This window comes from Abrus precatorius, unplaced genomic scaffold (genome assembly GCF_003935025.1).
Source record: "Abrus precatorius isolate BTA unplaced genomic scaffold, Abrus_2018 Scaffold7, whole genome shotgun sequence".
NCBI lineage: Eukaryota > Viridiplantae > Streptophyta > Magnoliopsida > Fabales > Fabaceae > Abrus > Abrus precatorius.
Window position 1 is genome coordinate 25,016,257 of NW_020874417.1, and position 72,089 is coordinate 25,088,345.

Below are 72,089 nucleotides of genomic sequence, written 5' to 3' on the forward strand. Positions count from 1 at the left end.
TGCATCATCCAACATATATACTTGTGTGATGTTGTTTAAGTTAATAAAATGTTATGTATTATATGTTATAGGTATGGTTGATGATGAGTTCCCTTGGCAAAAATGATTGCATGATGAATAAGGTGACTGTGTTTGAGAATAAGTTTTGTTTTATGAATTATTGTGTAGCTTGACTTGTGATATTGATTGCATGGACTTACCCTTTCATGTGTTTTGTGTCTTTTTCTTGTTTGCTCGTTTGTTGTGTGTGTGTGTGTGTGCAGAGGAGCCCATGGAATTATGATCCCACTTCCCACCAATCATTGCTAGTTGGCTTGGAAATGATGAAAAGAAAATGTTTGATACTTGGAATACATGTTGAATCTCCTTTTGAGTCACGTGAGTCAATCCCTCCCTCAGAGGAGTACATTCCCTTTAATTGACCTGCTCCAGAATCGATGTTTTCATGTACTTAATATAAGGAATTGTTATGTAGGTTGTACCAGAATTAGTGCTTTATTTTTAGTTGTGTTTTGGGCCCATTAGTGTGGGTCTTCTTATGTATTGAGGCTACGTGTAGTTAGTTTTATTAGGCAGATTTTTTTCTTTTTCAACACCGTGGATTTTATTTAACACCATGATGTCCTTTAAATTGTATCAATGATAAATGAGGGATGATATTTCTAAATTCCTTGAGTGGATGATGGAAATTGCTATACATATATTTACCTCTTAATTTAAGGACTTAGTGATGTAGACAGACATAATTGATATGCATGGAAAAGTGGATTGCATTATGTATATATATGTATCATATCAATTTGTCTATCAGGTATAGCCATGTTATTGATGTTAACTCTTTCATATAGAGAGAGTGGATCCAATGACCATGTGTATGTGATGTTATATGACTTTTGGGTTAGAAACAAGAGTGTTACAAATACACTAAACATAAATTAACATATAAGAAAAAAATTATAATATCTTAATAACATAAAATATGATAAATTCTTTTTTGGTCACTTTCATTTCTAATGAAATGGTCAATTTTCCTATCTCAATCAGTAAAAAAAGCAACAGTATCTGAGTAACATGCATATGACCATAATCAAAATCATCATCATCCTTACAAAGAAAATTTGTCTCAATGTTTTTCTTCTTGTTTTTAAGTGATTCTTGATAAAGTTCAACAAGATGCTTTAGTGTACAACAATACGTGATCAATGACCTTTGCTTCAACAATGATAGCATGTCTTTCATATTTTTGCTACTTTGGGTACTTTTACCCTTTTCAATTTTCTCACCATTTTTTCACTTCTTGTGGGAAAATAGATTTTTTATTATCACCATGATTATGCCCATAACCATTATCACGACCACAATTATTGCTACATCCACAACATGACCATGACCACAACCATAAGTTTGTTAATAAATACAACAGTCACAAGTTGTTACATTCACTTTTGGGAATGAAACAATGCCACTTGAATGAGATTCATGATTTTTATCAAAAGCTCATTATTTTCTTTAGCTACAAAGAGATAAGAAATTAACTCATAGAATATTTTTTGAAACCTTTTTCATGATATAGCTACTACATGAGCACATTAAATGCGTGAAAAGTGGATAATCATACATAGCCAAGAGGAAAAGGGCATCATCAATTAAGTTGGGATAAATATTCCTATAAAGGCTCAAAATTCTCATATATGGGCTAAGTTTAATGTAGAGCTTAAAAATAGGGAATGCAACTAATTATCAGTTTCCTAATGACTTGCCTTAATTCAATAATAATCATCAAACTTACTTTTCTATCTAAAAAAATTATGTTCCTTAAGTACAAAAGTTTTAAATTATCCAAGTATAGGGAGCACAAAAATTTACTTAAGAACATGAAATAAGAAACATATTATTAGGTAACCTCCTCTCATACTTAAAACACAATATTGTCCTTAATCTTAAGAGAAAAGAATGACAACTAAATGATAAAATAGGGGACTTTTTGTTAGCTTCCTTCAGGTTTCTTAGGCATCATATCCTCTGGAGGAGAAACAGTTGTGCCAAATACTATATACTAAGCATGGGCGTGTATGTTTCATATGTTGAAATAAGCATTGGTGTGCTTTATAGAAGCACAATCGTGTATGTCTGCGAGTCTAGAAATTCACTCCCTCATACTTAATTTCTCAAAATTAATGTAAATAAAAATAAAACAAAATTATGAAAGAAAAAGAAGAATTATGATTAAAAAATAGAAAATGTAGGTTGTTTCCTGTGAGCATTTGTTTAACATCATGAGCCTGACATTTTGTTAGGCTAGTTTACGAGTAAAGAGTAAAGGTAAGAGGTTACTCCTTCAATGTATAACTTTTCTCTTTCGCTATTAATCTGGAATGTCTCTTCCCCATCTTTTGAAACTTCTAGCACTTCATAAGGAAAGACTTCAGTTACTGTGTAAGAGCCATACCATTCGGACTTAAGTTTCTCATGAAATAATTGTAACCACAAATTATATACCAATATTTTATATCCCACTTGGAAGTCACAATGTAGGATGTGCTTGTCATGCCACTTCTTGGTATGCTCTTTGTATAATTTGGCATTCTCATATGCTGCTTGGCGTATCTCATCTAGTTCATTAAGCTATAGTAATCTTTTCTCCCCTGCAAGCTGCAAATCAAAGTTGAAGAACTTCAAAGCCCAAAAGGCTTTGTGCACATGCTCAACAATTAAGTGAAAAACTTCTCCAAAAATCAAATGATAAGAGGACATGTCAATAAGAGTTTTAAAAGCAATATGATAAGCTTAAAGTGCATCATTTACATTTAAAGACTAACCTTTCTAGAGCTATTAATTGTGCATTCCAAAATCTTTTTTAACTTTTTATTAGACACTTTAACTTTTTCACTAGTTTGAAGGTGGTAGGGGTAGCAACCTTATGGGTGACAACATATTTTGCCAAAATATTATCAAATTGTTTATTGTAAAAATGGACGTTACCATCGCTCTAGGGGTTTCATATCATGTAGAAATATTTTTCTTTAAAAACGTTGTATCCCTTTTAGCATCATTAGTGGGTAATGCTATAGATTCCACCCACTTGGAAACATAATCCACAACAACTAATATATACATATTATTAGAAAATTTAGTGAAGAGTTCTATAAAATTTATACCCTATACATCAAATAATTCACAAATCAAAATATTATTAAGGGCTATATTATATCTTCTAGACACATTACCACTCTTTTGGCATCTATCACAAGATTTTGCAATGATATGAGCATCTTTAAAAAGTATTGGCCAGTAAATACCACTTTACAAAACCTTTTGAGCAATCTTAGTAAGGCCAAAATGGCCTTTTGCCTCTCTAGAATGGCAATGGTCAAGAATAGTAGTAGTCTAACTCCCAGAAACACACCTCTTAAGCAAATGATCTCTACAAACTTTAAACAAATAAGGTTCTTCCCACATATAATATTTAGCATCAAATAGGAATTTCTTGCGCTAAAAAGATGAAAGTTTTTGGGGAAGAATATTACCAACTAGGTAGTTAACCAAATCTGTATACCATGGTACCTTAGAAACAACTAAGAGTATTTTGTTGGGGAAAGGTTTTCCTGATCTCTACATTGGTAGTCCATCGTACTGAGGAGTCCAATCTTGATAGGTGATCATCAACCGAGTTTTCACTGCCCTTCTTGTCTTTAATTTCCACATCGAATTCTTATAGTAGGAGAATCCAACGTATGAGTCACAGTTCAGCATCCTGTTTAGCCAATAAGTATTTGATAACAAAGTAGTTAGTAAAAATAGTAACCTTAGACATAATCAAGTAGGAATGAAATTTATCAAAAGCAAATATCACAACTAGCATATCTTTCTCAGTGGCGATGTAGTTGCGTTGTGCCCCATCTATGGTCCTGCTAGCATAATAAATGACCTGTAATATCTTATCTTTCCTCTGTCCTAAAATTGCTCCAATAGTTACATCATTGGCATCAGACATAAGCTCAAAAGGCAAAGACCAATTAAGGGATATAATTACATGTTCATCAATCAATTTATTTTTCAAAGTATTAAAAACAAATAAGCATGCATTATCAAAGTTAAATTTCATATCTTTAACCAGCAAATTAGAAAATGGTTTAACTATTTTAGAAAAATCTTTTATGAACTTCCTATAGAATCATGCATGCTCCAAAAAACTACTAATAGATTTAACACATGTGAGAGGGGGAAGTTTAGCAATGACCTATATTTTAGTAACATCTACCTCAATGCTTCTACTAGAAACCTTATGCCCTAAAATGATACACTCATTAACCATAAATTAACAATTTTTCCAAATTTAAAAAATTACTAACGAATTTAACACATGTAGGAGGGGAAAGCTTAGCAATGACCTATATTTTAGTAGGGTCTACCTCAATGCCTCTACTAGAAACCTTATGCCCTAAAACGATACACTCATTAACCATAATTAACAATTTTTCCCAATTTAAAATTGAGTTGACCTTCCTACATCTTTATAAAATCATATCATGGTTATGTAGACAACTATCAAAAGTGCAACCATAAATAGAAAAATCATCCATAAGAATTTCATTATAGTTCTCTAATAGATCAGAGAACAAAGAAGTCATACATCTTTAAAAAGTAGTAAGGACATTACATAATCTAAATGACATCCATTAAAAGGTAAACGTACCATAAGGACAAGTGAAAGTGGTTTTCCCTTGGTCTTCTAATGCCACGAGTATTTACATATAACTAGAATATCCATTCAAATAACAATAATACTCAAGGCTAAATAATTTTTCTAACATTTGATCAATAAAGGGGAGGGGAAAGTGATTCTTCAAGGTGTCCTCATTAAGTTGTAATGTACATTTTTGGATTATAAATCCATGTTTTGAGTTGTGTTAGAGGCATTCGAAAAAGGAAGAGAGGAAAACCCTTTTTGAAGCAAGCCCTCTCTTGTAACCAACAAATATTTTTTGAAGTTTAAACTTTCTCTTTCTAGTCTTTTGTACAAAAATTGTATCAGCTTGCAAAACCAAAATAAATGTTCTACAAAATTTTACCATGAATCAAGTTTCTTATTCTATTTTATAGTATAACTATTTTTACCCTGCCCTAGTTGCATTCTATTTTCATTTTACTATTTGAATGATATGTATGTATGTATCTTTGTGTGTGTGTGTGTGTCTTCCTCCCAAATATTGATCATTGTCTCTGATATCAAACATGGGTAACAGTGAGAACTGTGAATACGTTAGTTAACCTGTAACACTCCTAATTTTATTGCCTGGGTGTGAGAAAAATAGGAATATGGATAAAAGGTATCTCGAGATAAATATTGCTTAAGTGAGATGAGATAAAGTTGCCCTAACTGTCTTCTCACCCAAACGAGAAAGGGGTCTCACTCAGGCTGGGAGCAGCTCGCCAAGCGAGATAGAGCTCGCCCAGGTGAAGAGTTGTAGGAAAGATAAGTGATCTCTAGACTCAGTCTCACTCAAGCGGGATTGTATCTTGCTCAAGCGAGAATTTCCTCGCTTAAGCGAGAATATCAGAAAGATGAATAGTTTTGTTGTCTGGTTGTTTCGCTCAGGCGAGAAAAGCTCACCCAGGCGAGGGTAAATCTCGCTCAAGTGAGAATCTTATCGCTCAAGTAAGGTCGCGTGAGTTTGGAAGGATATTCAAGGAACCTCAGCCTCAAAAACATTCATTTCTCACCAAACGACCTTCTTTCTTCGTTTTCTCTGTTCTCTCTCCTTCCTCTCTCTAGGGAGAACTCTCTCAAACTTTGAATCACTTCTAGATTCAAGCTCAAACATCAATTTCATTCGAATCCAAGTAAGTTTCTCGGAGCTCATATCTCTATTTTAGTCCTTTCCTTTGGTTTTCTTCTCATATTAAAATATCTATCTTGAAATACTTAGGAAACTTCATCTTTCGGACAATATTTTCGTTGATATCGTGGAACCTCTCGGTTAGATCTCTCAGAGAATTAGCTTTGAGGAATCATTTCCAGGTAAAGGGAGTATTCTCAAGCCCTAGTTTTATATACATATATAGTGATCTCATGAGAATCTGAGTAACTTATTTTAGTAATAATTTATAATTTTTTATGAAATCATATGGTGAAAGTGTATTTTTGGTAATAAGAAAGGTTTTGGGTTTACTTGAAATTAATGGAATCAGATTCTTAAAAAAAGTTATGGGTTAAAACAACATTAAGAAGTTTTAGGACTAAGTTATTTAGGATGTATATGAGTTAAGTAATAAAAGACAATAAATACTGACTTTAGGTTAGAAGACCATATTGAGATGGTACGAATTGGATTGAGTTCAAAAGTGTCCGACCTCTGGCATATTCTACTAATTGTATGGTGTGATATTGTGTGATAAGTTATGTGTTAGATTGGCATATTATACTGATTGTATGGTGTGATAATTTTTTATGTTAGATTGGCATGATGCAATAAGTATAGATATAATTTGATAGCTGATATGTGTCCAAATTGGGTAAATTTACATGAAGAATTGAAGTGTTAATTTATTTTGAAAGCATTTGATATATGAAAGAGAAAATAGAATATGACTGAAAAAGAATGAAATGCATGATTATAATGCGTGGGTCAAAACAATTTGAAAATAGTGATTACGATATATATATTATGGTACATTGAAGGGTATATTATAATATATATATATATATATATATATATATATTGTGATCTACAAATTTATATAAATCATAACTTACGTATTATGACATGCTGATCGATAGAAAGAATATGGAACTGAAAAATGAGAAATAATGAGAATGAGAAAGAGAATAAGTATATATAGTTACAAAGATACACTAGGGGTATAGAGTTCGGAGAAGATTTGAAAAATCTTGGAGAAATGAGGATGGTGAATGTTAACTATAAATGGGTGCACAATGAATTGCTAAAAATAAAAGCATTCACAGGCCACATCCTCATTTCCTGACAAAACTCCTGACTATACCTTTGCCAAAAGGGGCCGAGTCGACACACGTGTATCTATGATGCTGCGGCTAACTAGCAGCTATCTATGCTATGAAGTTCTCAAGGGATCACAGGGGCAATGATTACGAAAGTATGATAAATATGAAAGTGTTATAGATGTGAAATAGTATATAATTTGTATGATTATAATATATGTATTATAACAGATTGATTTATGTTGTTACGATACATGTGTTGTAGTACATTGATGGGTGCAACTAAAACACATGTATTGTGACATATTAATTGAGACGATATGATACATCTATTATAACATACAAGTTAATATAGAATTGTATGTTATAGGCATGTGCCAAGAATGAGTAAATTGTTGTATGTGCTTTGATATGATGATTGTCAATGTCAGTTATTTATTATTGGTAATGAGTTAGAATAGGATGTTAGGCCATAACTATAGTTTCATTTAAATAATCTATAATAAAAGAGATTTAGTGGGGGGAAATACTCACCCTTACTGATATTTTTCAAGTAATGTAAGAAAAGAGATGGAAATGGTTGATCCGTTTTAGGATTATACTCATCAAGGATTGTGGGAAAAGAACTGGTCAGATGTAATTGATTTAATGTAATAGATGTATAAATCTATTTATGAATCTTTATTTCATTGACAGTGAAATTTTAATTTGGTAAATTTTATAAATTTGTCAAATTTTATTAGTTTTATTCCCATATTGTACCATTTCTTCAAAGTTTTAAAACTTTTACAAATTTTCTTAAACAAATTTTCAATAATATAAATTCTTAAAGAAGATTATTTAGATAAAAAGAAGGATGTTACACAACTCAAATAGTGGTTCTTGCCTTAGGCTTTAAGTTCGTTGGTTAGCTAGGGTGGTCCCCTAACCTAGTGTGTTAACCTAAAGATCAATACCAAAAATGTCATTTATAGTTAGAACCATCATATCAGTTTTAAGAAGTAATAGACAAGGTATAAAGATAAGAACAAAAAATGGAGATGCAGGAACTTCTCTGTCCAGACAAAATCTCTCAATAGGACAAATAGATCTAACTTTTAAAAAAGGAATTATTAGAAAAACATGTACAAGACGGATACCACTTTGTCCACCTAGGATTAATTCAAGTTGCAATTAAACCTAACTATAGGATAGGAGTTGATATGTCTATTTTTATGCAGAATACAAGACTTAATAATAGAAGCTTTAGAAAGTAATATTCATATAGTTCTATCTAATTTAACTGTTACCCTAATTTTTCAATGAACTTAGATAATGAAAAAATAGTAGAAGCTATTAGAACTTTTATAAATTCTCCAACAGAGATTATAAGTCTATAGATCCTTTTCACATAATTTACAGAGTATGTTATAAAGTCTCAAAAGTAAACTATAATTTCAAAGCTTTAAGACAAACAAAGAAAACAGAAACAATAATGGTAGAGTAGAAATGTCCAAAATCCACAATACAAACATAAGAGAAATTATACAATAAGGGTAACTATTCGTCTTAGAATGAACATATCTAATTCTTTTAATCAAAACATACCCTTAATAATAAAAGAACCATCTAGAAATTCAGTAGATAACTCTACTATTAATTTAGGCTTAAGAGGACTTGACAACAATGGTAGAGCAGGAGTTTCTAATTCTATTTATGAAATTTTTTAAGAAGACTCAAATTTTAGCCTAACAACATCACAATTAACCAATACTCCGACAAGAAAAGAACCTTTTGTTATAAATAAGGCTTGGATTAAAGAAAACTTAGATGCAGAATACAACAAAAAGAAGAAAGAGTTGTTTTTCTCCACTTATTCAGATACACAACAAGTAGAATTTAGAGAAAAATTTTATAATTATCTATACTACATAGAAACTAATATTTACTTCTTTGACTGGTTTAAACAACACTTAGGTAAAGAATTTCTTTTTCCAAAAAAAATATGTCCAATAAGGGCAATTAAAAAATATGGAAAACTACAACAAGGAAAGAACTCTTTTCAGAGTACCCTCACTCGAAAAAATAACAATACAAACAAATGAAAACGTAGAAATAGAAGCATAACCATTTAAGAAAGTCAATTTGCAAGAAAAACAAATTGCAAAAAATGATATTAGAAAATTACATCAATAAATGAATTTTACCAACACTATATTAAGAGTTATTTCAGAATAGTTAACTAGAATTGAAGATATGCCTAAATTCAGTAAGAAAAAGGAAAGCTTAGAAAAACTCATTCTAAAAGTAGGTACATTACCTACAAATACAATAGAAGCTCTAAGAAAAAAGAGTAGTCTAGAACTAGACATAGAGCAACTAAAAACAAAATATTATAATTAAGTTTAGACAAAACTTCTATAAATACAATAGAAAGCAAGCAACCTTTTTGCCAATCTGGTTGTCTGATTGAGTAGCCTCACAGTCCGTCTAGCCTAGCTTCCTAAAAGTGGTCAATGTTGGCTAAGTTCCTTAGGAAGAAATGTTCTTGGTGGATGCAGGACCTGGGACCCCCAGAATTTGTATGCACGATAAGCCTACAAGAGTGCCAATCAACTGATTCAGTCAGTCCGTTAGTGGCTATTCCCCCAGCTAGCTGGTTCGATTTCCTTTGCCTTGAGGAAGGGTCATTGTCTCACCCAATTATATTGTACAGCTCTTCAATTTCATCACTTTATATTCAAGTAACTTAATCTTATTTTCTTGGCTAGCTAAGTCTGTCACATGCAAAGGTGTTGGGTCAACCCAAATCTCATTAGAATCTAAAACTGGTGTTCTCTTGATTCCAATATAATAGCTTGGCTATAAAATCGTATTCTAATAGGCTATCCTTACCAGATATACTTCAAGAAGAAAGACGAAATTTTGTACAAAATTCTTATACTGGAAATAATCTAATAAAATGTAATCTAGATAGACTAAGCAAACAAGCAATCTTAGATTTTATCACACAAATGGTTATGGTAGCCACAATTTAACACCCCATATTTATTTAAATTAATTCCTCTATATAATTATAAAAATATCATCAATTATTTGAGTAAAATAAGTAAAAGATCAATAAGTATATAAGAAATCTTTGTGCATGTAAGTTTTGAATAACTAAAATAGGGTAAGATTTTAGAACTTCAATGCATACACATTTAAAGAAAAGCTGAAATGTTATATTAACAATTAGTTACTAAATATTATACATATATTTTCTAATTATCCTTCACAGTAAATTTATCAAAGTGCTTTAACTCTAAATTAAATATTTTCATCAATATAGTTATATAGGGTAAATAACTTTGAAAAGAAATTTAGTCAATAATATTATTATAGTCCTCCCAAATAAACTAAATTTTTGTAGAGCAGTTCTCTTCCTACCATTCCTTGCAAGTATGATCCTAGAACGGATCAACCTTCTTTACCTAAAAAATAGTTGTAAGGGTGAGTATCCCTTGCCCACTAAATCTTGATTTATAAAATAATGAAATCAATGCAGAAGTATTTTCAAAAGCCACGTATAATAAGTTAGGAACATTTCATTTCTAACAAATTCATTCATCATTTGATTAATTAGTATTTATTTCTCCTTATTTAATATGGTAATTTAATTCTTCAATTCATCTCACTTTTATCATGTTGAATTTAAAATATTTATCAATTCATATCCAAAATATATGCATTTCTACTTCTTCTAATTTACACAAGTAATTTAACTTCTTTTGTTACTTAAAGATAGTTAATCCACTCACATCGATTTCATCCCAAACTAAACTTCTTAATTTAACATATAATAATAAAACAAGAAAGCACATTACTTTACACTTAGCAAAATATCATTTATCCAATCAATAACTTCGTGCCACTTTATCCACATAAAATTTGAATATTCCATCAATTTAACAGTACTCTAGGTACTTTCGGGCCCTTAAATCGCTGTCAACGTATTTTCCTTAGTTACAAAGGACTTACGCAACATAGATAGTCGATGGTAAGCTAAACCACGCATATATACAACGTATGCGTTCACAACCTTCTAAGCAAAGGTATAATTAGAAGTTCGGTCAAGAAATGAACGTGAGGCTTATAAATGCTTCTCACTTTTACATCGTGTACACATTAGTGGACTGCATTTACCAGTCTCATTTTTTCCAGATTTCCACAATAAACTCCAGACCCTATACCCCCAATGTATTCCTCAACTATCTATACCATATCTCAATCGTGGCACATAGTTTATATTGTTCTAATACATATGTTACAACCACATTAATCGATGTATTACAGCATATGTGTTATAATCTCACCTGTCGATGTATTACAACACATATATCATAATCACACCAATCAGTGTATTTGTAACACACATACTAGTATCCTTATTTCTTTCCTCCACACATATCATCACTTTTCATGTCACACAATTTCCCAAGGGTCATACTCATACATCTCTATTCACCATCGTAGTTTTCATTCTCTTTCTCATCATTTGATTAATAAAAAAAATATTCAGTAATTTGCATATCCCAACTAATTCTAATTCACATGTTAATACTTTTACTTTTTCCAGTACCGACTAAACTTTATCAAATTCATACAATCATCATATTCTATTATTTCAGTACATAACCTCAAACAGTAACATTTTATCATACAATTCATCACTATCATCATATTCTATCACTTCAACAAACATTTATAAAATAGTAGCACATTACCATACAATATACTGAGGATCAGACACCCTCAGACTTAGCCCCAAACCGTACAATTTCATAATAATTTATCGGAGGTTATATTTCCTCAGTGTCAATAGAGTCTTCTAACCTAAAGTTCAGTATTCTCTACCTTTTATCCCTCAACTCATAGGCATCTCAAGTAACTTAATTATAAAACTTCTTAACGATGTTCTAACCCATAACTTTTGCTAAGAATTTGATTCTAGTAATTTTAAATAAACTCAAAATCTTTCTTTATATCAAAATCCACTTTTACCATATGGTTTCATAAAATTTTATAGATTATTACTAAAATAGGTTACTATATTCTCATGGAGTCACTACCTATAGAAATAAAATTAAGGCTCGAGAATACTCCTCTTACCTAAAAATAGGTTTGAGAACTAGATTCTTCGTGGGCTCTAGGGAGAAACTTCATGTCTCAACCAGTAACATTTTCCAAGAAATAGACTTCTTTCTAATGTTACAAAATTTATTACTATTAGAAGGAGAAAGAGCAGAGAAATAGAACTAGATTTGAAGGTTGGGCTCTGGAAACTAACTTAGATCCGAGAAGGACGAACGTTTGAGCTCAGATCCAATAGAAATTCAAAGGTATTGAAGGCTTTCTCTAAGATGAGAGAGGGAGAGAACAGAGAGATCAGAGAAGGAGAAGTAGTTTTGGTGAGAAATGAAATTTCTCAATGCAGAAGTCCTTATATACCCTTCAAACCCGCACGTTCTCGCTTGAGCGAGATAAGCAAACAATTGTTTTTCTGATATCATCGCCTGAACGAGAGGTATTCTCGCTTGAGTGAGGACGGGTCCAGAGAGCACCCTGTTTTCCTGCAACTCCTTGCTCATTATAACTAACAATTTCTTACAGGAAATTAAAGACAAATAGTCGTGGGATCCTATGTTACGTTGGATTGTATTTCTTTTGAGGATAGATAAGACATAAGGTTTTTAGTAGAGGTGCTGATGATATTCTCAGTTGCCAAGGTCGAGTTTGTATCCCTAGAGATGTTGAATTAAAAATAGCAATTCTAAAAGGACATAAGGGTAGTTGTAACATTCATCCTGGTGTTACCAAGATGCATCAAGATTTGAAGCAAATGTTTTGGTGGCTTGGAATGAAGCGAGAGATAGTTGACTTTATTAAAACTTGTTTGACTTGCCAGAAGGAAAAGGCAGAGACCGCAGTCCTCCAGAAGAGTTATAGACGATGGAAATTCTGAAGTGGAAGTGGAACTATGTGACTATGGATTTTGTCTCCCATCTACTTAGAACAGTTAAAAAACCATGATGTCGTGTAGGTCATAGTTGACAACTTGACCAAGAGTGCACATTTCTTGCCAATCAACATGACCTATGACTTAGAAAAATTTGCAGAATTATACATCAGAGTAATTGTTAGGTTACATAGAATACCTTCTAATATTATCTCTGATAGAGATCCTCGGTTCACTTCTTAGTTTTGGTAAAGTTTTCAAGAAGCTATGAGCACGCAGTTGAGGTTGAGTTCTGCATATCATCTGTAGACAGATGGTCAATCTAAGCGTACTATTAAGACCTTAGAAGACTTGTTGCAGACTTGTATTGTGGAGCAGAGGTGTAATTGGGAGGATATGCTTCCTTTGATAGAATTCACTTATAATAATAGCTATCATTCAAGTATAGACATCGCACTATTTGAGGCTCTGTATAGCAGAAGGTGTAGAACCCCCATCTGTTGGTTCCAAGATGGAGTACATTTGATGGTTGGGCCTAAAATGCTACAGAAAACTAAGGAGAAAGTTGAAATTATCAAAGAAAAGTTGAGAGCTACTCAGAGTTTACAAAAGTCTTATGCTGACCGACGCAAAAGACCCTTAGAATTTGAGGTTAGTGATCATGTATTCCTGAGAGTGTCACACACTACAGGTGTGGGCTGAGCATTAAGGGCCAGGAAGTATGTTCCTGATCTGTCTCATATAGCCGAGCCTAATTTTGTGGAGATACGAGATGATTTGTCTGGGGAGGTCCCAGCTGCTCGTATCAAGGACACTAAAGTTAAGGAGTTTAGAGGCAAGTCAATTCGATTAGTAAATGTTGTTTGGGACCCAGTCACTGGTGATGCCACATGAGAGTTAGAGGAAAGAATAAGAAAGTTGTACCCTCATCTTTACTCTGAAGGAAGAAATTTTTTAGGACGAAAATTTATTTTCAGGGAGAGAATTGTTAGGCTTGTAATTTATTAAGTAATCTATAATATTTTGTACTTGTTAAATGTTAATTGAAGGATTATTTGGTACTGAAATAGATTTAAATGAAGTTTGAAATTATTTTTTCTAAAAAAGTGAACAGTGTTAGTGAACAGTGCAAAATGCGTGAACAATAATTCCTGCATGAACAGTAATTCTGGCATGAACAATGCCAAAAAAATTTCTATAAATAGGGGTTCTTGCATGAAATTTTCACTTCTTCACACTTCTCAAAGGTTCCAAGGCCATATACCACCATTTTCTCTCATATTAAACCCTCCTAAACTTAGATTTCTCTCTAGATTTGTGATTCTACATCCGTTCTAAGGGATTTGAAGTAAGTTTCTCTAAGTTTGAAGTTAGATTTACCATTCATTTCTCTTCTCCTTCTCTTTCTCATAGAAGTTCATGGTGTTCTTAGGAGAGAATATGTTTCTAAGCCAAATCTTCGGTGAATCTTGCGTTAAAACAAGTAATATTCCATAGATCTAGTGTGAATTGTGACGCCTTATATTTCTTTCCTCAATATATGATAAATTTTCATAAAAATTTAAATGGGAAAATAAATTTTCTTTCAAAACTCTCTAATAAGAAAGAGACATTGAAATGATATAAGGTTCATAGAGTAAAATTTCATTAATTCATAAGTACTTTAGAAAAACAAAGATTCTAGAATTTTCATCAGCAATAAAAAGAAATAGTAGTTTTACAACTGTTTCAAAAGAATGCTATAGAACTGAAAATATTCATTACATAACTTAAAATAACTAAGTCCTATAGCAGTTCTCATCCATCCATGCACTGTGAGCCTGGTACTATTCATCCTGGTTTCCTGAAAAATATTGTGTAAGGGTGAGTCTCTACCCTACCACTCATACATAACATATACATTCTTCACAAAACACATCTTATCACGATTAAAAAAAACATCATGGCATTACATATCACAGTGTCATATAAAGCATATTCTCATCTCAACGCGTATTACATTACACAGATTCACAATTTCTTTTGTTTTTATCCGCGCTTACCGTGCCCTGATGCCACAGTTATCTGATGCCTCTATCACGAGGTCTTACACATCCATGTAAATAGTCGCCGAATGGTCCAATGTAATATGGATACAACGCATGCAATAGACGGCCCCTTAGCAAAGGTAATGGTCAAGAGTCAAGTCGAGAAATGAGTGTGTGGCCATGTGGTGCATTCGAACACAATATTCCGTGCACAATCCTGAATGTCACTCACCACCCTGCATTTCCCCAAGATATCCCATCTTATCTCCATCTTCCACTTCCCCAGTGTATCTCTGTAACTATTTACATCATATCTTTTTCCATCTCATACTCTTCCAAGTATATTCATATGTTCACATATGCCATATATCATGTTCACACATATTTTTCATTATATTTCCACATACTTTTCATCATATACATCAAACCATGACATATTCACAATACACATCATTTTTACATGAAACACAATATACTCAAACATGAAACATCCATCTCTTTGTATATTTCATATCACAAAATCATAAAATCATATCAACCATCCTCAATATACCTTATCATGCCTTATTTGGACATAATATCACATTTTCACCATGTATTCATCATAAATCACATAAACAGCCAATTATTGTCACTTTTCACCGATTACTTTTCATAAAACAAGGATTATTCCACATATAATCACATATATGACAAGATCTATGAGAATACAAGTAATAAACATAACAAAATGATAAAGTAGAGCCCCCTTACCTCAAAACAGAGCTTTTACAAGGATTTAACCGAAGATTTAACTCTAGAACGGAGTTTTTCCTAAGAACATCATCAACATCTATAAGAAAAAAGAAGAAGAAGAGAAACGAACAGTAAATCTAACTTCAAACTTAGAGAAATTTACTTGAAATCCTTTAGAACGGACGTAGAATCACAGATCTGAAGAGAAATCTAAGTTTAGGAGGTTTAGTATAGGAGAAAATGGCGAGATATGACCTTAGAACCTTCGAGAACCTTGGGTAGGAGTGGAGAAATGAAAATTTCATGTGAAGCCCCCTATTTATAGAAATTTTTTTTGAAGATGTCAGCGTCAATGTGATGTAAGCGATGATGTTAGCATGATGCAAGCGATGATGCAAGCAATGATGTCAGCGTCAATGTGATGTAAGCGATGATGTCAGCATGATGCAAGCGATGAAGTCAGCGTGAGATCACCAATGACATAAGCGATGATGTCACCGTAATGTCGCCAATGACATCAGCGTGATGTTGCCGATGACATCAGCGTGATGTTGCCGATGACATCAGCATGATGTCATTGTTGACATCAGGGGCTACTGTACATACACAGTTTCTTTCTGCTCACAAAGTACTACAGATTTCTCTAAATGATATACTATAGGCATGACACAAAGCATAGGATGTTACATGAATCACAGTTCTAAGGTAAAAGGAGCTTACTTTAGCCTATCAACTATGTTTTGAACGATTTGATATGCTATTAAAGAAAGGTTTGAGTTGGTTTATTTATATCTCTTTGATAAAAGCTGATATATAAAGAATTTAATACTTGAAAGTTATTTTTCTATGTTGTAACTATTGATAACTGATTTAATAACACTGAGATTTGGCTGATTTATTATAAACTTGTCTTAGCTGAGCTGTTGAAATGATTTTAGTCATGCTGCATCATACTGAGATATATGTCTTGCATCATTATAGAGCCGAGTTAAACGTTTAGGTGGGTAGACGTGTAACGATAGAGTATGCTGAGTTGTGTTGTGTTATGCTATCTGGATCCAGATATCGGAATAGGTCACTTCCAGACGCTCGGTTCCTTTTGGATTACTTAGGCTATGAAACCAGTTGGAAACTGTTTTCATGTTGTGCATTAGATAGGTTGGGAATGCATGGGGCTGTTGCTGTGACTAATATTTTGTTATATATATATTTTATTTTTTGTAAGCTTTCCTTTGCATTTCTATCTATGCTGTTGTATTCGTGTGTACTGCGATGTACGGTGGTACGTGAGCAGATGTAACAAGTGTTACATCTACTTCACAGGCTGAGGAGTCAGTGGAAAAATGTTTGAAGCTGAAGTCGAGTAATTTTGCATTAAAGTTTTTTTTCCTTATATTTTGAGATCTCATATAGAGGGAGCTATGTAGTATAATTTTGTGTATTTTGAGTATTATGAACTAAATGTAATATTATATTGTTCTATTGGATATTTGTTATAAAGAACTTTATTTTATTTTGAATGAGAAGTGAATTTTATACTTATATTCTCCATTATTTATCTATCTTAAATAAGTAAGCGGTGTAGAAATAATGTTCTCGGTTCTTTATAAAAAGGGGTTGTGATAGAAAGAAAGGTTCATTGCCGCTCTTCCACCATCATTTGCACAAAAAGTCATTCAAAACATAGAAACAAAATGTGAAGGGGGCACAATCCCTTATGAAAAACTAACTTATGGTCAAATACATAATATAATTGTTGAAACAAGTATAAAAATATGTACATATACAAAACTACAAAATCAATTAAAAAAAGAAAAACTAGGAAATAAAAAAGAGATGCGTTCTTTCTGCCAAGATTTTGGTTTTCAACCTATTAGGGCACCTAATAGGCATAATAGAAAAATTAAAAAATAGTTTCTTAAAAAATCAAATCATAAAAACAAGCAAAGACAACAAAAGTTCTTTCATAGGCCAAAACAACAAGATAAAACACAAAATAAGAAACAAATAAGAAATAATAATTGTTGAAAATGTGGAAAACCTGGTCACATTGCAAGAAACTGTTGGGTACAACAAAAAGTTAACTCTTTAGAAAATGAAGAGTTAAAATTAACACTACAAAGGATAATGATAAACTCTGAACCCGAACTTGAAAATTTGGAGGATGAATTTGAAGAAAATAACAATAATGAAATATACCAATTAGATAATTCTTCTAATACAAGTTATGAAGAACAAAATGATTTTTGTTTAGGACCAAGATTATGCTACTTGTAACACCCCAAAATTTTGTAATGTTATTTGATTATTAATATATATGAATATATGTGGATTGCTATATGTTGTTATGTTTGATTTATATGATAATGATGTGAATATGTGTGTAGAAATATGTATGAATGAGTCCATGAGTATAAGTGTATATGTTGGTCTGTGGTTGAATTGAAGTTATTAAGTATGATTGGAGCTAGATTGAAAATAGGCTAAGTGTGAACTGTAGAGACATTCTTGCTATAGCGAGAGGATTCTCACTGTAGTGAGAGTGTTTTGGGCGAAGGAGGTGCAACTGTTACGTTTTCGTTGTAGCAGAAAGGCAACAGAGAGGGTTGCATTTCTAGGTGTAGTCTGTAACGCCCCGAATTTTGTAATACTAATTATTGTTATTTATATAAATCTAAATGCATATATATATATGTGTGTGTGTGTGTGTGTGCGTGTGTGTGTGTGTGTGTTGATTTACTTAGTAATGATGTTTATGTGTATTAAGTATATGGATGTGTGTATTGTGTGTATGCATGACTGGATAGGCTAAAAATAGACTAAGTGCCTAAGTGCAGGGTGTAATACTGGGCTGTTCTCGCTGCAGCGATAGGATTATGGGAGGAAGGACCAGAATTTTTGCCTTCTTGTTGTAGCGACAGAGTGACAGTTTAGAGTGCATTTCTGGATGCAATCTAATTGTAGCGAGAGGGTCTCGCTATAGCAAGATTCTGCAGAAATTAGGGTGCAGTTCACCTGATATTTTCGCTGCAGCGTCAGGTGTGTCGCTGCAGCGAGGGCCTCGCTGCAGCAAGAATATTTTGCTGTACCGAGAGTGTCACGACCAGGAAAGGATTTAAAGGGAGTTAGGGTTCAAGGAGGGTTGTTTCCCTCTCTCCCTTCGAATTCATTTCGATCCTCTCATTCCCAAACTCTTTTCTACTGATTAAATTGCCTCCAGCCATTCGGAAGCTTGATTGAAGGTTGAATTCGTGTGGCGAACGCTTGGAGGTAAGTTTTAATGGTTAGGGTTTCGGTTTTTCATCCCCTTTCTCTATTTCCATGGGTTCTCATGAAATTTCTCCATGTGTTTAGGATGAAATCTGTGAGGGAGAGCAGTTCTTGGTGGATTTAGCATGTGAGTCTTCAATCCAAGGTAAGGGGGAACTCTGCCCTATCTTAATGTATTGTAATTCTTGTGTGTTTTGATGATTAATGCAATGTGGCTGAGATAGAAGATAGAAATTATGTGTTTGATGGAAATTGATATGCAATGTGATGTGTGATAGAATAATTGGACCACGTGGGGATGAGTGTGTGTGATGGAATGTCATTGATTGGTGAATTAATGATATTGTGAATAAATGTGGGCCCGAAGACCGTGTAATATAGATGAATATTGGCCATGTGCCGTGTGATGTGAAATAAATGTGGGCTAGGTGCCGTGTATTTGAATGAGACGTGAGCTGTGTGCCGTGTGTAAGCATAACTATTGCATGTGTGAGTGAAATATGTGTGAATGGGCGTGTTAGCGCCGTTGTAATGTGCTGTGAATGGTTCGGCGATACACTGGGGATGTGGGAGATGAGAACGATAGAAATACCTTTGAGAAGAGGGAGTGGTGGTGACACCGACTGCGGAACGGGTGCATCACGGGCCACACACTCTCTTCCTAACTAGACATTTGACCACTATCTTTGCTGAGCGACTAGTGACTGCCCAAGTGGTATCCGTGAGGCGGGGGTAACCAGCGACCATTCATGGTGTAAATCTGTTATCACAGTACCACAGTGAATGTGGCTGACGTGCATATGCATGGATTTATAAATTGTACTTATGGATGTGAAATGATGCTTGTGATTGTGTTTGTTTAATGTGTTAGAAATGTTCTAAAGGTGAGACTATACGTTGATTGTGTGTTTTTGGGTAGTGTAGAGCACTCACCCTTACATTCATTTTTCAGGTAATCAAGACGATCAGCACCAGACTCGGTGAAGGGGTGGATGGAACTGCTATAGGACTTAGGACATTATTTTGAAAACTATTGTATTTGAATAAGTCCTGTAGCAATTGTTTGATATAATTTGTAACCCCTTTCTTTATTTGAAATGGTTTATGAAACTTGAATTAAAAATAAATATTTTATTATTTCAAAAATTTGCAAAATTCCTTATTTATTGAAATTAAATTTAAGGTGTTACACAGTCTCGCTGTAGCGAGATTCTGTACAAACTAGAATGCAGTTTCCTCTAAGATTTTCGCCTAGCAAGGGGGGGTGTTGTTGTAGCGAGGTGATGGCTCGCTGTAACGAGAGTGTCGCGACCATAAGGGTATTTAAGGAGTTTAGGGTTTGAAAAATTAATTTCCCATTCCTCTCTTCAAAATCTCTTCGATTCTCTCAACTCCCAATCCTATTTCACTGTTTAAACTGCTTCCAATGTCATTTGGGTGTAGGATTGAAGGTTAGAATCATGTTTGGAGCATTTGGGGGTAAGTTCTAAGAACTAAGGTTTTGGTTTTCGTCCCTCTTCCTTATTCTTTCGATTTCTCATGGAGTTTTCCATGTGTTTAGGACGAAATCTATTTGGGGAGCACGTTTATCGTTGATTTTGTGTTTGGGTCTTCATTCCAAGGCTCTACCCTATCTCATTATGCTTTGAATCTGTTTATTTGCCTATGTATTGCAATGTGGTTAGGATGAAATGCAAGAATATGTGTGTTTTGATGTACATTCGTGTTGAACATTATTTATGAGGAAATATGATGAAAATTGTGTGGTTGATGTTGAATAGTGAATGTGTTGAGAATGGTTTAATTGTACTTGGAATCGTGTTATAAATGTTGTGTGTTTTAATGCAATGCGATTGTGGGTGTAAGTAAAATATTGTGATGTGACTGAGATTGTGGGTGAAATCATGTGTTATCATTGCCATTGCTTGATGCAAAGTAATTTGAATGGTCGAAAATATGCGTGAATGATATGTTGAATGTGAATATGGATGTGTTTGAAGATATTAAAAAACTATGAATGGTTCAGCTATATACTGGGGTGTAGAAGATGGGAGCGGTAGAAATACCTTGGAGAAGAAAGGGTGGTGGTGACACCAAGAGTGAGCGAGCGTACCACAGGCCACACGCTCTCTTCTTGACTCGGCCTCTAATTAATACCTTTGCTAAGGGGCCCATGACCGACCATGTTGTATCTGTGAGGCGAGGGTTATCCGGTGACCATCTATGGTGTGAAACTGAGTAAGTTCCTGAGGTTGAGGGGCATCAGGAATCTGTGATCATAGTGTCACAGTAAGCGTGGCTACGTGCAGTGAGCACACGTGTATGTGGTTTATTTGATGGTGTAGTGAGCGCACCTGTGTATGAATGAGAATGGACTATTGCAATTATTACTTTATGTTTGTTAATGAATGATTTAAAATATGTTAGAAAATGTGTGGAATAGGTAAGGTGAGACTCTATGCTTGTTTATGTATGTGTGATAGTGTAGAGTACTCACCCTTACATTTATTTTTTAGGTGACCAAGATAATCAGCACCAGGCTCAGTGAAAGAGATGGATGAAACTGCTATAGGGCTTATAAAGTTATTTTCTTTAAAAACTCTGATGTAATTGAACTGGTCCTGTAGTAATGATTTGATATAAATTGTAATTCATCCTTATTTTGAAACACTTTATTGAACTGTGTATTGGGAATTGTTTGAATGAAAATCTTTATTATTTCTAATTTTGTGAAATTTATTTATTTGGAAATAAAATTAAGGTGTTACACTACTGTAATGACTGCACTAGTCCGCAAATAAATATGTTTACCGTAGATCAAGTAGGAGTCTTAATATCCATTATAGATAACTTAGAAGATTCTCCTTTAAAAACTGAATTTATTAGTAAATTCAATGAACTAGTATAAAAAATAGAACAGGTTACTCAAGAAATAAAACCAATTGAAATGAAAGAGATGTTCTCTAGATTTAAACAAAACCAAAATCAAGCAACAATAAAAGACTTATAGAATGAAATTAAGTGGCTAAAACAAGTTACAAAATTAAAACAAAATCAGCTAACTTTAGAATATAAGCTAATGGTGATGGAAGGAAAACAACTAATAGAATAGCTGACCAAAATAACAGAAGAAAAAGAGTCAGAAATCTTTCAAATGAAATTATTTAATTTAATTACTACTCATGAGTGGCTATGTGAAGTGGTCTTAGTAGTAGAAAAAGAATATTCAAGTTCATTGCACTAATAGATTCGAGTGCAGATGTAAACTGCATACAAGAAGGGTTGATACCCATAAAATATTTTGAGAAAACTACAAAAAAAAGTAACAAGTGCTAATGGTAGTAAAATGATGGTTAATCATAAATTATTTAATGCAAAAATCTATAAAGACAATATATGTTTTACAACATCTTTTGTAATAATAAAAAATATGAACAATGAAATAATTTTAGGAACCCTATTCTTAACCTTACCATTCCCTTTCCAAATTAGTAACATAGGAATCACTAAATAAAAAGTTCCAGGAAAGACAATTACCTTTGAATTCCTAAGGGCCCCAAAAGCAAGGGAACTCAATTTGATACAAAAATTTTCTATAAAAGAGATAAATATGAAAAATAGAAAACAAAAACAAATAAAACTCCTTCATAAAGAAATTGAACATAAAAGAATTGAAGAACAATTAAAATCACCAAAAATTTAAAAAATAATATAAGATTTTCACGAAAAAATTGAAAAAGAAATTTGCAAAACAAATCATGTGGCCTTCCATTATAAAAAACAACATGAAATAAGCCTTTCTTATAAAGAAAATTTTAATAAGAAAGATATTCCAACAAAAGCAAAACCAATACAAATGAATAAAAAACATATTAAGTTCTGTAAGCAAGAAATTCAAGAATTTTTAGATAAAGGATTAATCAGACCATCTAAATTACCCTAGAGTTTTATAGGGTTTGATGTTAATAAAGCTTTAGAATAAGAAAGAGAAGCTATGAGATTAGTGATAAATTATACGCCACTGAATAAAATATTAAAATGGATCAGATATCTTTTACCAAATAAACAAGATTTGATTAAAAGGCTAAGCAAATCCAATATATTTTCAAAGTTTGACATGAAATCTGGATATTATTAAATATCTGTTAAGGAAAAAGATATAAAACCACATTCATAGTTCCTTTTGGACATTATGAGTGGAATGTAATGCCTCAAGGTATTAAGAATGCGCCCAAAGAATTTCAAGAAATAATGAACAATATATTTTACTCATATATGAAATTTTCTATGATATACCTAGATGATGTTCTCATTTATTCAAAAGGGATAAATCAACACATTTAGCACCTCAATAAATTCATAGAACTAATTAAACAAAATGGGTTAGTAGTATCAACCAAAAAAATGAGTATATTTAAACAAAAACAAGATTTCTTGGATATGATATTTATCAAGAAACCTTTATGCCAATACAAAGGTCATTAGAATTTGCAAATAAATTTCCTAATGAAACTAAAGACAAAAACAATTACAGAAATTTTTAGGGTGTTTAAATTACATATCAGTTTTTTTGCCAAATATTAGGATAATATGTGTGCCTTTATATTCTAGACATAGAAAAGACCCTCCGACTTAGAATGAAGAGATGAATGAAACCATAAAAAGGATTAAGACCATAGTCAAAACTATTCTTTGTCTAGGAATTTCGAATCCAAATGCCTCCTCGGTAGTTGAAATAGACGCATCAAAACTTGGTTATGGTGGAGTTCTTAAACAGATACATCCTTAATCTTTAAAAGATCAAGTTGTTAGGTATCATTCAAGTATTTGGCATGCTACACAACAAAAATATTCTACTGTTAAAAAAGAGACTCTATCAATTGTTTTATGTGTGCATAAATTTCAAGATGATTTGTTCAATAGATTTTTTTAAATAAAAACAGATGGCAAGGCAGCTCCACAAGTTTTACAAAAAGATGTTAAAAACGTTGTTTCAAAACATATTTTTGCAAGATGACAAGCTTTATTAGCAAACTTTGATTTTAATATCCAACATATCAAAGGAGAAAAAAATGTACTATCAGATTTTCTTACTAGAGAATTTTTGCAGGGAAAGCAATGTCCAGAATGACAAAAGACCTATATGGTCTGCCTACCTACAAAATCAGATCCTACAAAAAGACCTCAACAAATAGTGAGCCAGATAATTAAGACAAACCTTACACAAAATCAAAATAGTTCAATTCAAACTTCAAACAGATTCACCCCTCTACCACCATATACTCCCAAAAAAGAAGCAAAATCAAAAGGTATTTACCAAGAAAAAGATTTTACAATACCTCTAATGGTAATTGAACAAGAATGGTTTAGTTTATCACGACATGAAATACCAAAGAAAATATTTCTTGAAGGGTTCCATTTTGTATCAGTTTCTCATGTAAAAAAGAGACAATATTATGAATTAATTCTATTAGACATACAATCTATAGAACTAACTCATCAACAAGATTTTAAGACAGGGAAAACAATATTTTCAAAAATAAAAATATTAAAATTTTTGACAATACGAGATTGGCAACAACTTCTGTATCAATTAGAGAGCTTTACAATACAATATCAACTGCAATAATATAATTATTTTGATTACATTAATGCTTGGAGCAACATGTTGTTTATGCAACTAGCTACGCACTCTTGGTTCATCTGGTTTAGTAAGGGAATCTCCTTAAAATTTCCAAAGTGGTTTATTAAGTGGTTCCTAGAATTTGGACCTATTCAATCTATTTTCCCCAAAGAGATTCTTATCAACATCAGTATTTTACATTGAAGACCAACTTTGGTGAGGACTATAAGCTTATCTCTTTTGTGGAAAGTCAAGGAATTACTTGGAGCACTACGTGGGAGTATGATTCAGCCAAATTGGTAGAAAAATCAAGTGTACAATACCTGGTAAGAGTAATCAAAGTCAAATGGTGGGAAAATTTAACCTAACCCTAATTACTAAGCCAAAAATTGATTAGTGGCTACAACATTCAAGGATCAGCCAAGAAAGCCAAACAGCAACATCAACCTTAATCAGCAATCTTTGTTCGTACAGAACAAATCAAGGATGATGGCAGCATTATCTTCAGCAAGAACTGAAATAAAGTTTAACAAAATTTTACAAGATATAGCTTTAATATCCTCCCAAGATAATGGTGAAAAAAAGGTTCAAAGCAACCCAGATCTTGATGATTTCTTCGACAACGGAGATGATTATTAAACAATTTTCTCCCTTTTATAATAAACTATAATGCCGACAACATGTATCAAAGGAGGCCTGACAAATTACAAAGTTAGACCAAGAGAATCTATCAGAAAATAATCTAATAATAATACAAGGAATATTAGACAAAGAAGCAGAGAAAATGTAGACAAAGCAATAGAGAGAATCTAGGCAAAGAAGTAGAGAAAATCTATAAAAAAAGAATCTATCAATAATACAAAGAAAAATGACAAGAAAATAAACAGAATCTTGAAACAATAGAATTATGTAATAAATTAAAAGAGTATCTTGCAATAGTATTCACAATTATTGTATTGTACTTTTTTATATTATAAATCCATGTTTTGAGTTGTGTTAGAGACATTCGGAAAAGGAGGAGAGGAAAATCCTTTTCGAAGCAACCTACAAATATTTTCTGAAGTTTAAGCTTTCTATCTCTAATCTTTTGTATGAAGATTATATCAGCTTGCAAAACTAGAATAAAAGTTCTACAAAATCTTGCCAAGAATCAAGTTTCTTATTCTACTTTATAGTATAACTCTTTTTACCCTATCTGCTGTTGCATTCTATTTTCATTTTACTATTTGAATATGTGTGTGTGTGTCTTCCTCCCGATCTTCTATGTCTTTCTCCCCAGTATTGAACGTTGTATATATATAAATATATGTTGTCATCTTTTCAAAAGGGATAAACCAACATATTTAACACCTCAATAAATTCACTAATTAAACAAAATGGGTTAGTAGTATCAGCCAAAAAGATGAGTACATTTCAAACAAAAATAAAATTTCTTGGATATGATATTTATCAAGAAACCTTTATGCCAATACAAAGGTCATTAGAATTTGCAGATAAATTTCCTGATGAAACTAAAGATAAAAAACAATTACAAAGATTTCTAGGGTGTTTAAATTACATATCAAATTTTCTGCCAAATATTAGGATAATATGTGTGCCTTTATATTCTACACAGTCTTGCAAAGAATCAAGTTTCTTATTCTACTTTATAGTATAAATGCTTTTACTCTATCTCCTGCTGCATTCTATTTTCATTTTACTATTTGTTCTTGTTCTAATATCAGTATGTGTGTATATATATATGTGTGTGTTTTTCTCCCCATCTTCTATGGTTATGGTAGCCATAATATATAAAGTAAGAGGAATTAGTGATAAAACTGTAGCAGAAACAATTGTTTAGGGATTTACAGGACACTTGAATAAAATTTTAAAAATAAAATTTAATAATTAAAATTTTTTTTTACATTTTTATAAATAATTATATATAATTTTTTTAAAATAATAATTTTTTAAAATAAATTATTTTGACTTAATTTTATAATCATAAATACTAAATATTAAGATAACTATAACTTTAAAAGACAAGACACTTGAAAATAAATTTTAAATTTTAAAAAATAAAAAAACTTTAAAATAATTTTTATAAAAATAGATAATTACAAAAAATATAAAAGTTTATATAAAATAATTAGAAGATATTAAATAACAACTTTAATTTTAAAAATAGATTATTTTTATTAATATTTTATTTTAAAAAAAAACTGTTATTTATAATATAAAAATTAATTACAATATAAATTACATAAATTAATTAAAATGTAGCTGCTTTAACTTATGAAAACAAAATTATCTCCGATAAAAAAATTATATTTTAGATAAAATAACTTAATTATTGTATGTTTAATCAAGATTTTATTATAATAAGACTGAATTATCTTTATATTAATTTTATTTAAATTTATTATTATTATTATTATTATTATTATTATTATTATTATTATTTATCTTCAATAAAACAACAATATCGCAATTGAAATTCGATTAATTGAATTAGGTGGCAAAAAAAGAAAAGTAAAAGAAAATCTACATTCCGTGAATGGATTGAGTCGCTGCTGGTTTCATTTGGCAAAAAGAAAACACCAATATCATTTAAAAGGAAACATTTTTTGATTTATGTAAATTTTCTCTCTCCCTCTCCCTCCATCCATTCGCGGCGGGTCACGACGCTTCTTCAAATTCCGCCAATTCAAACACCGAAACAGCGTGCGAGCACACACAAGCCAGCTCATATTTAAATCTCTTTCTTCTCCTTTCTTTTTCGGTGCCCTTATTCCGAAGAAAGGTCAAATCAATTCAAACGAGGTTGCCACCGAAGTCCGTCTATCACACTTTCCATGCAAACCTAGAGATCCAGAAGCTATTAGCACATTGCTATCCCTACTTTCTTCCGCTTCGGCGATTAAGGTACTACACTTCGTTTTTAGCTTGATTAAGAATATTTGCGTTTGATAAAAAAATTGCATTGCGCGAATGCTGTTGTGTCGATGAATTGGTTTGGTGTTCTACTTTATTTATTCGAACATAAATGAATAATTTGTTGTTACTGATGAATAAAACCTATTCCTAGGATAGCTCCTGATAAGTTCAGTATTTACTCCCACCCGCTGAACTAAACTGTTGCTGTTAATGTTCAACAGTTGAGTAAAATTGTAGATGAAGAGAACTTTTTATGGCGTTCCTTATCGAGAAAATGTTGATAACTTTGATAACTCCAACAAATTTTGTAATGAAAGTTTTACTCTTCCAGTTTTGCAGATAGATAGGGTAGGAAATGATAGAATATGAGAGTTGGATAATAAAATGACAGCATCTTTGATCTTATTTTACATTTGATGTGTATTAAAATAACAAACTAAATAAATTATGTTATTTTATTCTGTCTATTTCTAATCGAATAAAATTTACACTATGAACGTATAATATCATCTATAAGATAGACTTTTAATATCTTGTTAGTTAAACAAATACTGAGAATATGATAGGATAAATTTTTTTATCTTATCTTATTCTTTTATTTTGTCCACCAAACAGACCCTGAACATTTACCTTGGGTGCTGTTGCTGTACTACTTGACATCTGATTACTCAAATTTGATGTCTCTTTCATTTTAATTTTCTTGACTGATATTAGGAAATCTGAGTCAAATTGTGTGAATTTAGTGTAAAACATTTAAATTAGCTCTTGAACTTGAGGCATTGCTATCTATTAGAAGTCCATCATTTACATGATAGAGAGTTTGTATTTGGTTCCTATCTCGGGCAACGAAGATGGAAGCTGCCAATTCTAATTTATAAAATTTGGAGGGACCTCAATGGTTTCAAAATTTTATAAGGAATGCTAATAAATTAGATGGCTAAGATGATTTTCTAAAAACTTGTTGCTTAATCAAGCTATATTTGGTTTTTTCTCTAAAATGAGTGCTAGTAATAACTGTGGGGCATTGAGGGCCTCATGACATAGACAGATATTGCCTAGATATTTCTTGAAAACTCATTTACGTAATAGTATACTACTCTAGCATTGGTGCAGTTGTGTGTGAGCATTTATTTTTCTTTTTTCAGGCTGTGTAAATCAAAATTAGCTCATAGAAATAGTTTCTTTTTTTGGGTGTGTCAATAGAGTCAATGATTATGTATGACTTCATCCGTGTCCTTTTTAAAGAACAAGGACTGGATGAAATAAGGGGGTTCAAAATCCACTTGGTTAATGTATCTGGCTTATCTGGTGTGGGAACAAACTATTATCTCTGGGCATGATAGTATTATTTCAAAATATTTTTGAATACTGTTTGTTGTTCTGGTATTTGCCACCATTATAATACTTTTCTTGCACATTGTAGTTGGCCTCTCTGTCATTCTCTGAAAAGGTTGTACAGTGCATAGTTCAACTAATTTAATATGAAGTTGTGCATGTTTGTTTGTCTTCTTTTGATGTAACTTTTGCCAGAGATGGAGGGAAAAACTGAGGATGAAGTGGTGGATATTGAGAGTGCTTCTAGTGGTTCTTTCAATGACAATTCAGACGATGAGGAATCAATGCTTCCTGAAATAGATGATGAAGTGCATCTTGAAGTCAGTCATGATGATATTTTCTTCCTCTCTTTCTCTTTCTTTTGAAACTTTTTGATGATAAAATTTTGTATACTGATTAAAAGCTAGCTGTCTATCTTTGATTTTCTGATGTAAAATTTATTGTATTTTAATTACCATTTTTGTGTGTATCATGCAGGAGCCTTTAACAGAAGAGGAAATACAAGATCTTATTTCTGAATTGTTAGAAGTTGAGAGTAAGGTATTATATTCATTACATCTCAGACACAACCACGCAATATGCTAGATAGATACCACCAGACACATACACACACACTCTCTTTTTAAGCTTTTCACGATCTCTTCAAATGACTATTTTTTTTTTATAATTTCAAATATTAGCTGGGTGTTGAGGACTGGTATGTAAAATTGCAATACATCATATATTTTCCAAATACATTAAAATTTGCAAATAGAGGTTCTCTAACATGTAGTTTAGGCTGCAGAGGCTCAAGAAGCTCTTGAAGAGGAGTCTCTTTCTAAAGTGCAGAGTGAAGTTAGACAAGAATTGAAACAGACTCTTCAAGGGGATGATGTTGGTTTCTCTCTGTCTCTGGTTTTTTTTAACTTTATGTTCTTACTTAAGATTTGTGTGTCTTGTTTGTAGTTGGAAACTGCTGTTGCGGACGAAATGACTACTTTTAAAGAAGAGTGGGAAGCTGTTCTGGATGATCTTGAAACCGAAAGTGCCCACTTGCTGGTTTGATTTTTTCTTCAATTTTCATTAGATATTTTGGTTTGTATTGTTTGCTTTAAAAATTGCTTGTATTATTGCTGTTACTGGTTGCTATCACTATCAATACTTAGAAATTGGTTTTCTCATCTGTACCGTTCTGCTTCTTATGGCAATTTGGGTTTTTCTGTTTACTTCTTTTTGGCTATGGTATTTAAAAAGCAAACTAGCCCTTGAAAACAAGTTCATACCATGTTTGATTATAATATATGTCTGAATCTGCACAATAACCCAGATCATGAGTGTCAGGTTGTGCTCTGAGCTTAAGCCTGTCATATCCCACCTTTACGCTTTGTTTAGATGATGAGATGAAATAAAGAGAAAAGAAAAAAAAAGGAGAAACAAATAAGAGAGTGAGAAATAAAGTGAAAAATATGTTATTTGGATCAAAAGAAATAACAGAGAAAGAAGTGAAAAAAATTATTTCCGGTTGTTTGGATAGGTGAAAAAGAGAGTGAAAAGAAATAAATAGATTGTACAAATTTTTTTTTATAATAATGATAATAAATTTATATTAATAAAAATTTAAAACTTTTTTGATCTAATTTTTTTCCTTAATGCTTATTATTTATTTATATTATTTTTAAAACTATTTTACATAATAAAACAAAAGCAAAATTCAAGCCCCCTTTTATTGTTCATTTCATGGCAAGGGAGAAGAGGAAAAAAGTGTGGGGCCCACCCCTTCACTAAAAAAATATCCAAATCAACGGAAATAAAAGTTTTTATCGCTGGTCTCAATTTCATTCCGTACAAAATAACCTCATCCAAGCAAATCCTAAATTTGAGTTTGGGGTGAGCAGCGGCTTTAAAATTTTTAAGCTAGTGATTGGCTCTACTTTATAGTTTTACAAATAAATACCATGTTGCAAATAGAAATACAAATATGTTAAAGATTTTGGAGGGTTCAGCAGTGTGGTATGGTTTAGCAAATTTCGTTATTTATGGGGGTCAATGATTTTGAGCTCTTTTATTAATTGATAGTTTGTGCCTTGCATTTTTGAATTTGAGGTTTATTGACATAATACGTGCAAAAGTTCACTTATCACGATAATTATTTATTGACATTAAGCCTTGGCACAATGGACTATTGCTGCCCAGTGATCCGGCAGTCACGAGTTTAGCTGTGGAAATAACTTCTTTGATATGGGTAAAATGCAAAAATGAAAGCAAACCTCAGATTAAAACCTAATTCTGGCAATGCATTAAACTTTTGAACCCTAATGCTGAGACTTTAACCCCATGGATATTTTCGCAAATGCAACCTTAAAAGAGGGGAGTCTACCACAAAAAAATTGCTCCTTATTCTTAATAGATACTGTTTCATTAGGATTCTACAATCCCTAGGAAGAAAGGATTTTCTCACTTTTGGTGAAGAGAAGTTGATACATTCTTTTTCAGAACATTATCAACTCCAAAAATGAATGTTTTTAGCAACTTTTAATGGCAGAAAGTCACAAAATACAATTGGTTAGCTTAGCTTTTAATTATAACAAGACAAATTTGTATGTATTATTGACCATGTAATTGCCATATAAAGGCCAACTTGTAATTGAACTTTGTTGCACTTACTAATAGCTTAAAAGGCTGCATTTATTCATCCGAAGGTTCTTTCAAAGTAGACTCTAGACAACACCTTGCAATTTGTGCCAAATTTGTACAAGTGTTAGCAATTAGGTTATCCATGGCCTCTTTAACTCTCTTAGCTTGAGTTCTTGTCGTTGGACCTCCATGAACCACCAACAGATCACCTATTGATTGTCTTCCTTGCTCTTTATGACTCTATGTCACCCCATTAAGGCTACATGCATTTAACCCTCCCTAGACCACAATAGTTGAAGTTTTGGGCAAATAGCTTCCCTTTATGTGTTCGTGCTTTTTTTTTTAATAAATTAAGCTATATCTTGACATTCCAAGTTGGGATTTTTGTTTGGTTGATATAAATTAGCAATTTTCTAGGAGCTGTTATAAATTCTGCTTTTATTTAAATGTACTTATGTTGTCTTCTGTGATTTATTTTATATTTTCTTGAGTAGGAGCAACTTGATGGGGCTGGGATTGAGCTTCCAAGTCTTTATAAGCACATTGAAAGAGAAGCTCCTAATGTTTGCTCCACTGAAGCATGGAAAAGGAGGAATCATTGGGTTGGGTCTTTGGCAACTGCCGAAATTGCTGAGTCAGTTGCTGATGCTGATAAATATCTACAAGTAAACAGACCTGTTAGAAGGTATGGTTATTATGTGGCATTGGATCTGGCAACAATCAAATATGATCTCATAGATTTGTGGTGTTGGTTCAGGCGACACGGTAAATTACTGGAAGAGGGTGCCAGTGGTTTCCTCCAAAAAAAACTTTGTGAAGAAACCCAGGAGCCTGTGAAGAAAGAAACTGAGGGGGACTGGGATCTGTTCAATAAAATAGTTTCTGATGGGAGTGGCATTGATGCTTCATTTGGCAGTAAGCCTTGGGCTTCAGTTTATTTGGCCAGCACTCCACAGCAAGCTGCCTTGATGGGACTCAAATTTCCAGGTGTTGATGAGGTGATAAATATACTTTTGACTGTGTTTATTGCTTTCTTTTATTGGATGATGTGTCAAGGGAATCAAATGAAGGGAAAGAAGGAATAATTATTGGAGCTAGCTAATGCTATTAGGCTTAGTTTGGATAAACTTTTAGAGAAAGTCTTATAGGAGAAAAAATCAGTATAAAAAATGAATAAAATGAATCTTCTCAAATTTTAGACAAGTTAAATGAGAGAACTTCTCAAAAATTAGAGAAGCATAAGTTATTTCTAACTCAAAAAAGAAGTTTTATTTATTTATTTTATCCTCTTAAGGACTTCTCTAGAAGTTTACTCAAATTGGACCTTATTCATCCTTCCATTTTTCCCTGTTCTTTAAATTTGTTGTCTCCTAGATTTTAATTCTTGATGTTTTGGACTGTATGTAGTGCCATACAAATATTTATGAATAGACATCAGGAAGTGCCAAATTATGTGGTGAATTTACAAAAATCAATTGTTAGGTTTTACTGACCATAGCATACATTACCTTTTCTTTCCCTGCTACTTACCTTGAATACTGGTTTAAGTCTGTAAATTTGCCACATAATTTGACATTGTTGTTGTGTGCATGGATCCTATGATTATTAAATTGTTGTTTAATGGTTCATCAATCATCTTTAGTCCTGTTTTGGATGGTTTCATTATAGATGTTTGGCAAATTGATTAACTTTTTTGCTATTTGGAATTTTTCTCTTTTCAATGCTTTCTTAAATTCTTGATTTTCTAGTCTTAATCATAATTTGATGCATTATAGAAGCTGTTTCATGTGACATGTTTTTCACCATAGGTGATGTGTGTTCATTATCTTAGTTACCTTTTTCTTTCTGGAAATCCCTTTTATTTAGGTGGAGGAGATTGATGATGTTGATGGCAATTCCACTGATCCATTTATTGCAGCTGCCATTGCAAATGAAAGAGAACTAGATCTTTCTGATGAGCAAAGGAGACAATATAAAAAGGTTTGTTATTATTTTGTGATTAGTTATTTGTTGAGTAAAATTGGATGTTGGTCCTTGAAAGGGTGCCTTGACGACAAACTCCCCGATTTTATTGAAGTGTACATTTTAATATGTATTTGGATTAACTTATTTTTGAAAAAGTGATTGTTTTTCTCTGGTCAGCTTCCTAACAGAGCCTGTGAAAATAGGTGATTTTACCTGAAATTAAATTGTTGCCAAACATGTTTTTAGTCTTGCTTTTACTTTTTGAGTTTTGATGAATAACATGAAATGGGTTTGAATAATTTAAAGATTACATTTTCAAGGACCAATATGATTGTTTAGTCCTTTTTAATTGATCATGTTTCTGAAATTAAGATATTTTCTTTAGACATTGTTTGACAGCCTTGTTAATGTTTCTTTATTTATTATAAATTTGTTCATTATGTGCCCTAGGTCTGACTAAAATTGTTTCATGCTGAGAGTTCATTATTCATTTTCCATTGTATCTAATATAGCAATCATACACATAGATGGGAATTTTTTTATTCTTAAGAAAGCTGTATCTATAAGCCAGCCATATATTCTTAGTCGTGTGAATAGAAAATCCAACTTTGATAGTCATTGACTTGGATGCTATTGTCTTGGTTAACTTCTATTTTCTTGTTCCTCTAATACTTCAATTTGAGATTTCATTACCAAATTGGACTCTGCTTTGGTTCATTGTGGATACCATTCTTATTATTTGTCTTGAGTTTGTTTGAACTCAGTCCTTGCTGAAAAGCCTAGAATTTTCTTTTTCATTTTTTGATATTTCCTATTTGGAACCAACTAATTATTTAGCTTTAAATCATTTATTTATTTGGGTAAGCATTTATGATACTATTTTTAGGAGATCTACTAGTTCTCCTGCTCTTTTATTTCCCTGCCTTCTTAAGATAGCCTTTTAGAAAAGAAGTGTCTATTCTTATCATTACTTCATGTCCTCCTTATGTTCTCAACATTGCCTTCATGGTGTGGGGGTGTGGCCCAATTGATGTTGCATTGTAGAAGTGCTATTGCAGCATAGAAGTGAGGGGCAGCAGCTGAGTTTGAATAGCAGTTCATTTTCAAATAGTGTCCACTGCAGTTAGTGGTGCTAGGGTGAGACATTTACAAAACCCCAGTTTTCCCCTCAAAACAACGCGTTTTGTGGGATATTTTTTAGGGGCAAAGTTGAGATTTCCCCCTTTTTCAGTACATAATAAAACCCTAATCAGATGTAGTGTCCAACACTTCTACTTTGGGACACCATGTTGTGACCAGCTCCCATCCACCCTTGTCTCTATTTTGTGTGACTGACACCCACCCATCTTCAGGGATATTTCTGGTGACAATCATACTTGATTCTTTTCTCTGTTTTAAATTGAGTAATTTATGTTTTAGAAATTTTGAACATTTATGTGTATGTATGGTATAAATTTTGAGCATTTAGAATAACAAGTATTAACAACCATCCCATGATGTGCTATCTTGCTATAACGTTTTGGGCTCAGCCGTTATGCACGAGTTTATGAGATTGATAACTATGCTATGACTACAAATGACATATCTTCTTGCGGTCACCACCTAAATGTCAAATTAGTTTTGGTGTTTGATATTTGGCCTTTCAAATAATCACTCATGTACCAAACCAGGGTTTGATACATCAGTACATACAAGGGTATTCCATGTTACATCTTTTGCAAATTCTCTACTTCATGTTACTGTGTCTCCCATGTTTTGGAAGTAGTTGATATTTTCTTGCGCTCTTTTTTGATAGGTCAAAGAAGAGGATGATGCAATTGCCGATAGGAAGCTTCAAATCCGTTTGAAACATAGGAGACATCGAAAGAAAAGTGAACAGGTGGGTTTATGACTTTCTCTTTCCCTCTCTGGACCTAGAAACTGTCTGACATTACTGTTAAGTTTTTTTTGTTAAGGATGCTGTTTTTAGATCTCTTATGCAAATGATTATTTTGGTATTGTTTACCCAAATTAATTATCTTGTATATTGCATAAAGAACAAGTAATTCTTGGTATTCATAATTGAATATTAGCACCTAATTGTACAAAATCATGTGGCTTATTGATGATTGAAATAATTTGGTTTTGTTCCTTGGGCATAATCATTTCCTGTTTCTAAATCTGAATGTAATTTCAGTGTGAAATGAGCTCCCATATCCTGGCAATGGAGAACCACGTACAGAGGCTTTCATCTGTTGATCATTTAAATCCTGTTAAGAAGGAAGGAAATGGTGATAATGGGAAAAGTGTCCCTGACAATGGCAAGGTTGTGCATGGGAAGATGGAGAATGATAAAATTGAAGATTTTGAAGCGAGTTGTCATCTTGACAAAGAAAAGCCTACAAGTACTGGCAATTTGTCAGACCCAGCCAAATCTTCGTTGGATGATACTATTGATCAGAGGGGAATCAAACGTGTAAATGATGGTGAGCTTGATACTGATAATAAAAAGTGCCGGACTATAATTATTGATGGTGATGATGAAGCAGATGCCGCTGAAGATAAATTAGATTGCAATACCCCTGAGGATCAATCCAAGACAAAAGAAGATTTATGTAACAATGGTGCTGATTCTCTTCCTTTGGAGTGCCCAGATGGAAAATTTTGCTGCACAGTTTGTGATAAATTGGCTCTTCAAGTGTATCAACACCCTTTTTTGAAAGTGATTATTTGTGGAGATTGCAATTCCTTTTTGAAAGAAAAGACACATGCAAAGGTACATGAGCCTCAAGCTACTAAGGTTTTTCTTGAAAATTAGATTTCTGAGTAATAATTGGTGCATAATTGCAAATTTCAGTTTTAGTATATTAGTAAAAGCAGGCTTTACTGTTAATAAAATTCAATAACAGGTTTTTTGGTCTGAATCCATTAGGTATTGGCCCTCCCTTCCCATTCCAATACAAGCTTCTATTTTAAATATATAGTGGTAAATATGTTTTTTTGTGTTTGGCAAGGAGGAGGAAGTTATTCATTTAACAACCTAAAAGTAATATTGTTCTAAATTTTTGAGTAATGTGTTTCATTAAATGTTGATTGATGGCTTACCCTCATTTGGGGTATGCTAATTTTTCACAGATTCTCAATCACATGTTATGTTTACATTTTTTTATCTGTCAAGGAGGCTCAAAACTCAATTTAAATGCTTAGTTATTTCAGTAATTAAACACTTAGAATAAGAATTAGGAATATAAGTATCATTTACTCCTAAATTAAAAAAAGTGCTGCCTTCTTCTGCACATGAATCATGGAAAATATAAGATTAAGGATAGTGACAGTAACTTTTTAAAATATTATTTCAAGTTTATGTTTAATTTTATACAGAAAATTCTTGTAACTTATAAGAGTAATCCCGCTGGCTGCAAACTATTTGATTTTCCTGAGATTGGGTTGTATTGTGATTAGTTTGTTTATGGGGATGGACATTGTTTTCTTCGAGGTCTAAGTTTGGTATAGTTGAGTGGGTTTGAAAGTCCTTCTGAGCAGATAATCTTCTTTCTTATTCCATCATTTGAAATTTAATTGTAAGCTAATTCCTTGTCACAGGATCTAGGACATGATTGCTCTGAGGGTTATTGTACATGGTGTGGAGGAAGGAATGAGCTAGTTAGCTGTAAATCATGCAAGATTTTATTCTGCACGAAATGTTTAAGGAAGAATCTTGGTGTAGAATTTATTGCTGAAGCTCAGGCCACTGGCTGGCATTGTTATTGTTGCTCTCCAAATCTTCTGCAAAGTCTATCATTGCAACTAGAGAAAGCAATGAGGTCTGCTGATATAACAGTTTCCAGTTCTTGTAGTGATTCAGATAATTCAGATGATTCGGATGCAGAGATTAATGTAACAATCAGGTGAAGTCATCATTTACAGGCTTGATATATTGACAGCTCTTGACATGCTCTCTTGATTCAAATTCTTCTGGCTTGAACATAATTTCTTGAATTTCTAATTAGCAATCATGATTTACTCCTTGTGCTTCTGGTCATGAGGCTACTGATGGTGTTTTTAAGCTGCATATGATTATTTGATTTCCTCCAATGCCTTGGCTTATATGTAGTTTTTTTGGCTTTTCGATTGTGTATGCTTATTAACTGTTTTTGACATTTTTATAGTTGAGACTTAGCAATGAATACCATTGGCTGAGAGTTAGTAATGCTTTCATCTGTACATATTTTTTGCCCTATGGTCATTCTTGTATTGGTATATTCTCATGATGTTTCAGAAAATAAAGGTGGTTTGAAAAACATTTTGCTTTCTCTGTCTTGATTTTATGAATGTGTATCTCAATTTGGCCAAGTTATTTGATTTGTATGGGTTTCTGTTAAATGATATTGTCTTTTCTATTGTTTCGTCTTGGATCTTTTTTCAAGTTTTTCTGAATTAGAATTCATGTAGCTAGCTCATTTGATATGAAATAAGGTGCAAGGCATTCTCGGGTTCACATGCATTCATTTGTTGTGCCAATCTAATTCATTCTTCCTTAGACTTTACAGCAGGTTATCAATTTGTATTTGAATTACAGGGATGTTCATTATCAGATCTTTTGTGTTGTTTTCTGCAGCACGAAGCGAAGACCCAAAAAGAAGATTCGGAGGATACTTGATGATGCTGAATTAGGAGAAGAGACAAAACAGAAGATAGCAATTGAGAAGGTGTGAATTTTGTAAAGGTTTTTGTTTTGCCAAAACTGCTTTTGCCAGTCAAATTAGTTCATTATTATTTCCACTTCTGTAGGAACGTCAGGAACGTCTAAAGTCTTTGCGAGTGCAGTTCTCTGCCTCATCAATTGAGATGAGCTCTGCTGGATCAAATAGGAATTTATCAGAAGGTGCAAACATTGAAGTTCTTGGTGATGCGCTAGCAGGGTACATAGTGAATGTTGTCAGGGAGAAAGGTGAAGAAGCTGTTAGAATTCCTCCTAGCATCTCAGCTAAGCTGAAGGCCCATCAGGTTTTTGATTTTTTAGCCAGTTGCTGTTCCTTTTCCTCTTGATATCCTTGTCTGAATACAACTTCTCTTTCCTGCTTGAATTTTTCATCATACATTCATACTTAGTTCTTTATTTATCTTAGGCCTGTTCTGACCAAGATTATCTCCAGTTTGCATTTATTTTGGGATAACAAACCTTGTTTGGATTCAGTTTAGGTCATAAGTACACATCTCAGTTTGAACATCAACTATGCTATTTGCTTATCACATAGCATTGGATGAAAATGAAAAATAAATACATATATATGTTGCTTGTCAATTTGGTATTTCTGTATGTCAGTCTGGCACTTTTTGTCTGATGTTCTAACTGGAAGATTTTATGACGCTCTGAGTACCTGTTTTGACTTAAACTTTATTAGCACTATGCCAAGCAATTGTAATCAGATAGCATGAATAATCTTCATCTTCGAACTTGATATGCCTTCATTTGCTTTTAAGCACATGTTTTGGAAAGGGAGTTTTAAATGCTAAACAAGCAAATTGGGGATACTATGGGAGTAAGAAGTTGAAATGAATCTTACCAGTTTTTCATCTTCTGTACCTTCATTTGAATTTTTTATTGTCATTTCTTCCAGCATCTTTGAAGTTTTTACTTGGAGTTCATTGGTCTTTTTGGATTTTTTTTTTCCTACAATTTTACATATTTGCAGATTGCTGGAATAAGATTCATGTGGGAAAATATAATACAGTCAATCAGAAAAGTGAAGTCTGGGGATAAAGGTCTTGGATGTATTCTAGCTCACACAATGGGCCTTGGTAAAACTTTTCAGGTATTGCAGTCATTATGGAGATTTTATTATGTGGATATAATTGAAGAGTGAATTCTGTTTTGTTGACAATACATGTGAGAGATCAATGTCTTTTCTGTGAAACTGATATACTGTGCTTGCTTAAGTACACCTTGCTTATCTTGTTTTCTCCTTTTTGGTTCATTTTTTAAAATAATCATCATCAACCTTTTGCAATATCTGTTCGCAATTTTCTGATATGATGTAGATATGGTTTGTAGTATTTTACTGGATTGTTATTCTTCAGTTATTAGCTACTGTTTCTTCCCTGTCATTGTTTCTGTTTTTGTAATTCTTGCAACATATTTCTTATTAATTGTATATATATATATATTTTTTTGTAAAGATAGAGTAGCCTTAATCTAAATGTGTGCATTTAAATACATATTCTGAGCATTAGGTGATATGCAAGATGTATCAAAATACCCCTGCAGTACTATTGCTGACAGCAATGCTGATTGGCAGCAAGCCTCATAACATGGTCGACTAGGGGTCATTTACTCTGTGTGCTTGTGTATTGATTAATAATTTACTGGACAAACCTGGTCTTTTTCCCCTCTACCATCTTTAGATTACATGGCTGCTATTTACATGACTGTTTTGTCTGTATGCTGTGCTTCTTCATTCATCATTGCAAACAGTTGTGGCTGTGGCAGGCAGCAAAGTTATTTGTAATGTCCAGACCACAATTTGGAAAGTATCCCAAACTTTTTACTAAACTGAAATCTATAATTAATGTCTGTACATTTTTCAGTTATCACTGGACAAGTAATTATTGCGTCAATTTAGCTATTTGGAATAATTACTGGGATGCCATCAAGAGCATCTCCCCAATCAAACTATGTGTAGATCAGCTAGTTGAAGCTGCTTTAGTTTAATCGAGGTCAAGGGTCTTAAGTTGAAGTCCCTTGGATTGCAGTTGCTTTAAAAACTTAGAGAGAAGAGGGGGGGGGGGGTTGTTGCCCAATGTAGTCTTACAAGACTTGTCCCAAATTAATTGAATTTCTAATGTGGTGTCCTGGGCCAATATATGTGGGGATTCTCATTTGTTTATATATAAAGAGAAGAGAAGGCATATGTTGGTAGTCAAGAAAATAATCAAAGGAAAAGAAGAGACAGATTATAAAAAGGATAGACATGAAGATTACATGAATGAGAATTATGGTAAAGTCTGGAGCCTTAATGGAGATATCTATGTTGTGTTTTACTTTTAACTTGTTGATTTATGTTTGACTGACAGTTGACAAAATGGTAAATTCACATTTAAAATTAATAAGCCTGATGGCTGCTAGATGTAGCCAAAATGACTTTTAATTTTCAAGGAAAGGCATTGGTAATATGTGTTTGTTGATCCACATTTGTTTTTATTACAATAAAAATTGAATAACAAGGAAGTGTGCTTGAAATTAATTTAATAGTATTTGATGATAGTGATGGGGAGGTGACGGGTTCTGTAGTTTAATATTTTAAAATGGCAATACCCATGGCACTGGAGCAGAAACAAGGCTCACATCTATAAAACGCCCCACAGCATTGAAAAACTATTGCATCCAGCATTTGCATGGGAGCCATGGAAATTGCTGCAACCTGCAATGAAGCTGAACTTCTGTACTTTTATAAATGGGAATTCCTCCTATGGCCTCTAGTATTTGAAATTTCCAAAATTACCAGTATAAATTATTCATCTAAAGGATAAATATGAGATGAGAAAGATAAATTTATGAATACATCTCATCACAGGATCAAAGGTAAAATGGATAATTTATTGTAGTTCTGTTTATTCTGTTGTGAATAATTGCAACATTTTTGGTTGGTTTTCTTTTCTTTATCTGTTTGGTGATTTTGGTCTGATGATCAATTATGCTGGAACTTTAGGTGATAGCTTTCTTGTACACTGCAATGAGATGTGTTGATTTGGGGTTAAGAACCGCACTCATAGTCACACCTGTCAATGTGCTACACAATTGGCGGCAGGAGTTCATGAAGTGGAGACCTTCAGAGATAAAGCCACTGAGGGTCTACATGCTGGAAGATGTACCAAGGTTTGCCTTTTATTTTGTTGACATCATTATGTTATTCATAAGAGTTAAGATGTCTAGCAGCATTCTAGCCAAGCCAAGTTACAATATTTCACCCATAACTAGATATTACAATACACACTTCCATCTATAATAAATAATCATATAAAACTTATCCTGGCATGGCATTTCATTTTTAACATTTACAAGCATCATTCTATGTAAATTTGGCAATTTGTTCCCCATCAACTACTTATTGGAATTTGCATATTTGTTGAAACCTCAATTCTCTCTCAAATCAGTTCATTTGTTGGAATTATTTCCTAGTGAAGAATCTTTCAATTTAATGTGTCTCTTGAAATTTTTAGGACCTGTCAGTCAATAGATTCTGTGTGCATATTTTATATGATTTGTAATATAGTGCCATATGAATACTCATTTAATTATTTTCCATGGAAATTCTGATTTGCAAGATAAGAGAAAGTGTGTGGATGTCTTGTTATATCTGCATTTGACTCTGTTGTTTGTTTGCTCTAGGTAGATTTCTTTTGTTTTTTTTTTTTTTTTTTTGGGAGTATATCAAAAGATTAAAAATATATAGAGATTTATCTTTTTTCTATTTTATGAGATGGGATTAATTATTGCAAATTAAACATTCTGACACTGATAAATACCTTCATAATGCTAAAGTCTATAAAAGAAAAATATAAAGGGGAGAGAACACAGGATTGTTGAAGACTCTAGTATGGAAGGCATGAGGATGTGCTGGTAACTATCTGCATGGATATGCAGCGGTGGATGTGTGGGATGGCCATAGTATAGGGATATACTGTAAATGGGGATGATGGAAATAGGTACCTAAGAACTGAGTGGCAAGGTCTGGGAGGAGAGAGATCTCTTGAAGAACCTATTTTTATAGTTTCTATTTGTTTCTACTGTCTCTCTGTTCTAAAGTTTCTGGTATTTACAAGACATAAAAAAACCTGTAATAACAACTGCATAGTGCGTAATTGCTGTATCCATGTGGCTATAGGCCCCTACACTTTTTTTTCATATTTTCAAATTTCAAGACAACCACTTTATTCAACTCATAATCTTATTAATATAATTTCCTTTCCCAGAGATAGGAGGGCAGAATTGCTTGCAAAATGGAGAGCTAAAGGTGGTGTCTTTTTGATTGGTTATAGTGCTTTCCGAAATTTGTCTTTTGGGAAGCATGTGAAAGACCGACAAATGGCCAGAGAAATTTGCCATGCTTTGCAGGTAAAATTGTTGAAATAGCTTCTCTTCATCTTGTTAGGTTATAATTCTTTTTGTTGTGGATTGGTTGATTTATAGTTTCATAGTGACACATTAGGCATTATTTTCAACTATCTTGATGTTACTTGAGAAGTCTTAAAATATTTGAAACAAAAGGTGTTTGAATGATAAAATATACAGAAAATAATGATATTTTTTCTCATAAGTTCAGCATAAGCACATTACAAAATATATCGACAGAGAGGAGAGAGCAAAAAGGAAATAAAGTTAATCCAAACCTATCTCAACTTCTCAGATATCAAAATAGGAACATAATGATAAAACAAACTTATTGTAAGGATAAACAGTAGAACGTAAGGATAAAACAAACTTATCCTAATCCAAACTAAATAACCCCTATCCTTTAACAGAGAAAATTGATTATGGCCTTGTTTGGATGAACTTATAGAGAAAAGTTCCTATAGAAGAAAAAGATTAGTATAAAATAATAAATAAAACTTCTTTCATAAGTTAAAAACAACTTATCTCTTCAAATTTTAGAGAAGCTAAATAAGAGAGCTTCCGAAACTTCTCAAAAAATAGAGTATAAGTTGTTTCTAACTTATGGGAGAAATTTTATTTATTTTTATACTATTTTTTTTCTTATAAAGACTTCTCTAGAAGTTTACCTAAACAGGGCCTATGTAACTTACACATAATCTTCTTATTTATAGTATGAGTGCATTAAGTAGAAGAACTAATCAAGGACTACTGGACTAATGACAGATAATTTATACATATAAATGGCAACAATAACTATAGTTGACTAATATTCTAAAATGTGTTATTAAATATATGCTAGTGATTCTTGGGCCTGTTTCTTTGTGATTTTTTAAGTGCTTTTTAAATTTAAAAAATGTTTAAAATTTTTATGATATATAGGTAATTTTCTTGAAGAAAAAGAAGTGAAATCATAAAAAAATTCAGTAGATTTTCTGAAAAGCGAGAAAAAGAAAAGCTTACGAAAAAAATCCATATCATAAAAGTGCTTTTTCAAAGGATTCTCAAATAGTTTAAAACATTCTATCCCTGTCAAGTTCATTTTTTGTAGATTCTTTGGTGATGAAAAGTAAAATTTAGGGATGTAGGTTTAAAAATTGTTGAACATGTGGTTAATGTGAAAAATAAACAATAACTGTTTTCTAATTTTAAACCAAAGTTGAGGGGAGGTTAAGTGACCCAAAAATATTTGAGGGGAGTTCATTGAAAACAACCAAGCCTTATCCTACTAGGTGAGGTCGGCTAAATGGATCATACAAAGCCATTGGGCTTGGTAAAAAAAGTTCCAAAATACAGGAGCTAATATGTAATATGCTTTAAAAAAATATGTTGGGCTTCTCTGGCCATATAGCATTGCTAGCTGGAGACCACACAACAAACTAAGGTATCTTAAACATTAGATGGCTGCTGGAGTGACAAATGAGCACTGTGTTGAAACTTGGAAAAGAGCACATGCAAAATAGACAAAACTGGAGAAACATAGATAGCAACAGCAGATGAATTTTCCAGCAATGAAACTGGTGAGATTCTGGTTAGAAAAAGGGCATGACTAAAATGAGCAAGTAGACCAGACCTAGAGAAGAAATGGCCAGAAAGAGTGGAAAGATACATCAGCACTCAGCATGTTAACAAAAAACTCCTAGAGATTAGTCATGTAGGTAGCATGTGGAAAGTGGTGACCAGAAATTTAATGGTCCTACAGATCCACACCTTCTGATTCATTGTTCGGAAAGGATTATGCCCAGGGAAAAGAAAATTGGATATGTCAGCCACAGCAGAGTGGACATGCACACTGGAAAAGTCAGACAGCCATTTGAAACTAACACTGTGCGAAAACACAGGATTTCGAACAATGTAGTTGCTTAGTTTTGGAATGCAGCATCAAAATAGTAAATGGATTAAGACTCCTAAAACTTGAATAATCCCAATATTCTAATTCATGTAATTTGCATCCCTTTGAAATTGTTGAATGTTACATTGCCACTGCAGGAAGGACCGGACATTCTTGTTTGTGATGAAGCCCATATGATAAAGAATACAAAGGCTGACATAACTCAAGCCTTGAAACAAGTAAAATGCCAGAGAAGAATTGCGCTTACCGGATCACCTCTTCAAAACAATCTTATGGAATATTATTGTGTAAGTTTGCATAGAGTTACAAATTGGATGACCATTTAGTTATTGTATCCAATCCTTGACTTGTTTGCATTTTGTCTGAAATAGATGGTTGATTTTGTGAGAGAAGGTTTTCTGGGGAGCAGTCATGAATTTCGAAACCGGCAAGGCTTTTTTTTTCTTTCACTGTTCTGATTTTTACTGTGATATATTATATACATGTGTCAGAAAATGTTTTCATTATTGTGCAGCTTCCAAAATCCTATAGAGAATGGACAACACACCAATTCAACACTGACTGATGTTAAAATTATGAACCAAAGGTCTCATATCCTCTATGAACAGTTAAAAGGATTTGTTCAAAGAATGGACATGAATGTGGTGAAGAAGGATCTACCACCCAAAACTGTCTTTGTGATAACTGTCAAGCTATCTCCCTTACAGAGAAAATTGTACAAGAGATTCCTTGATGTGCATGGGTTCACTAGTTCCCAGGTGCATCCTGACAAGTTAAGAAAGAGATGTTTTTTTGCTGGGTACCAGGCATTGGCTAGGGTAAGTATATGCCTTTCGGGAACTTGGTAGTCAATTTAATTGTCTGAGAAAACTTAGTATATATTATAATATAATAACCTGAAGAGATAAAAGTAGGTGGTTCCAAGAAATAGGGACATGTTAGGGAAGCCAGGTGTTTTTTATTAACCTTTTTTCTATTGGTGGCTGTGGAAGGGAAGAGTGTAAGACTTTTTTTTTTTTTGGGGGGGGGGGGGGAGTTGGTAATAGTTTTTGATTTGAGTAAAATTTGGATAAATATTAGAGTTTGCATGGTTTACATATTTCTCCTCCTAATTATCAATTGGTGCTAGGTAAAATTAATATTAAATATCAATAAAGAATGTATTGATGTGATTTCACATTTGTCAAATTTCCCAGTTATTTTCTATTAATTTAAGTATGATTTTCTTAAATTTTTGACTTATAGCCTAACCTGAATTGTCACTAATTCTTGGGCATTTGTTAAATTGTGGTTGTTTCTTATCTTGTTTTAGTATATGGTGATGGTAAAGAATTTTTTTGTCTGTAGTAGATATGGAACCACCCTGGGATCTTGCAATTGACAAAAGAAGACAAGGACTATGTTAAACATGAAGATGCTGTCGAGAATTTTCTTGTGGATGATAGTTCAAGTGACGAAAATTCTGATTATAATGTGCTCGCTGGAGGTAATCTTGATGGATAAGGATATATAGGCACCTATTCTTGTTGTTTACTTCTAATGTTTCTTTTTGTTATTGATTAAGAAAATTATTATTTGGTTGAAGGCTTCCTCTAATTTCAGTGAGTGCTTTTTCTGGGATGTGTTTTTGTTCTTTATAATCAATTATTATTAGTAGTATGCTTTGAATCTCTAGAAATATGTTTCCCATGCTGTATGACATCTTAAATCCTAAATAAGATTAATTTAACTTTTTGAGTTGTACAATTGTTTTGTTGTAAATGCTGACAACTGAAAGCTGTTATTGATTCCTCTATATTTGTTTCTGCACAATTATTGAGTTAGCAGGGGCTTATATCTGGGAACCACTGCTTCTGAAATGTATGAAACCATGAATGTAGTTCAGTTGTCTTTAATTATCATTAGCCAGGTTTCTTTTATGATGAATGACCAAAATTTTATATCTTCTTAGCATGTTTTAGGAGGTACAAATTAAAAAATAAAAAAAAGAACTACAAAGCATAGGTTTTCCTTAATAGGAACTTTTAGAACTTTTAAATCGATAAATCAACTACTTCAATGCACTACCTTTGTGTGCTTAGTGTGTGAGGAGCTAGGGATATGAAACCTTTCTGTATTATTCCTATATGCCCTTAAAGATAATTATATGCTTTATATTTTAACTTTGTCAATTTATATAATTCATAAGCTTTATGTCAGGAACAAATATCAGGAAGAATACGACTGTAAAGAATCATAAAAGTTCATAACTAATTGTAACTGTCATAACAGCTTTCTAGAATCAAAACTAATTGTAAACGCCATAACATCTGTAATCAATTGGCTATATGTAGCTAGGGCAGGAAATGTGCAGTATAAATTAAAAAAAGGGAAACCAGAATTGATCATCTAGTGAGATCATTGTATTTTGGCGAGATTTGGCCTCTCGAAGAGCCAAATCTGTATACTGTCATTCGTATCTCTCCACTCTGCCACAATGATATTGCATTAGGAATTTTTGTTAGCAATATATAACATGATTTCTTTGTGATACTGATACCAGTTCTTACACTGGCAATTTATGTTTTTTTTTGCTTTGCTAAGTTGATGATCTTACTGCCTTAGCCATTTTATTGGTGGTTATTTTGAGTAGTAAAGGAAATTTGAAAACATAGTTCAAGCAATGTTTTAATATGTGAACAATAAAATTTTGGTCTCCAGGCTTAGTCTCAGATGTACCCTAAAGCACTTCCAAATGGCTGTGTAGCATGATGAATGTCTTTACTGTTTTTTGATATCTTCATGCTTACTGCCAAATAAAATTTTGACGGAAGAATTTCAGGTGATTTTGGTTGTTAATAATTAGGCAATGCAACATATATATGGAAGTACTCAGCTGGTAATAAAACATATGTTCATATTTCTTCGGTACATAATCTGTTGAATATTTTTGAGTTTTCTTTATTGTTTTGTCATTTGTTCTTCTTATCATGAATTTAATTCTTTATGGTATTTTTTAACAACTCATGACCTTACAGAGAAGATGAGGTATGCTAATGAATTGCTGCAAAGGAAGGATGGTAATGGCTTTTTTATAAAGGTATGAGAAGAAACAAAATAAATTAATTATGATATAATTTTTATATGATCCTTTCAATTTAAATTAGAATTTCAAGAAAGGAGTTTCAAACTTGGCTGCTTTGGTCTTCTTCTTTTAATATAGTATTATTACTTTGCATTAATAGTAAATTAGATTACTTAATATGAAATTTGCTTTTAGCCAGCATGCTTTCAATGATGATGATGCTTATTTAATCCATTTCCAGGGTTGGTGGAATGACCTTCTTCATGGGAAAACATATAAAGAGCTTGATCACAGTGGCAAAATGGTTTTGCTGATAGAGATACTAACCATGAGTTCTGATGTGGGCGATAAGGTGTTAGTTTTTAGTCAGAGCATTCCAACACTAGATCTCATAGAACTTCATCTCTCAAGGATGCCCCGACGTGGCAAACGAGGGAAGTTTTGGAAGAAGGGAAAAGATTGGTATAGGTGAGTTGTAATGTTTTAAAGCCTGTTTAACTTGCTGCTACTCTTGTTATTCTTCTAATTTGTTTTTAATTTACTGTTTTTTCAACTTATATTTTGTGGTTGGAAATGTATGTTTTCTTTCTTGAATTTGCTTCATCTGCAGGTATTATTGTTCTAAGAATCGGGGGATAGCCTGTCTTTTTTTTCTGTGTTAAGTGCTGCTTATTATTTTGAACTAATGTTTATTTTTTGACACCCTCTTGTATTGATCTTTCTATTGTCTTTGCTCAAATTATTATTGGTAGTTTGCAAATTTTTCATCTTTTTTCCTTTTCACTTTCAAGTTTCAAGTAGATAGGATTTGATCTAGATGTTGCTTGGTTGGAAATATTCTGATAAAACCACAAATATAAAACTTGTTATATTTTTGTTTGTTCTACTCGTTTATTATTTTCCCTTTTATAAGTCTGTCTGTATGCTTTTCACTGTTTCATATTTTTCTTCTCTCATGCATTGATTTCATTTCAAAATGCATATATTATGTTCTATCTAGAAACATTTAGTTTGAAATTTAGATGAAACCTATTTTAAGTTGTTTTTTCTTTTATTTATTATTTTCTGATATGATTCAATCGCTAGGTTGGATGGAAGGACAGAGAGTTCTGAAAGACAGAAGCTTGTTGAGAGATTTAATGAGCCTTTGAATAGGAGGGTAAAATGCACTCTGATTTCAACTAGAGCAGGCTCTTTGGGTATTAATCTTCATGCAGCTAATCGGGTTGTTATAGTTGATGGTTCTTGGAATCCAACATATGATCTCCAGGCTATCTATCGAGCATGGAGGTAAGCTCCTGTTTTTCCCTGAATCAAAATGAGCTTTCTTCTGATGGAAACATTAGTTATAAAGTGTACTTTGGTACCCTTAGTTGAGCAATCAGATAACATTTTGGAGGGATGTGGATAATGGAAAAGTTAACAATTTGATGTCATGTTTCACCTTATGGTAGAGTTTTTCTGGTGAGCAGCTTCTTTAACATAAGATACGGGGCTTGGCTTCTACTTGGTGTAAAGCTCATTGTCTTTTTAGAGGGGTTTCCCTTACAGATATGTTAAGGGACTGGGTAGATTTTCTTGACAATTTTTTTTTTTATTTCTTTTGTCTATTTGTTTTTAAAAGAGCATCTCTTATCCTCTAGTTCTTTTGCATTCATAGTTATTTTATCTTAATAGAATTCTTCTTTTATCCTACGGAATGAAACTTAATAAAAGGAGCTGCCATATAGGGTTCTTTTCTCGTAGTTAATGCTAATTATAGTGAAGTAACTCTCCTAGAGGTTTAAACTGTAAATAAGGCAAATGAATGGATTTTATTATCTCTAACGTAATCTGTTGTACAAGAGCCCTTTAGGCTTGAAGTATGTACGATGCTCAATGCATAGGCCTATCTACCTTACACTTAATTCAACTTGTATTCAGAAGAATGGGACTAATGAGGATGAACTAGACCATTTAATCACAGTGACTCTGATATTATGTCAAGAACCAACTCTCCCAAAAGCTTAAGTTGTAAGATGGACATGAATGGTTTTAATCACATCTCTAACACTAGGCAATTACTATATTCTCTGAATGTTGAGACTTTCACTCTTAATTAAGCTTACAGTATGGCAAATTAGATGCTTTGGTGGTAGTCATATACGCAATTGATACTGCAATATTTGCAGATCAAAATCTTCACTTGATTTGAATAGTTTGGCTGGTTTCACTCTTGATAGACCTATAAAAAATAAAAGGATCCACATTTTATATTTGATCATTTACAAATCATTTGATTTGTATCAATCATAGTTGTCAATAGCGCATGTATTGCATGGCGGATCGACCAAAGGTCTGGCATAGCGGAGCGTTTTTGCTGTCATGGCCACTGCTGCTGCTGCATTCATGACCCAAAATGCAGCCTTTTGTGGCACAATAGCACCACCATAGGAAAAGATACCAACTTTCCTTTTTCACCCTCAAAATGAAGCAATTTTTGGGTTGTTTAAGGGTAAAAAAGACTTCTAATCTTTTAGAAGTAACCTGATTTTTCCTTTTTCCCCTTTAGATGACAGTCTTGAGGTTTTAAGGGTAAAATATTCTCAGTTTTCAGACCTAACCTCACTTTTCCCCCATGTTTTTCTTCTTCCTTTCTCTGTTCGACATCCCATCCTCTCATCTCTCTTGCTGTTATGCTTTGCAACTGGAGACAAATGATGAAACCCCACTTTTTTTCTTCTCCCTTTCTCGGTTCTGCTTTGCAACAATCTCCAATCCAGCAGAGTCACCCGTCTTCGATGACTTCTCTGGCAAAATCCCCTTTCTTTTCTCTCAATTCTATGATTCTATAGTACTGCCTCTGTTATGTTCTCCCTGAAAATCCACTTTCTTCTCTTTATATCTTTTGTTGATTAGTATTCATATGCTATTTATGCATATCTTTTTAGCATTATATACATAATTATTTGCATATGTATATATTTTATATCATTATAAAACCATTTAAAATAGTGGTTATCCTGATACACTATCCAACTATAGCATTTTAAAGTCCGTCCACAATGCGCTGCTGTCCAGGATTGACAACTAAGGTATCAATAGACAATGTGGTTGAAATAAAAAAAATTCATGGTTGCAGGTACGGGCAGACAAAGCCTGTGTTTGCTTATCGATTGCTGGCTCATGGAACTATGGAAGAAAAAATATATAAGCGCCAGGTAATACAACATGATGTGCTTTTATTGTTCATTTGTCAATTTTTCTAACACGCAGAAATGGTTTTAATAGGTAACAAAGGAGGGGCTTGCAGCTAGGGTGGTGGATAGACAACAGGTGCATAGGACCATATCAAAAGAAGAAATGCTGCATCTCTTTGAGTTTGGTGATGATGACAACCCTGAGACTTTAGCTGAACTAACTCAAGAAAATGGGCATACTTGTGATCAAAACAACCCAATTTTGGTGGGGCATTCACTGAAACATACAGTTCCACATTCAAATGGAAGTAGTCATTCTGATAAGTTAATGGAAAGCTTACTTGGCAAACACCATCCACGGTAGGTTCTCTTGACTGAACAGCCACTATTTCATTTGAATCTCTATTCATGATTATGATGTATTTCTCAGTTTGACCATTTTTGGTATCCTTGTACATTATGATCCCACTGTCATTTCTATTTTCAACCCTGGATCTTGTTTGATGGTGAATGTACATGAAAAAATGAAGCGTATAAGTGAATTTTTATCTTGTCAACTTACTTTTTCGTTGACAAAAAATAAAAGACAATGTCTTGTAAATATTGTTAGATGTAAAAACCATTCATAAAGCCTACATCCTAACCAAGTAGTCAAGATTTGATCATCGTTGCCCCACTTTTTCTGTGTGAAAATTGAATTTTAGAATAAGGTGAACTTGTGGATTTTCCATGCTTCAAGCCTACATTCTAGTCTAAAAGACTCTAATTATGTTATGTTTAGAAAAATATTTCTTAAAGAAACTAATTACAACCAACAACTAAGCCTCATTCCACTAGGTGATATCAGTAACATGGATCGCACAATGACATTGAGCTTAGTTAAAAATCAAATTTTTAAAAATCTGATTAACCAAAAGGTCTCTTTTAGTAACTTTGTCTCGAGTTTTTTTTTAGGTCTCCTTGATCCCTTTTTACTGAACTAAGAGTCATGTAATCCCCTCTCCTTATTGATATAACCAAACTAGATGATTTTAAGTCATCTTTTTTGCTATAAGTGTTACTCCAATAGTTGCAACCATTGGGACTAGGAGTGTCAGAAAGTTGGGAGATGGAAGGAACAAGCAACTAAGTTATCTAATTAGTATTGCAGCTGATGGTCCTAGCCCAGAGCCACGTGTATTTCAGTTATTCACTCATTTGTTCCTAAATAATCTGAATTATATTTTTCTGGGTATATTTCTGCACGAGGTCAGGTCACAACTGCAGTCTGGGTCGGAGTTTTTAGTATGATTAAGACACTAGTTAAGCTAGATTTTGAGTGGCTAGATTTCTGCTATTAAATGTACATCAATAAAAAATTTCTTTAGTCAAGTAAATGGATGAGAAATTTTGGACTTGAGGCAGTTCTGTAAAATATGGATGCTTTTATTTATTTGCTCTCTTTTTCGTTAGAATAACTTGGATATATCTGACACATAAGCTGATGTAATTTTTTATAACAGTTGGATTGCCAATTATCATGAACATGAATCCCTGTTACAAGAAAATGAAGAGGAAAAGCTATCAAAAGAGGAGCAAGATATGGCTTGGGAGGTGTATAGAAAATCGCTGGAGTGGGAAGAAGTGCAGAGAGTGCCACTTGGTGAGTCTATGCCTGATCCAAAGCCAGAAATGCCGAATGCAAGGCCCCACATATCAGAAACCCAAAGCATCTTGCCAAGTAAACTGAGCAGACGTTTCACGACGCGGAAATGCACTAACCTTGCGCACCTGTTGACACTTAGAAGTCAGGGTACGAAATTTGGTTGCAGCACAGTCTGTGGGGAATGCGCCCAGGAGATAAGGTGGGAAGACTTGAAGAAGAGATAGGAATGTAGCAACATGATGACATAATCTGATCTGTTTATATATAATCATTTTTTTTTTGTAAATGTTAATGTTCCATGTTCAAAATCTTTTGCGGATGAAACAGAAATGTTCCTCCCAAAAATGAAATAGAAATGTATCTTTCGTTGCCGTGATCAGTTAACGGCTTTTCTTGAGGCATGTGGAAAGTAAAATCTTATCTGTCAAGTTTTATCAAATTTCATAGATATCAGGTGTTTGTTAACCTCCCCAACAATTTCCGAGCACTCAAAATTCGACGAATATATCATGTCGTTGGTTAATTCCCGAAACATGAATAGAAAAATATTTCGCTGCTTTCGCATGCTACTGTGGGGCTCTACTTAGAGTTTAATTAAAAGGATATATGCTTTCCTTTAATAAAATTTAGGAAACAGCTGCAGTACTTGCGAGGGTAGACCCTTCTTTAATATCTCGCGTCATTTTTGGGGGCTGGGTAGTTGGTTGCATACAACAATAATTATGTGTGAATTACACTAATAATCATATTGTTATAAATTATATTAATTATTAGATTATAATTTGCTATGATGTAGTTTATGATTATAAAATGTTTAATTTAATTTAAAATTATTTATTATAATTTTATCGTTGTGCAATTTTAGCAAAATTTAATTCAGATAATCAACAAAGTAGTTTACTAAACTTCTCCCATTAGTCAGTTATTCAAGTTCCTTTGGACATAAAAGCTAAATCTAAACTACTTTTCGCTTGCTTTTTGATGCACAGTTTATCTTTATTCAATGTTCATATATACACACTGCAGTTAAAGAGATGAATAACATTCTTCCATTCTTTACTGTAGATTTTTAAATTTTTTTAGGGTTCAATAAAAAATTCTTCAATTATAAGTTGGAGCTTAATCTCTTTCAAGATATAAAAACCACCAAAATAATCAACAAAATCTTTAGTAAGAGAAATTTGATTAGTACAATATCACTTGTCATTTATTTATTTAAGGTATTGTATGAGATTAAGAGCAACAAATTATTATAAGTGAATAAAAAATAATTGCTGAACTGTCCCTTTTAAAAATTAAAAATTACTTCTTACCACTTTAATAAAAAAAAAAGCATAATTTTATGCTCTCACTTTTTTTCTTTTTACACTAACAATTCTATTATGTTCATAATTCATTGTCATTGTATATAATCAATGAACAATCATTTTTATTTAATTTTAACCTTAATAATTAATGTTTGTTTGGTGGTAGAATGTATTTTTCCCTTTCAAAATAAAATAATAAATAAGGGGCATAGTAAAAATTAATATTTTTTAGAAAAATTAAAATACTAATCATTTTCTTAATTCTTATGCAAAATTTAAAATGTCTAAGAAAAAATTTGTGAAGTGTAATTTAATTTGATAAAACGTGCATCATCTAATGAATAAATTTTACCTATTTCACTTAGTAAAAATTATAATCTTGTATAGAGATAAATCATGTTTGTATTTCCCCTAACAAGTTATTTCCCACTTTTCTCTCACGTTTCATATTGTCATAAATTAAAAAGACAGATAGTTTAACACTCCATGGAAGCCAGACATAAAGGAATCTTAATAACACTCCACGAGAAAAAAAAAACAGCAAATTATTTTAACAAACTTATTTATGACGTGGTTAGACAATTAGAAAGACATTGACCAGATACATTGTTTTACGGTAATTTATACTTTGAAGTTGTGGCTTGACATGTAAACTTTCCAAGCAGAATAGATCAGACAAAAGTTTTCAACTTCCAAGCAAACAAGAGCAAGTGAATTAGTATAAAACCACACTGAATAACACACAATCATGCTAAATGACCAGCAGTACTTAGAACAGTAGCGAAAATTTTCATGTTTGCCACCATGCAATGACAACAATATTATCTTACAAAGAGAACAGAAATGTGTGTAAAACCAAGAATCCTAGCTTATACACGTTCATAGGAACACTAGAATCCCATGCACTTTCTAACACTCGCTTGTTATTGGTTGAAATTTATCAAGAATCACAAAATAATAAAAGACTCGTTAAATAGGAAGTGAGACTCATACCATTTGTGAATTCCAAAATATTTCAACCAATAATAAAGAATGTATTAGGGTATATTGCTATAATTTTTCTTTATGGAGTTGTGCATACTCCTTTAAACGACTCAAACATCGAAGAACTATAGTTTTACACGTCACCTAGAATAACATAAGTTGCTACTATATGAGGTACACCTCCTTTACAGTTAATGGATAATGATGATGATGTCTTGCTCCACTTCTTCCCCTCTCCCAAAATGACACACACAAAACTATACTATTACCAGGATATAAAGATCCTACTATATCTGTTTGGATTACTTTCCCGTTAAAATGAGTGATGAAAAGCAACAGTATTAAGACCAAGTGCTCACGAGGCATGGCCAGTGGCAATAGCAAAAGATGGGAGCATGAAAAAGAACTAGCGTCTAGCAATATTCATCTCCAAGCCAATTATCCTTCTCCTTTGGACCTGTTGGCCCCTCCTCACCATAAAGCTCTGTGGGAAATAATTCAAATAAGTTCTCCACAGAAAATCTAACAAATAGTGGAAGCAGATCTATTATCTTCTCAATCTCAGAACGTGAATCATATACAATTGTCGGACCCCACTCTCTCATATACTGCAACCAGCATGGTTCTGTGGTGACTCCTTCACCAAGGTACTCGGCTGCAACAATTTCATATTTAATGCTTGAATCCACAACAAATTTGCTTCTAGCAGCATCATTACGTACTCCTATTCCAAGTTTGGATGATCCCTGAAGGTAAGTCCCAGGATGAGGGAAGCTAGCATGGCCATGTTTTGATGAATAAACAATAGGTTTATTCCCTTTAAGAAACTCCAGATCAAATGCATTAACCCATTCACCTCCACTATGCTGAGAGAAGAAAACAGACCATAGCTCTCCAGTGAAGTTGTTTATTCTAAGGGTGAAGTGTTCCCAGTCACCTACGTGTTCCCCTATCTTACTCATCTCAATGTTCATCAATGCCACTTTAAGGGTGGCAGGTCCATTGAAGGGGCAAAAAACCCACATCACGATATCAGTAAAGGCTCCTCCCAATGCTGGTTTTACATGAACATAGAGTTCTGCACTCTCTATATTTCCCTTCTTGAGATGATCTTTTGCATCTTGATCTGTAGGTAAATCAATCCAAAAGGCACCATCATTTGTTCCTCCACTAGGTAAATTTGAGCCCTGATAATCTATAGCTCTACCCTTCTTACTACCTGCTGTGTACAAAACTGCTCCATTCTTAAAAAACCATTGCACAGATGATGGTAAGTATTTCTCATCAGGATGAAAGTATACAGTGGGACCATAATGCTGAATAAGTGCATGAATCTGGTTCAGATTAGGCATTGCATGCAAGGAAGGATCAAGATTCTTCAAGCACGCAATATCCACCACTTGTTGAGAATCAAAATAGGTGCCACAGAAGAATGTCCCAACAGATACACCTCTAGCTAACATACCTCTATCACAAGGTTGTGTCTTCCAAACCTGTAATGAATTTTTTGAATATTTTGACTTTATAGATACTAATAGATCAGAAGTCTCACAAGTTTCTGTCAGATCAGCTCGCACACATCTAACTTCTTCAACTTCAGGTTCATTAGGATTGCTAGTAACTACTATGCCCATTGCTTTGTAACCTGTAGGAGGGTTTGGCAACCAAAAGTAAACACAATCATCGTGTGTGTCCAAGCTCCAAATTAGAGAGTAGTTAAGTGGCTTTTCTAGAGCTGGGGATTCTAACACACAACCATTGGAACAATCAACTTCAGCATCAGAGGTAGTTTCACGAGCCACAAGAACATGTCCTCTCAATGGTTGGTCATTAGACTGGCAGTAGTGACCAAGGCAGAAAAAGCCTTCTGGAATTTCCAAAGGTCTATAAAATGTGAAACCCTGTGGTTTCCCATGCATGTGTGTGCATCTCCAAACTTTCTCAAACTTGTTTACTTGCAAAACTTCTATTTTTCCAAGGCATATTCTTCCACGTCCAAAACCACCACCTGACCAGATCAGTCACAGGCTTAGATAAATAAGATAATTAAGCCACAATTATTTGACAGCATGGCCACATAAGATCAAGTTTATAGCAAGACAAGGATTTAATATTGATGTGTGAAATAAAGATTTACTTGATGCGTAATTGGATAATATTATTCACTAACATTTATTTGCAAAGAAATAATTGGTTAAACTATACGGCAAGACAAAATTAATAATAGAAACGGACATATAAATAGTAACAAATGTCAATTGTGATCCAATTATCTCTGTAGTTCAATCAAAATCTGTACTCTCCCCCCCCCCCCCACACACACACAAAAAAAAATGCTCCTTCCTGAAACTCTTGTTCATGAATATCTCTGTAAAATTAAAATAACAAAAACGGCCTTTTCAAATATGCTAAATCTAGAGATATATAAGTAGTTTGCTTTCTCATTGGAATGAATCAAATCATATAAATTACAAAGGGTGCCTATTTGATGGTTAAAAACAACAGGAAACAAGAACAGCTCCTACTCCCAGTAATATATTTGTACACAGTCCAATTCTATTTGGAGAACAAAAATGGGAAAACCCATAAATGAATCCAGAAGTTTGTTTAAAAAAAGAATGCTTGCGTACATACCTTGTGGCCACTGAGGAATAGGTGAAGGAAGAGAGAAGGGTGGCAGTGGATCAGAGTCAAAGAATTCAGGGACACAGTCCCAGCAAACACACTTACATCCAAACATCTCTCTTCTTTAGTTATCACCCACAAAACAACAGAGAGGAAGTAACTTTCAGAGTCTTGCTTTATACTCCCCCCACAAGAAGAGAGACTAGTTTTCTTGCCTTCAAAGTTCAAAGAAGTCAAAGAAGAGGGAGAAGAGATTGTTTTAGTAATAGCAAAGGAAGAAAGTCTTCAACTTTCGCCTTCCTCTCCTCTCCTCTCCTCTCTTCTCTGCTTTGTTCAAGATGCTCTGCTTTAACTTCAATTGTTGTTTTTGAGGTTGTGTCCTTCTAATTTGGAAGTTCGGCTGCTGCTTGTGTCTTGTTCCTTTCTCCATTTTTCTTTTTCCTTATCTTTTATTTTATTTTTAATATATTATTATTATTATTATTATTTATTTTAGGGTAGTTACAGCTAGAGTTGATTTGCGTCGTTACCACCAAATGTGAATTTTTCACATATAAAAATGTATATAGGATGGCATAACCACTTTGCGTAAAGAATATTCACTCGCCACCTCGTTGATGTACGCTTATGCATCCCTTCAACTTGAAATTCAATTATTATGTTTGTTATTGTTGATTAAGACATATTTCTCTCTTTCTTCAAGTTTTCATCTATTAGTTGCGAATGAATTGGTTCCTACGCATAGTCCGCAAGTATATATTGTATCTTTTCCGTTCATTCCTCCTCCACTGAATACTCGTTGTTCTGTATGGTTATTTCATAACGAAATAAATGAATAATTTTAAAATTAAAGACGATAGATTAAAGTTGAAGCAAAAACAGTCAAAATAAATCAATTTAGAAGTAAATTATAAATGCTTTTAATGACAAGAATTTTATTACAAACTTTAAAAGAATATGGACTATTTAAAAATAAGAAAATGTTAGAGTGAGTTTTTTTAATTTTTAATGAAAAAGATTGTTTGGAGAAATGAAGAAAACTTTGTATAAAAGTGTCAAATAAACTAGTTTGTTAATTATTAAATAATCTCACAAATAACATAATATATAAATACATAAAAGAAGTTGTGCATAAGATAATAAATATATTGTATAATATAATATACGTTTCAAATTGAAATCAATCTTAACTTCTTTAAAATAAGATCTATCACTTTTTTAAGCAATCATACTCTATAATTATCCTACAATAATTTTTTTTCATACAGAGAGACTCTAAAATATTATTTTCAATTTAACACAAAGATCAAACTTATTATTATATATATATAAAAAAAAAGCAAAACTAACAGAAAAATATAAAACCACAATAACTCATATGATTCATCTTATAACTACTATCCCTATTAATTTTATAGTACTAAAAAAATGGTAGATCCCATGACTAGTTTGAAATTAACAAAAAATAATTTTTCTTAGACAAAAAAATGAAACCAAAAGCATGATATATATTCTGTTTCTTTTTGTGAAAGAAAATATTATTCCTTCAATGCCAATGCCACCAAAAATTAGATAAAAAGGAAATACAACTTTTATGTTAAGGTAGCAATCCAAGTAGTAATAGAGTTATGAAACAAATAATACCTAGCGAAACTAAACTTTTGTTGAATAAAGAAAATCTCTTATACAATAGTTAATGTTTTCAAATTCATTAGAATACTTAAAACAAGAGGTTAAGAAAGTGAGCACACGATAATGAAACAAAGAATTAATAGGCAAAGATTTATGACTAATAAGTCAAATAAAAATTTTAACTTTCTTTATTACTAGTAACTTCCAAACCTAATCAAGATCTTAAATTGATAAAAGGTTGGATCTCAAATTGCTAAACCAAGCATAAGTTGCATTTACAAAATAAGTTTCTTTTGTATTTTTCTAATACTATGGTCTTCAATATTTTTGTCTATTAGTCCAAGAAGTTGGTGTATATGGACTTTGATATGTTGTAAAATACAAGTGATAAGTCAATCTAATTTTCAAACATCATAAACAAATAACTCATTAATTTAAAGATTTGTATATGAGATGTGAACAAAATTAACTAAATTAACAATTGGATCAAGTTCAACCAATTGAAGTACCATAATGAATAAAAAGCAGAATTCAACTAGAACTAAAAATAATCTCTCAAAATGTTATAAACCTTCAGAATGATCTTCCAAGTAGAGTCTTTTAGGCATAATTGAACATTTCATAGTGGATTACCTCTTATATATTTAACATTCATGATTTGAACTCATAATTTGGGTTTATCTTATAGAATATCATACATCAATTTACTTATAAGAGAAGTATTAATTATTCGCATATTACAAACACTTATACTACCATATTTTTTAGGAAAGATAATTTTGCCTTAACCAATCAAATGAATGTCATAGTTTTAATTATTTAAAGAAAAAAAATATTTAACTACATAATTTATATCATGACAAATAGATTGAGGTAACTATTGAATTTGCATGAGATAAGTATAAATAAAAGTTAACATAGGTTTTGTCAAGTAAAATTATAAAATTTACCAGTTCTATGAAGTCATTTTATTTTTCAAGTTGTCACCTTTTTGTAAATTTTATAAAATAAATGAACAAAAGTTGTTTTATTTAATCTACCTTTGTTGAATAAAAAGTTAGGGTGGGTTATCGAATCTGTAATAAAATGATTGAGAATAGAAAGTTAGGTTCCTATCATAAAAAATATCATACTTCTAGTAAGGGACTCCTTTTAAACATATTGCTTTAGATTTGTCCAAGTTGAAACATCACAAAATTTTTGCATCTAATAACTTTTTTAAACCTATTTTCAATTTTATAAAAAAGAAAGTCATCCTTAGTAAATAAAAAATAAATAATAATAAAGCTTTTCCTAGAAAAATAAATAAATTTTTATAACTTCTCCTCTACTCTTAGATTTATAGACTAAAACAATAAGTAATAACTAATTAAAGTTATTTAAATTTTGTTATTGAAAAATTTGTAAAAGAAAAAGCAATATTATCAACCTACAAATAAATCAACATTAATTCTTTTTTATAAAATTAAAAAATATATCTTATCACAGCAAGAGAAAAGAATATCTTATAAATTTAAAAATAGTTAATAAGAATGCTAATAATATAATTGACTTATTTTTAAAAATTGAAAATAATTAATGAGATGAATATTTTAAATTTAAAAAAATTATTTAAAGCCTATTAAAAATTATATTATTAACGTTTCTAAGAAAACGATGACCAAAATATCTTCTAGTTGGAAGACGTGAATCATGCACACCAAATAAGGAGCAAAATATTAGCACGTGGAAGGCGACTCTCGTTTTTTTTTTTTTTTTCTGTATTAATTTTTGCTATTTTATTCTCTAAAAATTACTTTTGCTATTTTATTTTATTTTTGAATATGATTCGGAAGTTGAAGCGTGAAAACTCAATCTTAAAATCGAAGGATGAATACTTCGTAGCATGTCATTTTCAAATAGACAACGCACTTGCCATTATGATTTCGGGTGCTTTACACGCAATAAAATACTCTTTAAGAAATCATTTCGGTCATCTTTTTAATTAATTTTATAATTTATTTTTAGCCAATAAAATTGTTCCACGTTGTATACCTACTTTTTCCTGCGCCTTATAATAATAATAATAATAATGCTAATGTTATTTACTGGTAACATTGTCGTGTATTACATCTTTTCCTTAATGCGTGCCCTACCGGACCATCTGGACGACTGTACCTGATTCTATGTTTATAACATTCATTCGTTACACTATATTACTTATTCATTTTCAACGAAGGTACAATAATGCATTTAATCATATACTAATTATAACATCTAGGCATTGCGCATATTTGTGTAAATATTAAAAACAAAATATAAAATATATGTTAAGATTTTTTTATCTAAAATTTTATTGTAGGTAGTATTTTTAATATAATCGTACAGTGTATAACTATTATTAAACTATTTTTTAAAATAATTATTTAAATCTTATAAAAATTATAATTATTAATGCTAAATATTATATTCAGTTGAATAAAACAATTAAAAAAATATCAAATTAAATATATATATATATATAATGTAAAAAAAAATTACTCTATGTTCTATATAGAAGTTAATTTTAGGAATATAAAAGTAAATGATTTTATATTAAAATTTATATCATTACAATAAATAAATATATTTTTTAATAAAATCTTAGTAATTTAAAATGATTAAAATTAGTTAACGTTAAAATTTTTGTTTAGTAATAATCTTTTCTAATAAATTACATTAATATAAAAAGCCACACATGTAATAATTAATTTAAATTAATTATGCATTATATAGTTAATAAGGGATATAATTAAAGAGTGTATGTGTGATGTGTCGAATTGAATTGGATGAAAAAAAAAATGTATGTGTGTGGGCGCACGCGCCTCTGCAATTTGGACCACTGAACTATCAATAAGGGATAATAAAAATCAAAATGGAGCGCCGCCTCATTAGACTTGAAATGTCAAATTCTACTTAGTCTAAAGTGTCGCCATTCTTCAACTTTAAATAAGAAAATGAAGCCACAACCACTGGTCCAACCATTTTTGTATTCATTTTTTATTTTTATTTTATATTTTAGTCTTCATGAGTTTGTTTTTATTAAGCTCTTCTGTAGTGAGAAAAATGCTTGGGTTGAGTATTATAATTTTTAAACCTGATGTGTTTTATAAATTTAAGAACTAAAAGTGTGTTAAAGAGTAATTTATTATTGTTTGAGCGTGGTAAGAGTTGGTGTTGCGTTCGATGGGTGTATAAAAATAGGAGGCTTAACAATGCTCCGAGAAAAAAGACAGATCAATAACTTTCTTAAGTATCTATTTATATTAAGTACAGACCTTGTCATAAATTGAAGTCACGACAGCAATGTAACGATAAAAAAGTAAAAACAAAACGTTATTATATAAACAGTTCTAATAAAAATCTAAAGCCAATAGCTAAAGACAGATTTAAGAGATATTGCAAGCGCCCTGCATCCCTAGTTCCTTCCTTAAGCTTGTTAATTTAAACCTATATTTATTCATATACATGTAATGGTATCTTTTTAAATAATCACATTTTCACTATTTATGCATTAAACTGAAATTAACTGTTGTAAATTAGTTTCATACTTGTATGTTATGCCATCTATACGTGCGTATATACTGAATAATATTATTAAATATTTTGGTGCTAATTTAATTTACTAATTTTATAACGTAAATAAAGGTTTTTATCATTGTTTTAAAAATTGAACCAAATTGACTAGTTAGACTTATAAATCAATCAAGTGAACGATTTAGATAACTGACGAAAAAAAAGAGTGATGAAAATTGTCAAAATTGAGCAAGAAGTATAAAATAATTTTTTTCTTTTAATTTTTTTAAGATTTTAAAAGTATTTTAATTCTAAACACTTTTAAACATAATTTCCGTAAAATCAGCCATAAAAATAAAATAAAATATTAATATTTAAAAAACATAGCAATTATAAATAAATTAATCATTTTTAAATATATAAATTTAAGTAAATGTTTATTTATATTTTTAAAAATATATAATATATTAAAATAAAATTATATAAAATTTTATTACCTTGATTCATTTATATATTTTCTAATCTATTTATTTATAAGATATGACTTAATCTCGTGTATAACCTGTAAGAGAAATTTTAACGAGTAATAAGTTATTATTTAATAAATTTTGAACTATATTAAACTTATTAAAAATAAAAAATTACATAAATTTTATTCTTAATTTAATAATTTTTTATTTTTATACTTTTTAATAAATTTTAATTAATAATTAAAATATTAATATATTAAAGAGTGGATTGGTTATCGCTCCTCCTCTGACCTATAAAGCATGGTGGCGGTGTAATGTAAGTTTGGATTAAATAAATACACATTAATCATCTGGTAAAAACAAATAAAGGTGGTCAAGAATGGAAGATATGAAAAGAAGGGACGAAAAATGAAGAGGAGGAGCAAGACATCCTCCAATGGACCATTCCCTCTATTTCTAAACCCAAACCGTTATGGCCCGGCCCGGCCCGGCCCAGCCCAGGAACACCACTTGTTACATCCCTCCTTCTCAAATATAGGATTCATCGTAGGTAAGCTCGGACGCAGCAGTAAGATGAGCCTTGCTACCGTCATACCTCTTCTTGCGGTTACCCCCACCACAAGTAATCGAAAACTCACACCCCATTGCAGTGCCAAAACACGAAAACAACCCTCCATTCCCACGATTACCTCGTCTCTGTTTCTCACCTTTATCCTTCGGAGTATGCATAGTCACCTTCCGTTGGTTCTGCCCTAAGTGATCGTACACTGCCGGCAACTCCATCGACCGCCACCGATCAATCTTCGTATTCAGCCCCTCCGCACCACCCTCCTTCTCCGGCCAACCATCAAACAACGAGTTCCCCGCTCTTCGCGGCGCCGGCAGCGGCAACGGATACAATCCCTTCGCTATCGCCGCTGCCACCACCGACGGTGAGGGCCCTACGTCCGAGCAGAGAGACCCGTTGGCGTTCATAATGGCTCCTTTTTTGGTTATCGGCATTCCAAGCTCGGAATCCCCTGGGTAATCATCAGCGTTACCACCGTAACCGGTTTGTTTGGGATTGTACGTATAATCGTTGATGGTGGAGTCGTTTTTCTCGCTCTGCGAGCGTTGGAGCGTTAAGAGCTTGAAATCGGAATCATTAGGGTTGTTATTATCATGGTTTGGTAGTTTGTCCTTCTTGGGGTCCATTATGTCCCAATCGCCAACGGCGGAAGCGCTGAGTTCGGAATACATTGGCATGCTTCTCATGGTGGGGTCAACGAGGTTGACTCCAATGTTGAGAATCCCTTGGGGGCGACCCGAGGGTCGACGAACCTGTAACGCGATGAAGCGAACCTTGGATTTGCGGTTGGTGGAGCGAGGTAAGAGGTTGGCGACAAGAACGCCGACGGTGCCAATGAGAACGTCGCGGAGCCATGCGGAGGCGTAGATTTCGATCATGATGGTGGAGTCGTCCGCGTTTAGGAACTCGTCGTCGACGCGGAAGACGAATTTCTCGTTCCATGTGGGGTTGTTGTGACCGTCTGGGTCAATTTGGGTGGCTAACTTGCGTTCTGGGCTAAGCCATGCCACTGCGTAGGCTTTGATGGATTTGGAAACCGGTGCGAGGTCTTGGGCCGATATCAGGTTGATTTCCAGGAGTTGGAATGGGGAAGCTAATATCGACATTTTATTATTGGTGACTGGTGATCGGTGATGAATTAATGAATGAATGAGTGGAATGTAACGTTGACGATGGCGGGGGAGACTGCTGCTGCCTCGCCCACCACCCTAAACGCCAAATGCAAACCTCTCTCTCTCTCTTTGCTTTGTTATTTTGGAAGGGAGTGTGTGGGACCTTTTATTTCTGGGTGATGCCGCGTGGCCTTATGTTTGGACTCTGGCAAGAGAGAAGGATGGTTGTGGAGACAGATTGGTTATTGGCCCTACCATTTCCATTTTTTTAAAACTTTTTATTTTAACCTTCGTCGTCTAGCGCTAGCCGTGTACTCCTAACATTTGGGTAGGAAACATGGGTTGGACAAACTAATTACAGATACAAGTTTACAAGCACTCTGTGTGGGCCATCTACAGCCTTTTCCATTGCCGTCCAGAACTTTCTTCACGTTAATACATAACAGCAGTGCCTTCTGTTGGTATGAAAATTCTTTAGCTGGTTTCCTAAAACGGAAAAAACAAAGTTCTTTAGGTGGCTTCCTTTTATTGGTTAAATTATAAGTTAAAACCAGTTAATTTTTAGTTTCTACAGTATGAATATTATTAAATTTATTTTTATAAATTATAAAAATTTAAAATTTTATTTCAATATATACAGAGATAGCATATATACCAACTCATATTAGTGCGTTTGTTTTGAGACGAGTGATTTTAATATTGTGCTTTAGTTTTGATTAAATATTCACCTTATTTTCTACATCGCCAATTATCAAGTTTATTTATTAGTCGTTTATTTTAGGAAAATATTTGATAGACACTCAATAAAATGTCTATACCTAAAGAAATATAAGAATAAAATAAATAATATCATACGATAAAAAATAAAATAAAACGTTAAAGCAATATTGATCATATTTAAGTGTTTACGAATAAAATTGTTATTCTTGATATGACTATAAGCTAGCCAGCAAGATGAAATTAAGGATTAAATACCTGACATGCATAGGCATGCGCGGTAGGTAGAATAACTTGTAACGCAAGGTTTTAAATTGGAATTCTGCGCAAGTGTTTTCTCTTTTTCATTTTTTGACGTGTTGCTAGTTTACAGTCTCAGCAAGTTCATTCGGTAGATAGGATTAGGAATGAAAAAGCAAACCAAAAACCCAACTCCCCAAGCCACCATGAAATCATTTCCAAAAAGTTTAATTAGTAAAAGCTATATATTTACGCGCAACTGATAAATTTTACAATGTGGTTCTCCAAATCAATGTGTCAGAACCACCAAATGCCATAGCGTTGCACCAAAAGCCCTTCCCAAATGGAAGTTTCCCATTCCACCATCCTCCTCAGTTTCTCTTTCTTGCTCTTCCTACCTTCTTCTGAACCAGTTTCCGATATCAGCACATTAGTATACAAAACCTGTGCAACCCAAACCTTCAACGACCAATTATCTCAATCTTATTCTCAAACACTCAATTATCTCTTCCAACAACTCACCTCACAATCCTCCCAACACAAGTTCTTCAAAACCGCAGAAACTGTCAACGATGACACAGCCATCTCAGGCCTTTTCCAATGCAGAGATGACATAAACAATGAAGATTGTTTCAGCTGCGTAAACTTGCTTCCTCAGATGTCCAACACCTTGTGCAGCGATTCCACGTCTGCACGGGTACAACTTGACGGTTGCTACATCCAATACGGAACCGAAGAGCTTCCAGAAGAAACAAGTGGCGAATCTAAAACTAGCACTTTGCTTCACAAGGACTGTGGAGAACCCGTTTTGGCGTTTTTCAAATTCAATAAGTTGATGGATGAGGCATTTGTGAACCTGGAAAGTGGGATCTTAAACAGTAATGGGTACTATGCAACGAATTATAAATCGGTGAAATTGATGGCACAGTGTGAAGGTGATTCAGACACTTGTGAGTGTAGTAATTGCGTAAGCGATGCAGTGCAGGTTGCTAAGGAAGATTGCCGTAGTTCGCTTTCTGCACAAATATATCTTGACAAGTGTTTTATAAGTTACATATACCAGCCCGAACTAGGTGCCATTCCTGGCAACTCTATTCCAGGTAGTTACTAAATTCAATCAATAACCAAAGTCTTGTATTTGCATTTTTTAATTAATATACTGAAACACTTTTTGAATTTATTTTTTCTCCTAATTATTCAGATAAATATAATCTATAAATTAAGATGTTAGAATTTGTTTTATTTAAAATTTTGTGATTTACTTTTATGATATATCTGAAAATTACTCATAGCTTTGTCGTGATGGTTGATTTTCCTATTTTTTAGGTGGTTTTAACGTTTGCTACTCTAGATTCTTCTTTTGCATAATCATTTTGTAATTTTTTTGTATCTAGTACACTAGTCATGTAAACTTTTACCTAGATGTTCTTCCAACACAGTAGAAAAATATAAACACGAAAACAATCTACAAATATTATTACACATGAATGCTCATTACTTATGCACTCAATTTATGAATACAGGAGCAAGCGGAAGCAACAACGCCAATAAGTTAGCAGCAATATTTGTTGGAGGGGCCGCAGCTCTGGTTTTGGCTTTTATTTTTTTATCATTGATTAACGCTCGATTAAAAAAAGCCGACTATGAATAAAGTGAACTGGGTCCATCATGTGATTACTCGGGGATATGTTTATCTGTAATAATCTTCGTTTTTTTAATCTTTAGTAGAGGATAACAGCTCTGTATTCCTAACCATTTTATTAATTAGTTTGATGATGTTAAGGAAAAAATTGATGTATAACCTAAGAAAATAAATTATTTACTCATGTATTGTTCGTTCGGCTAATATTTGTTATAATAATTTTTTTGAAAAATTATATGTATAACTATTGTGAACCTTAATTAACATTAAATTTTTTTTTTTTAGAGTCAATCCCCATAACATCCTATTTAAGCAAAGAAAAAACAAAAGAGAGAGCCTTATTTAAAATAATGTAATAAATTACTTTTTTATTAGCTACATATGACTAACAAATTTGTCCCCTAATTAGCTTTACGAAAACTATGAATACAATACACAGATTCAAACTCTTTAAATAATATACAATTGACATAACCAAATAAGGAATAAGGCAATTATACGTCTGGTCAGAGTAAATTAGTGGAATTGCCTCTTTGGAATCAACTTTTATGTATAAATATGGTGAAGTCCAATATCTTTATCTAGTTAGAGACCAAACAAGATGACCCAAAACCTTGTCTAGAATAAAATTTTACTTTCTCATAAAACTCATTACAAAACCTCCATTAGCTACTCATACTAGCCCAATGTAGACTGCAAAAAATTCAAATAGTTTAAACTAGCTACCAAATGGGCGAATTCATTTGAAAATAACATTTGTTATGAAATAAACGTAAAATTATAAAGAAAAATAGAGATAAGAATATAAAAAAGAAGAGAGAATTTCAATTTGATTTCACAGATCCTCAATACAAATGAAACACATATTTATAGGCATAAATCTATAATCAAAGAATCGTATCTCTTTGATGAGAATTAAATAAAATAGTTAAAAAATCATAAGTTACAAAGAATAAGGAGGAATTATGAATATGAACATTCACTCATATAATAATTCATAATGCTCTCTCTTGAATGTCCATTATTTGATAATATGTTTTATAACATCTAACTAGGAAAAACTTAAAGATAAAAACCTAAGAAGAATATAATATTATTTAATACGTTATTACATTCTGCCTCGTTAAAAACCTTGCCAGGATAACCCAATGAAAAAAAACATAGCTAAGGGAAAAAGAGTGCAAAGCGTATTTAATTCTCCTCCTCATGTGGACAATCATTTCGAAGACGACGAAGTCCAATCTTGTGAACTAGTTGTTCGAAAGTTTTACTTAGAAGTGACTTTGTGAAAATATCTGCTAGATTCTCATATGAACGAACTTGTTGAATATTTATATCACCATTCTTTTGAAGATCATGGGTAAAAGAGAATTTTGGAGAAATATGTTTTGTTCTATCTCCTTTAATATACCCTTCTTTCAATTGAGTAATACACGCAACATTATCTTCACATGGAATTGTTGGGGTCATTTTTCTTGAAGATAAACTACAAGTTTCTTGCACATGTTAAATCATAGATCTTAACTAAATACATTCTCAGCTTGCCTCATGTAATACTAAAATTTCTGCATGATTGGATGATGTAATCGTTATAGTTTGTTTCATAGATTGCCATGAAATGGCTGTACCACCACATGTAAACAAATAACTTGTTTATGATCTACCATTATGTGGGTCAGACAAAAAACCCGCATTTGCATAACCAATCAATTCAGATTTAGATTCATTTGAGTAAAATAAACATATCCATTGTACCTTTAAGGTAATGAAATATATATTTAACTCCATTCTAATGTCTTCTTGTAGGTGAAAAACTATACCTTACTAATAAGTTAACAACAAAAGATATATCAGGTCGTGTATGACAAGTAATATATATTAGTACTCCAATTACACTAAGATAAGGTACTTCAGGACCTAGTAATTCTTCATCCTGCTCCTGAGGTTTGAAAGGGGCTTTGTTTACATATAGTGACCTTACAAACATTAAAGTACACAAGGGATGTGATTTATCCATATAAAATCATTTTAACACTTTTGAGGTATAAGTTTCTTGATGTATAAAAATTTCATTCTTTACATATTCAAGTTGTAAACCAAGACAATACTTTATCCTTCCAAGATCCTTTATTTCAAATTTTCTTTAAGCAATTTACTATTTTTAAAATTTACTATTTTTAAAATCTCTTCAGGAGTTCCAATGATATTTAAATCATCAACATAAACAACAGTTATTACAAATTCATTATAAGATCTTTTTATAAAAATACATAGACAAATAAGGTCATTTTTATATCCTTCCTTCAACAAATATTCACTAAGGCGATTATATCACATGCGTCCAGATTGTTTCAATCCATAAAGTGATTTATTCAACTTGATTGAATAATCTTCTCTAGAATTTGAATTGTCTGCATATGATAAATTAAAACCTTCAGGGAGTTTCATATAAATGTTATTATCAAGTAAGTCATACAAAAAGGTTGTAACAACATCCATTAATCGCAAATCAAATCCTTCATTTGCTGCTAAGTTAACTAAGTATCGAAAAGTATTTGCATCCACTACAGGTGAATATGTTTGTTCAAAATCAATACTAGGTCTTTGCAAAAAACCTTGGGCAACAAGTCATGCTTTATATCTCACAATTTCACCTTTTTCATTTGGTTTTTGCACAAAAACTCATTTATATCCAACTGGCTTTACATCTTCAGGTGTACAAACTATAAGTCCAAAAACTTGACGCTTTGTAAGCGACTTTAATTCTACCTCAATCGCAGCTTTCCATTTTTCCAGTCATTTCTTTGTCTACATTCGTTGACTGATTTTGGTTCATGATCCTCTATATTAGTTATCACATCCAATGCTACATTAAATGAAAAGATATCATCAATATTGACTCATTTTGGTTCCATTGTATTTTATTCATGACATAATTTATTAAAATCTCTTTATTTTCATCATTTTTAGGTACCTGTGTTTCTTCGGGAACTAAAATATTAATTATATTTGATGACTCTTCTGGAGTCTTTACATCTTCATTTTGGTCACCTTGATTCTTAGTTCCTTTTCTTTTTTGAGGATTTTTATCTTTGGAACCAAAAGGTCTACCACGCTTCATACGATTCAGATTGATTTGCAATATTAGATTGTCCAATCGGAACATTGATTTTGATTGGAGCATTAGCAACTGACACATATGATTTAGTCACTATTTTTGGATTCGTAAACATATTTGGTAGTTGATTGGCTAAACCTTGCAAATGAATTATCTTTTAAACTTCTAATTCACACTGTTTTGTTCGAGGATCAAGATAAGATAAAGATAATTCATTCCAACTTATCTCTTTTTCCAAACGCTTATTTTCTCCTCCGAAAATAGGAAAAAAATGATTCATCAAAATGACAATCAGCAAATCGAACAGTGAATAAGTCCCATGTCATTGACTCAAGGTACTTTATTATAGATAAATATTCATAGCCAACAAATATTTCCAACCTTCTTTGAGGACCCATCTGAGTGCATTGTGGTGGAGCAATAGGAACATACACTGCACATCCATAAATTCTAAGATGAGAAATATTTGGTTGTTGACCAGAAACTAATTGCAAAGGGGATAACATATGATAGCTTGTTGGTCTGATGCGAATAAGTGTTACAGCATGCAAGATTGTCTGTCCCCAAGTAGAAATTGGAAGTTTTGATCTCATTAGTAATGGTCTTGCAATTAATTTTAGACATTTGATCCATTACTTACCAAGCCCATTTTGAGTATGTACATGTGCTACAGGATGCTCAATATCAATTCCAATAGACTTAAAATAATCATTAAAAGCTCGAGATGTAAATTCACCAACATTATCAAGGCGTATTTTCTTAATTGGATAATTAGAAAAATGAGCTCTTAAACAAATTATTTGTGCAAGTAATCTCGCAAATGCCTGGTTGCGAGTTGACAACAAACAACCATGTGACCATCTCGTAGATGCATCAATTAAAACCATAAAATATCTAAATGGTCCATATGATGGGTGTATTGGTCTACAAATCTCACCTTGTATACATTTTAAAAATATGATAGATTCATTTCCAATTTTAGTTGGTGAAGGTCGACTAATTAGTTTTCCTTGAGAACAAGTAACACATAAATTATTTGATTCAAGAATTTGTTGGCTCTTCAATGAATGTCCACATAAATTTTTAATTATTTTTCGCATTATGATTGATTCAGGATAGCCTAATCACTCATGCCAAATAAAAAAATTATTATGATTTGTAAACTTCTGGTTTACAATAATGTGTGTTTCAATTATATTTATGTGTGTAATATAAGCTAGAAGAAAAAGAAGGTAATTTTTCTAATACACATTTTTTATTTGAGATAATTTTTGTGATATACGTATATTCTTCTCTTCCTTCATTTGTTGTTTCAACATGGTATCCATTTTTGCATATATCTTTGAAACTTAATAAGTTTCTACGAGACTTAGTGAAGTATAATGCACTAACAATGTGTAATTTTGTTTCACCAAGCATCAATATATTAGCTCTACCAGAGCCTTCAAGAATCTTTGTACTACCAGATATAATACTCACATTAGCTTGTTGCATTACTAAATGAGAAAAATATTTTTTATTTTTGAGAATTGTGTGAGTTGTTGCACTATCAACATCACATATGTCTTCATAGCAAAAATAAATAAAAGAATTAGATAAAAAAAATGGTAAAAATTTATTATTATTTATTATAGTTTATTTACACTGACTATATTAAAATTTAATTTAATAACAACTATATCAATGAAAGAACAACTATAATTTATTATTATTATTATTATTATTATTATAAAGAGAAGAAAAAATACATTAAACATAAATTAACATATAAAAAAACATAATAACTCAATAATAATAATAACTTATTTTTGGACACTTCCATCACTAATGAGATGGTCAATTTTTCTA

At 32.4% G+C, this 72,089-nt stretch overlaps 4 protein-coding genes across 4 annotated transcripts; 2 read left to right on the forward strand and 2 right to left on the reverse strand.

Annotated features, from left to right (window-relative positions):
* The first annotated feature begins 27,200 nt into the window (after positions 1-27,200).
* Positions 27,201-52,761, forward strand: LOC113870836 (protein CHROMATIN REMODELING 20). Its single transcript, XM_027507331.1, has 26 exons — positions 27,201-27,497; positions 29,040-29,164; positions 29,322-29,384; positions 29,622-29,717; positions 29,790-29,882; positions 31,952-32,142; positions 32,215-32,455; positions 33,324-33,437; positions 35,218-35,301; positions 35,599-36,177; positions 37,005-37,309; positions 38,020-38,110; positions 38,193-38,408; positions 39,098-39,217; positions 41,111-41,277; positions 42,375-42,516; positions 44,542-44,691; positions 44,776-44,831; positions 44,919-45,222; positions 45,755-45,890; positions 47,422-47,483; positions 47,710-47,936; positions 48,555-48,758; positions 50,590-50,668; positions 50,739-51,007; positions 52,150-52,761. The coding sequence occupies exons 2-26, from the start codon at positions 29,042-29,044 to the stop codon at positions 52,514-52,516; spliced, it is 4,479 nt and encodes a 1,492-aa protein (XP_027363132.1). The 5' UTR covers positions 27,201-27,497; positions 29,040-29,041; the 3' UTR covers positions 52,517-52,761.
* Positions 52,762-54,299: 1,538 nt separating this feature from the next.
* Positions 54,300-57,593, reverse strand: LOC113870837. Its single transcript, XM_027507332.1, has 2 exons — positions 57,218-57,593; positions 54,300-56,591 (listed from the first exon to the last, which is right to left on the reverse strand). Exons 1-2 carry the CDS (start codon positions 57,321-57,323, stop codon positions 54,997-54,999), a joined length of 1,701 nt encoding a protein of 566 aa, XP_027363133.1. The 5' UTR covers positions 57,324-57,593; the 3' UTR covers positions 54,300-54,996.
* A 5,779-nt stretch (positions 57,594-63,372) lies between these two features.
* On the reverse strand, positions 63,373-64,518 carry LOC113871658. Its single transcript, XM_027508757.1, has one exon. It carries the CDS (start codon positions 64,516-64,518, stop codon positions 63,373-63,375), a length of 1,146 nt encoding a protein of 381 aa, XP_027364558.1.
* A 1,306-nt stretch (positions 64,519-65,824) lies between these two features.
* Positions 65,825-67,132, forward strand: LOC113870733 (cysteine-rich repeat secretory protein 11-like). The gene is made up of 2 exons (XM_027507173.1): positions 65,825-66,581; positions 67,005-67,132. The coding sequence occupies exons 1-2, from the start codon at positions 65,825-65,827 to the stop codon at positions 67,130-67,132; spliced, it is 885 nt and encodes a 294-aa protein (XP_027362974.1).
* Positions 67,133-72,089: the final 4,957 nt, after the last annotated feature.

What these genes read in the sequence shown, in the direction of transcription:
- LOC113870836 (XM_027507331.1), top strand. Translation starts at nt 29,042, where the DNA reads ATGGAGGGAAAAACTGAGGATGAAGTGGTGGATATTGAGAGTGCTTCT. An exon ending in ATGATGAAGTGCATCTTGAA is followed by an intron (nt 29,165 to 29,321) that starts GTCAGTCATGAT and finishes TGTATCATGCAG; the next exon opens with GAGCCTTTAACAGAAGAGGA. An exon ending in GTAATGGCTTTTTTATAAAG is followed by an intron (nt 47,484 to 47,709) that starts GTATGAGAAGAA and finishes ATCCATTTCCAG; the next exon opens with GGTTGGTGGAATGACCTTCT.
- LOC113870837 (XM_027507332.1), bottom strand. Translation starts at nt 57,323, where the DNA reads ATGTTTGGATGTAAGTGTGTTTGCTGGGACTGTGTCCCTGAATTCTTT. An exon ending in TATTCCTCAGTGGCCACAAG is followed by an intron (nt 56,592 to 57,217) that starts GTATGTACGCAA and finishes TGATCTGGTCAG; the next exon opens with GTGGTGGTTTTGGACGTGGA.
- LOC113871658 (XM_027508757.1), bottom strand. Translation starts at nt 64,518, where the DNA reads ATGTCGATATTAGCTTCCCCATTCCAACTCCTGGAAATCAACCTGATA.
- LOC113870733 (XM_027507173.1), top strand. Translation starts at nt 65,825, where the DNA reads ATGGAAGTTTCCCATTCCACCATCCTCCTCAGTTTCTCTTTCTTGCTC. An exon ending in TCCTGGCAACTCTATTCCAG is followed by an intron (nt 66,582 to 67,004) that starts GTAGTTACTAAA and finishes TTATGAATACAG; the next exon opens with GAGCAAGCGGAAGCAACAAC.